The sequence below is a fragment of the Mobula hypostoma genome, chromosome 11, assembly GCF_963921235.1.
Source record: "Mobula hypostoma chromosome 11, sMobHyp1.1, whole genome shotgun sequence".
Lineage (NCBI taxonomy): Eukaryota > Metazoa > Chordata > Chondrichthyes > Myliobatiformes > Myliobatidae > Mobula > Mobula hypostoma.
Window position 1 is genome coordinate 80,669,192 of NC_086107.1, and position 72,089 is coordinate 80,741,280.

General features: G+C 46.1%; 1 protein-coding gene across 1 annotated transcript; it reads left to right on the forward strand.

Moving 5' to 3' along the window:
* The first annotated feature begins 4,263 nt into the window (after positions 1 to 4,263).
* On the forward strand, positions 4,264 to 36,084 carry LOC134353863 (cdc42 effector protein 1-like). Its single transcript, XM_063062343.1, has 3 exons — positions 4,264 to 4,398; positions 22,860 to 24,030; positions 34,220 to 36,084. The coding sequence occupies exons 2-3, from the start codon at positions 23,613 to 23,615 to the stop codon at positions 35,008 to 35,010; spliced, it is 1,209 nt and encodes a 402-aa protein (XP_062918413.1). The 5' UTR covers positions 4,264 to 4,398; positions 22,860 to 23,612; the 3' UTR covers positions 35,011 to 36,084.
* Positions 36,085 to 72,089: the final 36,005 nt, after the last annotated feature.

Consider the following 72,089-nt stretch of genomic DNA (forward strand, 5'->3'; position numbering starts at 1 on the left):
ATTAGAGCAGATGGTATTGGGGGTAGGGTACTGACATGGATAGAAAATTGGTTGGCAGACAGGAAACAAAGAGTAGGGTTCTTTTCAGAATGGCAGGGAGTGACTAGTGAGGTACCGCAAGGCTCGGTGCTGGGACCACAGCTATTTACAATATACATTAATGATTTAGATGAAGGGATTAAAAGTAACATTAGCAAATTTGCAGATGACACAAAGCTGGGTGGCAGTGTGAAATGTGAGGTGGATGTTATGAGAATGCAGGGTGACTTAGACAGGTTGGGTGAGTGGGCAGATGCATGGCAGATGCAGTTTAATGTGGATAAATGTGAGGTTATCCACTTTGGTGGTAAGAACAGGAAGGCAGATTACTATCTGAAAGGTGTCAAGTTAGAAAAAGGGGAAGTACAACGAGATCTAGGTGACCTTGTTCATCAGTCACTGAAAGTAAGCATGCAGGTACCACACATCAAAGTTGCTGAACGCAGGTACAGCAGGCAGTGAAGAAAGCTAATGGCATGCTGGCCTTCATAACAAGGGGAATTGAGTATAGGAGCAAAGAGGTCCTTCTGCAGTTGTACAGGGCCCTGATGCGACCACACTTGGAGTATTGTGTACAGTTTTGGTCTCCAAATTTGAGGAAGGACATACTAGCAATTGAGGGAGTGCAGCGTAGGTTCATGAGGTTAATTCCCGGGATGGCGGGACTGCCATATGTTGAAAGATTAGAGCGACTGGGGTTGTATACACTGGAATTTAGAAGGATGAGAGGGGATCTGATTGAAACATATAAGATTATTAAGGGATTGGACATGCTGGAGGCAGGAAACATGTTCTCGATGTTGGGGGAGTCCAGAACCAGAGGCCACAGTTTAAGGATAAGGGGTAGACTATTTAGAACGGAGCTGAGGAAAAACTTTTTCACACAGAGGGTTGTGGTTCTGTGGAATGCTCTGCCACAATAACAGCACAGCTCAGTACAAGCCCTTCGGACTATGATGTTGTGCCAACCTTTTAACCTACTCTAAGATTACTCGATCACTTTACCCCCAAATGGCACTCCATATTTTTCATGCATGTGCTTATTTAAGTCTCTTAAATATCCTTGATGTACCTGCCTCTACCACCTCCCCTGGCAGGGCGTTCCATGCATCCACCACTCTGTGTAAAAAAAACATACTTCTGACATCCTCCTATACTTTACTCCAATCACCTTAAAATGATGCCCCTCAATTTAGCCATTTCTGCCCAGGCAGACACATTAGGAGCATTTAGAAGACTCTCAGATACTCACAAGAGTGAAAGAAAAATAGAGGGCTATGTAGGAGGAAAGGGTTGGATTGATCTTGCAGTAGGCACAGCGTGGTGGGCTGATTGGCCTGGGTAAAAGTCTTTGGCTATCCACTTGATCTATGCCTCTTATCACCTTGTACACTTCTTTCAAGGCACCTCTCATCTTCCTTCACTCCAAAGAGCAAAGCCCCAGCTCACTCAACATTTCCTCATAAGACATTCTCTCTACCACGCAACATCCTGGTAGATCTCCTCTGCACCCTCTCTAAAGCTGCCACATCCTTCTTATAATGAGCTGACCAAAACTGAACTCAATATTCCACGTGTGGTCTAACCAGGATTTTATAGAAATAAAGTGTCTAAGCCAGTTGGTTCTATAATGTGCAAGGTGGATTCAACAAGAAATGAAGGTAGGGAGGGAGTTGGGAGGTAGGGAGGGAGTTGGAAGGCGGAGGGGGAGTGGGGAGGGGGAGTGCGGAGGGGGAGTTGGAAGGAAATGGGGAGTGGGGAGGTAGGGAAGCATTTGGGAGGCGGAGTGTGGAGGTGGAGTTGGGAGGCGGAGGGGGAGGGGGAGTTGGAAAGGGAGTTGGGAGGGTGAGTTGGAAGGTAGTGGGGATTGGGGAGGTAGGGAAGCATTTGGGAGGGGGAGTGTGGAGGCGGAGTTGGGAGGGGGAAGTGGAGAGTTGGGAGGGGGAGGGGAGGGGGAGTTGGAAGGGGAGGGGAAGTTGGAAGGGGAGTTGGGAGGGGGAGTTGGAAGGGAGTGGGGATTGGGGAGGTAGGGAAGCATTTGGGAGGGGGAGTGTGGAGGCAGAGTTGGGAGGGGGAGGTGGAGAGTTGGGAGGGGGAGTGGGGAGGGGGAGTTGGAAGGCGAAGGGGGAGGGGGAGTTGGAAGGGGATTTGGGAGTGGGAGTTGGAAGGTAGGGAGGCAGTTGGGAGGGGGAGGTGGAGAGTTCGGAAGGGGAGTGGGGAGGGGGAGTGGGGAGGGGGAGTGGGGAGGGGGAGTGGGGAGTTGGAAGGTGGAGGGGAGGGGGAGTTGGAAGGGGAGGGGGAGTTGGAAGGGAGTGGGGAGGTAGGGAAGCACTTGGGAGGGGAATGGGGAGGCAGAGTTGGGAGGGGGAGTGGGGAGAGGGAGTTGGGAGGGGGAGTGGGGAGGGGGAGTTGGAAGGCAGAGGGGGAGGGGGAGTTGGAAAGGGAGTTGGGAGGGGGAGTTGGAAGGGAGTGGGGAGGTAGGGAAGTATTTGGGAGGGGGTGGGGAGGTGGAGTTGAGAGGGGGAGGCGGAGGGTTGGGAGGGCGAGTGAGGAGGGGGAGTTGGAAGGTGAAGGGGAGGGGAGTTGGGAGGGGGAATTGGAAAGTAGGGAGGCAGTTGGGAAGGGGAGTTGGGAGGGGGAGTGGGGAGGGGGAGGGGGAGTTGGGAGGGGGAGGCGGAGGGTTGGGAGGCAGTTGGGAGGGGGAGGGGGAGTTGGAGGGCCTGTCCTGAGCCCAGCACAGCAGCAACTCCACTTCGAAGTTTGCAAAGATTCAGCATGACATCTACAACTTTGACAAACCTCTATAGAAGGACATGCTCACTTCTCACTACAACCATCAGGATTTATTGGGTATGTCTACAAGAAAATGGATCTCAGGGTTAATATATGTACTCTGATAATAAATTTACTTTGAACTTTGAGCTTTAAGCATGTAGTGGAGAGAATATTGACTGGCTTCATCATGGCCTGGTATGGAAACACTAATGCCCTTGAACAAAAAATTCTACAAAGAGAGGTGGATACAGCCCTCGCCACTGAGCACATCTACATGAAACACTGTCACAGAAACACAGCATCCATCATCAGGGACCCCCTCCCCCCACATGCTGCCATCAGGAAGAAGGTACAGGAGCCTCCAGACACACCACTAGGTTCAAGAACGTTATTACCCCTCAACCATCCAAACAGATAGCTTCACTCAGCTTCACTTGCCCAATCATTGAGATGTTCCCACAACCAATGGACTCATTTTCAGTAACTCTTTATCTTATGTTCACTGTTTACTGCTTATTTGCCTTTATTATTATTACTTTCTTTTTGTATGTGTACAGTTTGTTGTTGTTTGCGCGTTGGGTGAATGCCCAGGGTCTTTCATGGATTCTGTTCTGGATTTATTGAGCATGCCCACAAGAAAACGAATCTCAGGGTTATACATAGTGACATACAGTAAATAAATTTACTTTGAACTTTGTATAATATCTGATAACCAAAATAGAATATGTAATGTTTCCCCAGGCTCCCAGCCTCTCCCAAAAACAACATCTCATTCCCGAGCAACAAGCTATTTACTGGAAGAACTCAGCAGGCCAGGAACATCTGTAGGAGGAAAGGAACTGTCAACGCTTCAGGTTTCTTCTCGCTGCTGCCATCGGGCAGGAGGTACAGGCGCCTTAGATCCAACACCATCCAGTTCAAGAACAGTTATTACCCCTCAACCATCAGGTTCCTGAACCAGAGGGAATAACTTCACTCACCTCAACACTGAACTGATTCCACAACTTAAGAACCCACTTCAAGGGTTTCACAACTCACGTTGTATTATTGGTTGATTGATTGTACAGTATTTGCGCAGTTTATCTTCTTTTGCACATTGGTTGTTTGTCCGTCTCTGCTTGTGTGTAGTTTTTCATTGTTTCTATTGAGTTGCTCTATTGCGAATGCCTGCAAGGAAATCAGTGACAGATACAGACTTTGACAATAAATTTACTTTGAACTAGAGGTCGCAACCCATGGTCAACCTCTGCCGCAGAGCTCCTCTCCCAGACTGTTTCCCAGTTTCCTGTTTGATCCCACTCCCGATCCTGATACTGTACAGGGCTTCGACATGATACGTCAATAATTTCCACAGCACGTTGTGCGAAAGTTGGCCAGGAGGTATATTGTCCTCTACTCTGATTGGATGGTACTGATATCCATCAAACATTGCCGATTTGTCCCGCCTTTCTCGGACGTGGGTGCAGCGCGCAGGCGTGACCGTTCCAGTGGGCTGTCCTTTGGAAATAGAGTTGTGTAGAAAGTTTTAGAGTTACAGCAGGATTCAAAGGCGGTGGAGGATTGTTGCTTGCGCAACAGAAACAGGTATTTAATATCTTACAACCTTATAAGTCGTTGCGTTTTGAAGGCGACTGCAGAACTTTTGAGTAAGTTTAGGTATTTGCCATTGTTTTTCATTGGAAAGTTTATAATGTGATCTGGTTCTTACAGTTTCTTATGATTTAGTCTTGTGGAAAGAAACTCAAACAGCCATCGTTTCCAATAACACGATTCTTGAACTTCGAGTTCCATCCTTAAAAACCCTGTCTATATTCATAGGTTAGAAGGTCGTGTAGTATACGTGACGGTGGGATTTTCAAAATCGCTGCCCTTCGCCGTTGTGATCAAGTTCTGTCAATAAGAAAATCCATTCCCAGTCCCAGATAAATACCAGCAAGATAGGTAAACGCGACTTGTTCAAACATCTCAGAGGTCTCGCTGCAGATATGATCCAATTTTTATTAAGACTGCAGTCAAAACACTTGTTTGATTCAGGGATGGGGGTGCCGAGATAAGTAAGGACAGATACTACGAATAGCATTAATTTTTCCCCTTTTCTTAAACAATAGTTAACTTTTTGAGAAAGAAAGGAAGAAATAAAACCTTCCCTTCTGGGAGAATAAATGAAGGTTCGGAAAGACGTGAATCCCAATTGTCTTTATAAAATGGTTTTCCATATCCCGACCACACCATCATCATTGTTGGAGTAACTTTTTTAGTTCAGTTTTGTTTTATTGTTGGGTGGTGCAGAGGTAGATTCTCCCCACAGCATCTGTGTTCATTGGGAAGGGGACAATCTGCATTGCTTTATATTAGAAGTTATACTAATTGTACCCGTGGTATTTGGAACGTATGATCTGAAATGCTGATTGAAAGCCATTGGAAAATCCCTGTGGCTGGATTTGTTTAAGATTGTCTCGGCCTGGAGTAATGTTTGATAGGGATATTTGTATTTAATTTCCTGTTGGACCGTTTGAGGGGCATTCCCCTTTGGGCCTATAATCAAATTCAGTGACTGTGGAACCGTTAACCTGGAAAGCGGTAATCTGCAGTTAATTTGATGTGAAAGGCTCTGCCCAGTACTTAATTGCATACAAATGTCACTTGTACAGTGCAGCCTTGTTACATGGCAGTTTAGGCCCAGACTCGAAATAGCATTTAGGAATCCGACTGCAGGGTTAATAGGAAAGCGCACATCAAACTGGGATCTACATTCGTTTTACGCGCTCGGGACTTGTGTAATGCAGTAAATATTGGACCAGTAGCCTGCTCTGGAAATGAGCTCAAATCTCCAGCATGTTTACAAAGTGCCTTCTTCCCCCTGTGTTCAGTCGAAGGGTTCTTTTATTAAATATTTTTGTCCAGTTTGTCTGAGGCTGCCGAGCTTTGCCGGCGCTCTGATCGGGGGCACGGACTCAGTCCCGCCCCCTGGTGGAATAACCGTGATCTGCCTCGCGCTCTTCACTGGTTAGTTGTTAACCAAGGTTAAACGATACTAAAGGGCAGTATTTCACACATTTCCAACGATTTTTCTTTGATTTTGTAAAATGCCAGTGACTTCCCATTCCCATAGAATGACGGAGGAGCTCAGCAGGCCAGGCAGTATCTATGAAGATCAATGAACAGTGGACGGTTTTGGTTAATCAGAATTCGGCTCAAAACGTCGACTGTTTATTCCTCTCCATAGAATATCTGCTGTCTAACCTGCTGAGTTCTTCCAGAATTTTGCGTGTGTTGTTCTGGATTTTAAACATCCAGAATCTCGTGTTTCCCATTCTGACCTATTCTGCCTCACTCGGATTGGAGGTGCAACACCTTGTGTTCTGTCGATTTCGCTAACTTCTGGTCATCTACCCCTTTCTCTTGATTTTCATTCCCCATTCTGGTTCCTATCTCCTCACTTGCCCATTACCTCCCCCTTTCCCCCCAATTAGATGTCGGCTCCCACTTCCAACTTACTCTCAGTAGCCACTTTATTAGGTACATTTGTACACCTGCTCGTTAATGTAAATATCTAATCAGCTAATGAATGCTGATTAGATATTTGCCAGCAACGCAATACATAAAAGCATGGTTGAGGTTTAGTTGTTCAGACCAAACATCAGAATGTGAGAAATGTGATCTAACTGACTTTGACTGTGAAATGATTGTGATTGTCTCCGAAACTGCTAATCTCCTGGGATTTTCACACACAACAGTCTCTAGAGTTTACAAGAATAGTGGAAAAATAAAGATCATCCAGTGAGCAGCAGTCCTGTGGGCGAAAACACCTCGTTAATGACAGAGGTCAGCGATAAATGGCCAGACTGGTTCAAGCTGACAGGAAGGTGACAGTAACTCAAGTAAACATACTAAAACAGCGGTGTTGCAGAGAAGAACATGTCCGAATGCCCAGCAAATCGAACCTGAAAGTGGATGGGCTACAGTATCAGAAAACCCCCCCCCCCACACACACACACACACACACACACACACACACACACACACACACACACACACACACACACACACTCAGTGGCCACTTTATTAGCTATAGAACGCACCTAATTAGCTAATAAAGTGGCCACAAAGTGTATAGTCAAAGACTCAGCCTCCACAGCTCCCTGTGGCAATGAATTCCACAGATCACCACCCTCTGGCTAAAGAAATTCCTCCTCATATCTGTTCTAAAGGGATATCCTTCTATTTTGAGGCTGTGCCTTCTGTGGGCAAAATAAAATGGAATTAATGTCTACTTGGTGTAAATGGATGGTTGATGGGCAGCAAACAGGCGGAATTCTGCAGATGCTGGAAATTCAAGCAGCACACATCAACGTTACTGGTGAACGCAGCAGGCCAGGCAGCATCTCCAGGAAGAAGTACAGTTGACGTTTCAGGCTGAGGCCCTTCGTCAGGACTAACTGAAGGAAGAGTTAGTAAGAGATTTGAAAGTGGGAGGGGGAGGGGGAGATCCAAAATGATAGGAGAAGACAGGAGGGGGAGGGATGGAGCCAAGAGCTGGACAGGTGATTGGCAAAGGGGATATGAGAGGATCATGGGACAGGAGGCCCAGGGAGAAGGAAAAGGGGGGGGGAACCCAGAGGATGGGCGAGGGGTATAGTCAGAGGGACAGAGGGAGAAAAAGGAGAGTGAGGGAAAGAATGTGTGTATATAAATAACGGATGGGGTACGAGGGGGAGGTGAGGCATTAGCGGAAGTTTGAGAAGTCAATGTTCATGCCATCAGGTTGGAGGCTACCCAGACAGAATATAAGGTGTTGTTCCTCCAACCTGAGTGTGGCTTCATCTTTACAGTAGAGGCCGTGGATAGACATGTCAGAATGGGAATGGGATGTGGAATTAAAATGTGTGGCTACTGGGAGATCCTGCTTTCAACGGCGGACAGAGCGTAGGTGTTCAGCAAAATGATCTCCCAGTCTGCGTCAGATCTGGCCAATATATAGAAGACCACATCAGGAGCACCGGACGCAGTATATCACCCCAGCCCAGCTCACAGGTGAAGTGTCGCCTCACCTGGAAGGACTGTCTGGGGCCCTGAATGGTGGTAAGGGAGGAAGTGTAAGGGCATGTGTGGGACTTGTTCCACTTATAAGGATAAGTGCCAGGAGGGAGATCAATGGGGAGGGATGGACGGGACGAATGGACAAGGAAGTCGCGTAGGGAGCGATCCTTGCGGAAAGCGGGGGGGGAGGGGGAGGGAAAAATGCGCTTAGTGGTGGGATCCCGTTGGAGGTGACGGAAGTTACGGAGAATAATATGTTGGACCCAGAGGCTGGTGGGGTGGTAGGTGAGGACCAGGGGAATGCTATTCCTAGTGGGGTGGCAGGAGGATGGAGTGAGAGCAGATGTGCGTGAAATGGGGGAGATTCGTTTGAGAGCAGAGTTGATGGTGGAGGAAGGGAAGCCCCTCTCTTTAAAAAAGGAGGACGTCTCCCTCGTCCTGGAATGAAAAGCCTCATCCTGAGAGCAGATGTGGCAGAGACGGAGGAATTGTGAGAAGGGGATGGCATTTTTGCAAGAGACAGGGTGAGAAGAGGAATAATCCAGATAGCTGTGAGAGTCAGTAGGCTTATAGTAGACATCAGTAGATAAGCTGTCTCCAGAGATAGAGACAGAAAGATCTAGAAAAGGGCAGGAGGGGTCGGAAATGGACCAGGTAAACTTGAGAGCAGGGTGAAAGTTGGAGGCAAAATTAATAAAGTCAACGAGCTCAGCATGCGTGCAGGAAGCAGCGCCAATGCAGTCATTGATGTAGCGAAGGAAAAGTAGGGGACAGATACCAGAATAGGTACAGAACATGGATTGTTCCACAAAGCCAACAAAAAGGCACGCATAGCTCGGACCCATACGGGTGCCTATAGCTACATCTTTAGTTTGGAGGAAGTGGGAGGAGCCAAAGGAGAAATTATTAAGAGTAAGGACTAATTCTGCAGACGGAGCAGAGTGGTGGTAGAGGGGAACTGATTAGGTCTGGAATCCAAAAAGAAGCGGAGAGCTTTGAGACCTTCCTAGTGGAGGATGGAAGTATATAGGGACTGGTGAAAATAAAGCGGTGGGGGCCAGGGAACTTAAAATCATCGAAAAGTTTAAGAGCGTGAGAAGTGTCACGAACATAGGTCGGAAGGGATTGAACAAGGGGGGATAAAACCGTGTCGAGGTATGCAGAAACGAGTTCGGTGGTGCAGGAGCAAGCTGAGACAATAGGTCTGCCAAGACAGGCAGGTTTGTGGGTCTTGGGTAGGAGGTAGAAACAGGAAGTGCAAGGTGTGGGGACTATAAGGTTGGTAGCAGTGGATGGGAGATCCCCTGAGCGGATAAAGTCGGTGATGGTGTGGGAGACAATGGCCTGGTGCTCCTTAGTGGGGTCACGATCGAGGGGTAAATAAGAGGAGGTATCCGTGAGTTGTCGCTGTGCCTCAGCAAGGTAGATGTCACTGCGCCAGACTACAACAGCACCCCCCTTATTGGCGGGTTTCATAGTAAGGTTATGATTAGTGCGGAGGGAGTGGAGAGCAGAGCGTTCCGAAGGAGTGAGGTTGGAGGTTGTTGGGCAGGGTGGATTCAGTGGACTTTTGTTAGTCATAGAGAAGTACAGCACAGAAGCAGGCCCTTCAGGTTGTGTGAAACTAGAACCGTAGGTCATAAGCTAATGGTGAAATGCTTAAGAGGAATTTGAGGGGAAACTCCATCACTCAGAGGGTGGTGCGAGTGTGGGATGAGTTGCTAGTGGAAGTGGTGGATGCAGGTTCAATTGCAATATTGGAGAGAAGTTTGCTTGGGACGGGAGGGGTATGGATAGCTATGGTTTGGGTGTGGGTAACCTAGGCAGACGAATAGTTTAGCATGGGCTAGATGGGCCAAATGGTCTGTTTCTATACTGTAATCTTCTATGACTCTACATTCTTCCACTATGGATACTCAGTTGATCCATTTATTACTGGGCATTAAAGGAATACACGTGACAAACCAGTCGACTGGACATGATGCTGAGTGGTGGAGCAGAGATGAGGTAACTTGTGCCCTGGTGTATGAACTACACTGATAACGATTGCCTGTCACAGAGAATGGCAGCTGGAAAGAGCAGATAAATCTTATTAAGATGTCACAAGGGGGTGCTGGGAACGGACCCAAATGCGAGACACAGACACTGAAGTACAAGGAACAGGACTTGACTAGAGTAGGGACGTGACAGGATTCAGGCAAGGAGCAGGGACAAGAATGCAGACTTGGGCTAGGGAAAGCGGGACCAGGACTAGGAACCATGGACTAGGAGACAAGGTTTGGACTCTGAGCCCAAGACTGGACAAGGACCCAGAACCTGGGTCTTGCCTCAGGCTCAGACCCCAGAACCAGCCAAGGACATGATATGGCTTGAGGCTTGGGGTCTTGGGTCTAGAGCTTGGCTGCAGGATCCTCGAGGCTTGGGGTCTTGGGTCTAGAGCTTGGCTGCGGGATCCTCGAGGCTTGGGGTCTTGGGTCTAGAGCTTGGCTGCGGGATCCTCGAGGCTTGGGGTCTTGGGGCTAGAGCTTGGCTGCGGGATCCTTGAGGCTTGGGGTTGTGATCTAGAGCTTGGCTGCGGGATCCTCGAGGCTTGGGGTCTTGGGTCTAGAGCTTGGCTGCGGGATCCTCGAGGCTTGGGGTCTTGGGGCTAGAGCTTGGCTGCGGGATCCTCGAGGCTTGGGGTTGTGGTCTAGAGCTTGGCTGCAGGATCCTCGAGGCTTGGGGTCTTGGTCTAGAGCTTGGCTGCGGGATCCTCGAGGCTTGGGGTCTTGGGTCTAGAGCTTGGCTGCGGGATCCTCGAGGCTTGGGGTCTTGGGTCTAGAGCTTGGCTGCGGGATCCTCGAGGCTTGGGGTCTTGGGTCTAGAGCTTGGCTGCGGGATCCTCGAGGCTTGGGGTCTTGGGGCTAGAGCTTGGCTGTGGGATCCTCGAGGCTTGGGGTCTTGGGGCTAGAGCTTGGCTGCGGGATCCTCGAGGCTTGGGGTCTTGGGGCTAGAGCTTGGCTGCGGGATCCTCGAGGCTTGGGGTCTTGGGGCTAGAGCTTGGCTGCGGGATCCTCGAGGCTTGGGGTCTTGGGTCTAGAGCTTGGCTGCGGGATCCTCGAGGCTTGGGGTCTTGGGTCTAGAGCTTGGCTGCGGGATCCTCGAGGCTTGGGGTCTTGGGTCTAGAGCTTGGCTGCGGGATCCTCGAGGCTTGGGGTCTTGGGTCTAGAGCTTGGCTGCGGGATCCTCGAGGCTTGGGGTCTTGGGGCTAGAGCTTGGCTGCGGGATCCTCGAGGCTTGGGGTTGTGGTCTAGAGCTTGGCTGCGGGATCCTCGAGGCTTGGGGTCTTGGGTCTAGAGCTTGGCTGTGGGATCCTCGAGGCTTGGGGTCTTGGGGCTAGAGCTTGGCTGCGGGATCCTCGAGGCTTGGGGTCTTGGGGCTAGAGCTTGGCTGCGGGATCCTCGAGGCTTGGGGTCTTGGGGCTAGAGCTTGGCTGCGGGATCCTCGAGGCTTGGGGTCTTGGGGCTAGAGCTTGGCTGCGGGATCCTCGAGGCTTGGGGTCTTGGGTCTAGAGCTTGGCTGCGGGATCCTCGAGGCTTGGGGTCTTGGGGCTAGAGCTTGGCTGCGGGATCCTCGAGGCTTGGGGTCTTGGGTCTAGAGCTTGGCTGCGGGATTCTCGAGGCTTGGGGTCTTGGGTCTAGAGCTTGGCTGCGGGATCCTCGAGGCTTGGGGTCTTGGGGCTAGAGCTTGACTGCGGGATCCTCGAGGCTTGGGGTCTTGGGGCTAGAGCTTGGCTGCGGGATCCTCGAGGCTTGGGGTCTTGGGGCTAGAGCTTGGCTGCGGGATCCTCGAGGCTTGGGGTCTTGGGTCTAGAGCTTGGCTGCGGGATCCTCGAGGCTTGGGGTCTTGGGGCTAGAGCTTGGCTGCGGGATCCTCGAGGCTTGGGGTCTTGGGTCTAGAGCTTGGCTGCGGGATTCTCGAGGCTTGGGGTCTTGGGTCTAGAGCTTGGCTGCGGGATCCTCGAGGCTTGGGGTCTTGGGGCTAGAGCTTGACTGCGGGATCCTCGAGGCTTGGGGTCTTGGAGCTTGGGCTGCGGGATCCTCGAGGCTTGGGTTCTTCGTCTTGAAATGCGGAGGCTGATAACTCAGAGACTGGAGCTGAGAGACAGACTGGGAACTGAACATCAACATAGAGCTGGGACTTATCCTTTGACAAGCCGGGACTCATCTTTAACACAACACAAACATGAGACAGGACAGAACATAGACATAGAGCCAGGACTTACCCTACAACAAGCTGGGACTCAACTTAATCTCCACACCAAGGTGGGACAGGTCTCTGCGTCAGGTAACAGCAGAACAGCCAGACTTACCCAACAGAGGCAAGGACAAGACAAGACAGATCCCCCTGCAGGGCAACAGCAAAACAGCCTGGCTTACCCCACAGAGGCAAGGACAAGAAGAGACAAACACCAAAGAACGACAGACAGTTCCATCTCTGCTCTAGGGAAGCTCCAAGTCTCAGTTCAGCCAGTAATCTCGGCTGGCTACAGAAACAGCCGGATCCCTACCTAGCTCAGAGTGGCTGGCAGCCACTCAGCTGGCCCAGGAAACAGCCGAATCCATATCGCAAAGACCACTCCAACAAGTGGCAACAAGGCTCCATGAAGCAGTGGTCCTCCAACCAGGCCTAGAGATCACAAATGGTTTCACTAGCCTTCCATCAGCAGATTGCTCCAAGGGGGGCTGACAAGACAAACCAGCAGCCCACACTCACTCCCAAGACTACTTATATTGCAAGCCCAAAGATGGGAATAAGGTGCCTATGATTAACCCAAACAAGGGACAACTGGAAGACCCGGAGTCCTGAGTCCACGGACCGGACCGTGAACCGGAATGCAGATTCACGGATCGGACCATGACATAGGAGGAACACACACAGAATGCTGGAGAAACTCAGCAGGCCAGGAAGCATCTATGACAAAAGAAAAATAGTCAACATTTTGGGCTGGGAAATCCTGCTTTTTGAGGTAAATGGAGTGAAGGGTTTGACAAATTGGTCTCCCAGTCTACGCCGTGTCTCACCAATATACAGGAGGCTGCACTGGATATGGTAATAAGAGTGGGATTTCCCTGTAGCCACCCGTTTGAATTCTATTTCCCATTCCAACATGTCAGTCCATGTCCTACTCTACTGCCATGATAAGGTCACACTTGTGTTAGAGGAGCAACACCTTATACTCCATCCAAGTAGCCTCCAACCTGTTGGCATGAACATCGATTTCATAACTTCTGGTAATTGCCCCCCCCCCCTTCTCCTTCAGCATTCCCCGTACCTGCTTCCCTCTCTCACCTTACCTCCTTCGCTGCCTATCACCTCCCTCTGGTACTCCTGTCTCTTCCCTTTCTTCCATAGTCTTCTATGCTCTCCTATCAGATTCCCCCTTCTCCAGCCCTTTATCTCTTTCACCAATCAACTTCCCTGCTCTTTACTTCACCCCTCCCCCAGTTTCACCCATCACATTGTGTTCCTCTCTCCCCTCGTCCCACCTTCTAACCCTGACTTCTCATTTTTTTTTTCTCTGCAGTCCTGATGAAGGGTCTCAGCCCAAAACATCGACTGTGCTCTTTTCCATGGATGCTGCCTGGCCTGCTGAGTTCCTCCAGTATTTTGTGTGTGTTGCCCCCCCCACCCCACTCCTGGTTTCACCTATCACCTACACCCTTTACTTCTTCCTCTCCTCCTCCCACCTTCTTACCCTGACTTCACCTTTCTTTCCATTCCAGAAGAAGGGTCTCAGCCCGAAATGACGACTGTTTACTTTTTTTTTCCATAGATTCTGCCTGGCTTGCTGAGATCCTCCAGGATTTTGTGTGTGTTGCTTAGGATTTCCAGCATTTGCAGATTTTCTTGTGTTTGTGAAAATTTATGAGGCCGTGGCCAGGACTATATGGCCTGAGTTAGAGGGAGAGGTTGTCCAGGTGGAAGGGAGAGGAGGGGAGGAAGGGTCCCCTCCCTTCCCTCCCTCCAGGTTGTCCAGGTGAGGTTCTTATTCCTTGGAACGTAGGAGACTCTAGGCAACCTTATGGAAGTATTTAAAGTAATGAGAGGCATAGATAAGGTGGAGGGAAGATGAGTCGAAAGCTGGAGGGCGTAGGTTCAGCCGAGAGGGGAAAATGTTTGAAAGTGACCTGGGAACTTTTCCACACAGAAGGTGGTGAGTTTGTGCCCAGAGAAAGTGGTTGTTTGAGGCAGATACAGTGGCAACATTTCAGAAGCACTTGGGTAGGTTCATGGAGGGGTGGGGCTTTGATTGGAGGGATATGGGCCAAACACAGGGAATTTGGATTGGCTGGGTGGGCACCTTGGACTGGTTATGGCCTGGTTAAGCCGAAAAGCCAGTCTCCATGCTGACATGGTCTGAGTCTATGGCAGCCCCTCTGATACAGTTGTGCAGATGGACCTCATCCAAGAAATGTACTTCCCACCTTCTCAGGCCAGTGGGAACTTAGAGACCTCTTGTGCCTCTGACAAGCCTTGTGACACTCTTTGGTGCTCTTAAACTTTCATCCTATCTCCCTCCCCCAGACCACCCCCTTTCTGGGCCTGCCACTGATGTAGCCCACCTACAGGTCATTGGGGGTGCAGGGGGGAGGTTGGAACTCTTTCCTGAGATGGACCTGTAAGTTCACCCTCAGTCCAGAGACCAGGAGTATAGGTGTAAGGGACGCCCAGTGTACTCTTGCTCTGAGAGTTGTCTCCATGGAAACTAATTTTGGGGAATATTGGATGCAGCTCCCAGTTCAGTGCCAGGTATTTCCTATCATGCTGAGCCTGCCAATACAGCAGGCTGCCATTTGACCCTCCTTGCTTATGCCAACTACCTGCTTCCCTTCAGTACTTTGTGGGTTTAGACAGGGAGCAACACAGCACGAGAACAAGTGCAATGTCTGTACTCAGAATGATGCCAAATTAAACTAATCCTGTCTGTCAGCGTATAATCCCTATCCCTCCATTTCCTGCTTTTCCTGGCTGTCTCACAACCTCCTAGACTCCACTCTCATATCTGCATCCACCACCATTCTGGGTAGGTCGTCCTGGACCAGACACCTCACACTCTCCCTCTTTGTATTTAAATAAAATAATTTGCCCTACATATCTTTACAAGTTTCCCCCCCCCTTGTTTTAATGCATGCTCTCAAGTATTCGATACCTCTCCCCTGTAAAGAAGATTCTATCTCTCTATCCATAAGACTTAGGAGCAGAGTGAGGCTATTCAGCCCATCGAGACTGTTCTGCCATTCCAGCAAGGCTGATTTATTATCCCACTCAACCCATTCTCCTGCCTTATCACTGTAATCTTTGATACCCTTAAGAACCCATCAATCCTTGCTTTAAATACTACACCCAATGACTTGTCCTCCACAACTGTCTATGGCAATGAATGCCGCAGATTACCACCGACTGGCTAAAGAAATTTCTCCTCATCTCTGCTCTAAAGGGGCATACTTGTATCCTGAGACAGTGGCCTCTGGTCCCAAGACCCCCCCCCCCCCCGTATAGTATCCTCTCCACATCCACTCTGACCAGGCCTTTCAATATTCAATAGGTTTCAATGAGATCCCTCCTCATTCTTCTAAACTCCAGTGAATACTGGCTCAGAGCCATCAAATACTCCTCATTAATCCTTTCATTCCCGGGATAATTCTCGTGAACCACCTCTCAACCCAATCTATGTCTCTCATAATTTTATACATGATTATCAGTTTTCATATCTAATTGTCTGTTAGAAGTTTTCTCTGAATCTCTTGCTGGCTTTTTCAGGCAGCACGCCACCTTAAATCTCTCACCTCCTTTCCCCTTTAGTTTTTATTGTCAATTGATTTTAACTGTGTACTCCAGTTATCAACTCTCCTACCATTAAAACACTTTCTGCATATTTGTTATCAAACTCCTCAACTTTATTTACTTTTCTCAAATCTCTTCTGAACCCTCTTGGATCCAAGGAAAATTTTCCTTAAGTGTTCTGTCACTCCACATCCTGAGCCCTGTTCTGATGAAACTCCTCCACAATCCCGTGGTAGGTTAAAAGTCAGCACAATATCATGGACAAAGGGCCAATACTGTGCTCCAGTGTTCCGTGTTCTGAATCAGTTGTTGGGTGCTGTGCAGTGAACCAGAATTGATTAGAGAGCTCAAGGTAAAAGAACCCCTAAGGGTAAGTGATCATAATATGATGGAATTCACCCTGAAATTGGAGAAGCTAAAGTCAGATGTATTAGTATTATGATGGAGTAAAGAGAATTACAGAGGCATGAGAGAGGTGTCGGCCAGAACTGATTGGAAAAGAAAACTGGCAGAGGTGATGACAGAGCAGCAAGGGATGGAATTTCTGGAAGCAATTTGGAAGGCACAGGATATATACATCCCAAAGAGGAAGAAACATTCTAAAGGCAAGATGACACAACTGTGGCTAATGAGAAGTCAAAGCCAACATAAAAACCAAAGAGAGGGCATATAACAGAGAAAAAATCAGTGGGATGTTAGAGGAATAAGAAGGTTTTAAAAACTATGAGAAGGCAACTGAAAAGTCAATACAAAGGTAAAGATGGAATATGAAAGTAAGCTAGCCAATAAAGAGGATACCAAACGTTTCTTCAGATACACAAAGTGTAAAAGAGAGGTGAGAGTGGATATCAGACATCTGGAAAATGGTAGTAATGTGGCGGGGGGTGGTGGGGGAAGACAAGGAAATAGTAGACTGACTTAAGTATTTTGCATCAGTCATAACTGTGGAAGACACTAGCAGTATGGTGGAAGTTCCGGTGTTAGTGCTCATGAAGTGTATGAAGTTACCATAACTGGAGAGAAGGTTCTTAGGAAACTGAAAGGTCTGAAGGTAGATAAGTCACCAGAACCAAATGGGGTACACCTCAGGGTTCTGAAAGAGGTGACTGAAGAGACTGGAGATGCATTCGTAATGATTTTCCAAGAATCACGAGATTCTGGAATGGTTCCAGAAGACTGAAAAATTGCAAATGTTATTCCATTCTTCAAGAAAGGAGAGAGGCAGAAAAAAGGAAACTACAGGCCAGTTAGTCTGACCTCAGTGGTTGGGAAGATGTTGAAGTCGATTATTAAGGATGTGGTCTCGGGGTAGTTGGAGGCAATTATTAAAATAGGCCGTAATCATCACAGTTTTCTCAAGGGAAAATCTTGCCAACAAATCTGTTGGAAGTCTTTGAAGAAACAAAAGCAGAATTGACAAAGCAAGTTGTGTACTTGGATTGTCAGAAGGGTTTTGACAAGGTGCCACACATGAGGCTGCTTAACAAGCTATGAGCCCGTGGTATTACAGGGAAGATGAAGCACGGATAAAGCAGTGGCTGAATAGCAGGAGGCAAAGAGTGGGAATAACGGGAGCCTTTTCTGGTTGGCTGCCGGTGTCTAATGGTGTTCCACAGGGGCCCGTGTTGGGACTGATTTTTTTTTAACGTTGTATGTCAGTAATTTGAATGATGGAACTAATGACTTTGTTGCAAAGTTTGCAGACGATGTGAAAGGGCAGGTTAGGTGAAAGGGCAGGTAGTTTTGAGGAAGTACAGAGGCTACAGAAGGACTTAGATTAGGAGACTGGGCAAAGGAATGGCAGGTGGAATACCATGTTGGGAACTGTATAGTCATGCACTTTGGTAGAAGAAATGACATGATTGAGTATTTTCTAAGTGGAGAAAATGCAAAAAACTGAGGCAAAAAAGAATTTGGAAGTACTTGTGCAGGATTCCCTAAAGGTTAGTTTGCAGGTTGAGTCTGTGGTGAGGAAGACAAATGCAATGTTAACAACAGAAATTCTGCAGATGCTGGAAATTCAAGCAACACACATAAAAGTTGCTGGTGAACGCAGCAGGCTAGGCAGCATCTCTAGGAAGAGGTACAGTCGACGTTTCAGGCCGAGACCCTTCGTCAGGACCTACTGAAGTTCCTTCAGTTAGTCCTGACAAAGGGTCTCGGCCTGAAACGTCGACTGTACCTCTTCCTAGAGATGCTGCCTAGCCTGCTGCGTTCACCAGCAACTTTTAAATGCAATGTTACCTCATTTGGAGTTCTATGAGTAGTTTTGGGCCCCTCATCTTGGAAAGGATGTTTTGAAACTGGAGCGGGTTCAATGGAGGTTCACAATAATGATTCCAGGATTGAATGGCTCATCATATGAAGAGCATTTGATGTCTCTGTGACTGTATTCACTAGAATTCAAAAGAATGAGGGCTGCCTCATTGGAAACCTATGGAATAGTGAAAGGCCTTGATAGAGTGGATGTGGAGAGGATGTTTCCTGTGGTGGGAGAGCCTAAGACCAGAGGACATAACCTCATAGTAGAGGGTTGTCCTTTTAGAATGGAGATGAGGATGTATTTCTTTAGCCAGAGAGTGGTGAATCTGTGGAATTCTTTGCCACAAGCAGCTGCAGAGGCCAAGTCTTTATGTATATTTATGGCAGAAGTTAATAGATTCTTGATTGGTCAGGGCATGAAGGGATATAGGGGGAAGCAGGAGATTGGGACTGAGAGGAAAATTGGATCAGCCATGATGAAGTGGCAGAGCAGACTCGATGGGCCAAATGGACTAATTCTGCCCCTATATCTTACGGTCGAGGTATCAATGTGTGGTGAATAAGTTTTTTTCATACTACCAATACAGATGAATTCATTTCCACAGTCCATTGAGGTAGTACAATGGAAAAGCAATGAATGAATACAGAATAAAGTGTTATGGAGAGTGTGGTGCAGGCAGACAATAAAGTGCAAGGTCACAATGAGGGAGATAGAGGTCAGGAGTCCATCTTATCATACAAGGGAGCCATTTAATAGTCTGATAACAGCAGGATAGAGTCGGCCCTTGAGCCTGGTAGGACCTGCTTTCAGGTTTTTGTATCTTCTGTCCAATGGGAGAGGGGAGAAGAGAGAATGTCCAGTGTAGGTGGGCTCTTGATTATGTTGGCTGCTTTATGCTGAAGTATAGACAGTGATATGGACACAGCTCAGCATGACCTATGCAAGTTTGTTATGGTCACATTCAGGGCAGTTGCCTTTACCATGTCATCTTGCATCCAGATAGCAAATGAGAGAATCTGCAGATGCTGGAGATCTGAGCAACACACACAAAGCGCTGAGTTCCTCCAGCATGTATCCAGACGGAATGCTTTGGAATGTCCCCACCAGTCCGTGAAGCTCCACATTCAATGTTCAGCAACCCCGCCCCTACAGACATTTTTGCACATGGAGAGCTTTGTCTTGTCTGACATGAGACATTTCAACTCCTGGGGAGTTTGTGATAGGTAAAAAGGAGTTGCTTCCTAGACGCTTGTAAGCCAGCAGAATCTGGCTTGGTACCGAGTTGCATTTTGCAGTTTTATTCCGTTCTGTTGGGCCTAGTTTGCTCCTCTTGTACGTGGTATAATTGGGTCTTCTGCATGCACTTCCTGAAGTTGATCTGGTCATGGGAATGTAGAAGAGGTGACTGTAAACAAGTCACAGGTATGAGATGACTAACATGTGAAGAAAGTACACATAAGATAAGCAGTTGGCATTTTTCTGAAGTAAAGTGTAGCAGTTCCACTAGTTCTGCCTGCATTGCTAGGGACCCAAGGGTTTTTAATCCATGTATTAGTCCAAAGTAAATTTATTATCAAAGTATGATTATGTCAGCATAGACAACCTGAAATTTATTTTCTTGCAGGCATTCACAGTAGAACAAAAATGCGATGGAATCAATGAAAAGCAAGCAAAGGGCAAAAGAAGACAAACTGTGCAAATACTAGATAAATAGATAGGTGGGTCAATAAATAGGTAGATAGATACCATAGGCAGATAAACAGATATTGTAGATCAATAAATAAACTGAGAGCATGACTTGTAGAGTCCATAGGTTGTGAAATCCAGTGTTGTGGGTGAATGAAGGGTAATGTCTGTTCCTGAAGCTGGAGGTCCAGATCATCATTAATAGTCATTGCTCATATCAGGGGCAAGAGATCAATCCTCTGGACAGTGCTTGAAGCAAGCCAGAAGTGAATGCAATGGGCAACGAAAAGAATTGTTTTTCTCTGAATGAGGGAGTTATAGTTATGAAGACGTGCTGGGAAAGTTGGATGTGAGCTTAGAAGATCTTATTGAAGTATTTGAGATTCTGAGGGGTGGTGTGTCATTGATAAGAGGGTGCTTTCCTCTGGTGGGAGAATCTATGATTTAGAATATGGACACAAGTTTATGTAGATGCTGGAAATCCAGTCTAACACACACAAAATGCTGAAGGAACTCAATAGGTCAGACCTGATGAAGGGTCTTGGCCCGAAACATTGATTGTTTATTCCTCTCCACTGATGCTGCCTGGCCTTTTGAGTTCCTCCAGAATTTTGTGTTACTGAGTCACCAGCTTTATTCCAGAGGCTAAGAGAGATCGGCAAAATGTCAATGAGAGCAAGATGGAACTGAGGCCAAGACTGAGCCAGCAATGTTGCTATTGATCAACAGGGCAGGTTCAGGAGCTCAGCCCTCTTACCATTCAGTGTAGGCGTTGGGACATTATGCTTCAGTTGCTAAAGTTGTTAGTGAGGCCTCACTTGAATACTGTGTAGGGTTTTGGTCACCCTTTTATAGGAGGCCGTGGTTGAACTGCAAAGATCGCAGAAAAGATTTATGAAAATGCTTCCAGGACTAGAGAGCTAAAGGGGTTGGCCATGGTAGGACCTTGGAGCGTAAGAGACTGAGAGGTGACCTAATGAATTAAATAGTATTAGGTTTCCAGGGTGTAATTCATATGTAATTTAAATTCATATCAGTTTTAATATTTCTTTGACTTCAGTGGGGAAGAGTGCAAACAGGTATATGTAAAGACATGCTGATTTCAATGTTAAACCATGTAATGTAAGAATCTTGAAGTTGTAGTCAGTAACACAGAATAGTGACAGTAACATTAGTAGTTGTGCTGTTATTTTTTTAAAAAAACTAAAAAATGGACATGCTGTAATCTGAAATAAAAACAGAAAATATTGGAAACACTCAGCAAGCTGGTCAGTATTTGTGTAACATTTTCAAGTTTGTTGATTACAAAACCATGTGGGACTGAGTAGTGATAAAGATGTAAGGAAGCTCATGGGGGTTTGTCAGGAGATGTCAGGGGTAAGTTTTTTATGCAGAGAGTGGTGAGTGCGTGGAATGGGCTGCCGGTGGTGGTGGTGGAGGCGGAAACGATAGGGTCTTTTAAGAGACTGCTGGATGGCAACATGGAGCTTAGAAAAACAGAGGGCTATGGGTAAAGCCTAGGTAGTTCTAAGGTAGGAACATGTTTGGCACAGCTTTGTGGGCCGAAGGGCCTGTATTGTGCTGTATGTTTTTCTACGTTTCTAATGGGAGTGTTTTAAAATTATGAGAGGCATATATAATGTGAATAGTAACAGGTCTTTTCCCAAGGTAGAGGAATCTAAAACTCGGGGCATGGGTTTAGGATGAGAGAGAAAACATTTAAAAGGGACCTGTGGGCAACTTTAGCACTCAGCGGACTGATTATATGGACCAAGCTTCCAGACGAAATGGTTCAGGCAGGTACAATAGTGTCATTTAAGAGGCAGTCACACAGACTCAGGAGAGGCAGGGCTTGGGATTTGGGCCAAACGCAAGAAATTGTGACGAGCAGGATGTGGTTGTGCCAAGGTGCCTATATCCGTGCTGCACTGATCTATGACCATCAGGAGTTTGTGGTTTGCAAGTCTTTGTGGCAATACCAAATCCCAGTGAGTCCATAAAAATTCACCCCAGTTGGTTAATTGTGACTGTTGGAACCAAAGGATAAGTGGATTTCTCCGTCACTAAGCTGGAATTTGGATATTGGTCACACAGCTAAAGTGAGGATAGTTTCCGTGAGATATGTGATCTTGGAGAAGAATGTAGGCCCTGTAACCGAGGACCTTGGACTCCAGAATCTGATACCTCTGGGGTAGGGGAAATTCTGAAAACCTTCCAACAGTATGGCACATTCTCCCCGTGACCACCTGGGTCTTCTCCGGGTGCTCTGGTTTCCTCTCATCTGATGGGCCCAGTGGGGGAATTCTGTTCCTGTGTCTTGTTCACCTCTGGGGTTGCTTCGAGCACTTCCCCAGAAGGTTAATTTCTTGCATCCTGTTACAAGCCCTCTTCTGCAGACAAGATGGGTAATATAGGTACATACTTTGAGGTACAGGAGAGGAACCCAGTGTGATCTTCTGCTGCTGTAGCCCATGCACTTTAAGTGCGATGTGTTGTGCATTCAGAGATGCTCTTCTGCATACCACTGTTGTAACGCATAGTTATTTGAGATTTGGTCACCTTCCTGTCAGCTTGAACCAGTCTGGCCATTCCCCTCTGACCTCTCTCAATAGCAAAGCATTTTTGCCCACAGAACCGCTGACTACTGGATTTTTTTTTGTTTTTTGCCCCATTCTCTATAAACTCTAGTGACTGTTGTGTGTGAAAATCCCAGGAGATCAGCAATTTCTGAGATACTCAAACCACCCCATCTGGCACCAACAATCATTGTATGGTCAAAGTCACTTAGATCACATTTCTTTCCCATTCTGATACTTGGTCTGAACCTCTTGATGATGCATTGAGTTGCTGCCACATTATTGACCGATTAGATATTTACGTGAGTGAGCGGGTGCACCTGATAAAGTGGCCACTGAGGGTATATGTCACCAGAAACCTTGATCCATTTTCTTACAGGCGTTTACAGGAAAATAAAGATGCCGATTTTTAAAAATAGTCAAAGAACTATCCTGTACAAATGAGAGTTTTGTCATTTAGAGGAATGCTGGTTAGAACACTGGAATATGTTTGATGATGAAAATTGAGAGCTGTTTAGTCCATGATTTAGAATTGAGAACTGTGATGAATTTTACAAATATGTATGTACAATGTGAGCCAGTGTTTAGTCAGAGGGCAGTTAAATCCTATTTTCGCTCCTATTTATAGTAGAAATGTTATTGTCTGCTTCCAGATGTCTTCTGAAACTCAGGAGCTGTCCAGAACATTGACAAATTGTGGCTTCTGTCCACGGGGAGGTCCCGATGCTTTAGCTGTCTGCACCCTGAAGCAAATCTTCATCTGTCTTCCATTGAAGCTCTTGAGACCTTTGGAATGAAACACGACCCCTTACAATTCCTTCTCAGGATTCCTGACTCTACCATAGACCTTTGATTCTCTCTTCCAACTGAACACAGGAGGGGTGTGCCAAACCCCCATTACATCCCACCCTGTACAAGAATCAAATGAGGGACGACAGCACGAGACCCAAGAGATGGGCCAGATTAAGTAGCCTCACCTGAGGCCTGCTTCACACTAGAAACTGAGTACAAACAGGAGAGAGAAGTGAAAATATTTTATTCCCTAACAGTCACAAGATTTTCGTATAATCGAGCTGATCTGAGGAAGACTACATTGGGTGTTTTTTTTTTAAAGTAGGAAGTATATTTTGAAATGATTGCATTCTTCTTGCTCGAGATTCTTTCTGAGAAAGTGTGAAACTAATTTTAAAAAGCACAGCATTCCTTAGTACAAATTATTGGAAGAGCTTCTTTACCCCGCAAACAAATCTGGTGCAAAAATACAGAAGTTGGAAGTTGGATTTGAGTTCCAGTCAATTCCAGTCTTATGGTAGAATGAAGTGGTGCTGATGATCTTGGCTTTGTACGTCGGGTAACTGATTTGTAGAGCTGTGTTGTTTAAGGTCAGGAGATAAAGAGGAAGAACGATGAGTTTGGCAAAGTTGCCCGTCTTCAAGAACCTGGTACCTGGTTCCCACAGCAAGCGGAGGCTCAAGCCGGACCTGACCACGGACATGATCAGCCCCCCGCTGGGAGACTTCCGACACACCATGCATGTGGGGCGAGGTGGTGATGTCTTCGGCGACACCTCCTTCCTCAGCGATCATGGCGGCGAGAAGGCCCGCGAGGGCGCCAAGTCCAACCCCCTGATGCGAGCACTGAGGAATGTCAGGAAGTCCCCGATGAGGAACAGCAACCGGGAAGTGTCTCCGCCCCCAGTGGTGTCTCCCATTATTAAAAACGCAGTCTCCCTGCCTCATCTGTTGGAGACCAAGAATGGGTCAGTGGAACGACTCAACTTCAAAACCGTGATGTCAAGTCCAGGAGTAATAGACGGATCATACGGTAAATTCAATTCACGAATTAGCCCTGTCCTCTGCATGCTCTCGAATCCTCCTGTTTCCTTGGGATGTCAAGTTACAGTAGTACAAGTCATTGATGTGAACACACTTGGAATATTGTGTGCAGTTCTCCTCACAAATGATAGGAAGTATAGTCCATCAGACATAGGAACAGAATTATGCCATTTGGCCCATCAAGTCTGCTCTGCCATTTCATCAATCCTATTCTCACTCCTTTCCCCATAACCTATGATGCCCTCACTAATCAGAACCTATCAACCGCTGTTTTAAATATACCCAATGATTTGGTCTCCACAGCCGTCTGTGGCAATGAATTCCACAGAACTGTCCTTTTTGGCTAAAGAAACTCCTCTTCATTTCCATTCTAAAGGGACGTCCTTTTATTCTGAGGCTGTGTCCTCTGGTCCTAGACTCTCCCACCATCGAGAGAGGAGAAATCCTCTCCATGTCCACTGTATCTTGGCCTTTCAATATTTAGTAGATTTCAATGAGATCCTCCCTCATTCTTGTAAACTCCAGCGAGTACAGGACTAGAGCTATTAACACTCCTCATGTTAATCCTTACGTTCCTGCGTTAACCACGTCCCTTTGCACCTCCAATTTTGAATTTTCTCCCAGTTTAGAAAATAGACTATGCCTTTATTCCTTCTGCCAAAGTGCATGACAATATACTTCCCGATGTTGTATTCCATCTGCCACTTCTTTGCCCATTCTCCAAATCTGACTAAGTCTGTCTGCTTCCTCAATACTACCTGTTCCTCCACCTATCTTTTTATCATCTGTGAATAACCTAGAGAGGGTGCAGGAAAGATCCACGGGGATGTTGATGGGGCTGGAGGTACCGAGTTATAAGGAGAGACGGGATAGACTGGGACTGTTTTCCCTGGACCAAAGGAGGCTAAAGAGTGACCTTATAAAGGTTTACAAAAATCATGAGGGACATAGGGTAGACGGTTACAGTCTTTCTTTTCTCCCCTCAGGTAAGCTATAAGTTTAAGGTGAGAGGGGAAAGATTTGGGGATATGAGGAGCAAGAATTTTGTATGGAGGGTGGTGCGTAAAGGGACAAGCTACCAGAGGAAGTGGTAGGTGCAGGTACGGTTGGAATTGGTTTATTATTGTCACATACCAAGATACATTAAAAAGCTTGTGTTGCATACTGTTACTACAAATCAAAACATTACACCATGTAGTGTGATAGAACACGGTAAAACAATAACTGATTCTACAGATCATAAGCAGGAGAAATTCTGCAGATGATGGAAATCCAGAGCGACACACGCTAAGTGCTGGAAGAACTCAGCAGTTCAGGCAGCATCTGTGGAGAGGAGTAACCAGTCAACGTTTGGGGCTGAGACCCTTCATCTGTTGCCTGCCCTGCCAAGTTCCTCCAGCATTTTAGAGTGTTACTCTAAAACAGGGGTCGACAAACTCCTTGCTTAGTGATATCGGTCCATGGCATAAAAAGGGTTGGCATATAAAATGGTATTGAATGCAGAATAAAGCTACAGAGAAAGTGCAGATGAACAAACAGTAAGGTGCAAGATCATAACGAGGTAGATTGTAAGGTCAGGGCTCCAACTTATCATACCAGACTATCAAGGAGTTTCATAACAGCAGGGTAGAAGCTGTCCTTCAGCCTGTTGGTACATGCTTTTGATGTTTGTATCGTCTGCCCAGTGGAAGAAAGGAGAAGAGGGAATGTGCAAGGGGTAGTTCTGCTGGCAGTGAGAAGTATAAACAGTCCACGGAGGGGAGACTGGGTCCTGTGATGTGCTGAGCTGTGTCCACAACTCTCTGCGGTCACTGTAATTACTGAGTGGTTACAACACCAGGATGTTATGCATCTTGACAGGATTGTAAAGGTTTTGACAGGAAAGATTCGGAGGGATATGGACCAAACTTGGGCAAGTAGTGTAAGCATGAATGCTTGGCTAGCATGGAAGAATGGGCTGAAGGGCCTGTTCTCATGTTGTCTATCATTGAATTAATGTTCACTGCTCTCGAGTCCTGCACATGTTCAGTGCATCTTTCACTCACTCCACCCTACCCTTCAATGCTCACTTCACCCCTCACCTCCTCTCTCTTCCTCTCCTCACTACCTAATCTCCACCCCAGCCCTTTCTATCACCCACCATCAATGCCTTCCCAATCTTTGCTGCCCCCCACATTCACCGCTCTTCCCCTCCCCCCACCCCCCCCCCCACCTTCACTATGCTCTTCTTCCCCATGCAGCTTCTGGATGCAAGTTAGACTCATTAAGTGAGTGGAGCACATTGCCCAGATCTGCCCAGTATTCCTGGGCAGTGGTCCTGTCCTCCCAGATGGGTGTCGTGGGTACTGTGAGGTGAGTTTTGCCTGTACCCTGGGTCATTCCACACGTTGGGTAGGAAATCAGGTACTGATTTTGTGGGATCTTGCTTTGTATAAAATGGCTGCCTACCTACAAGGTGTTCCGATACTTATAGTTTGAGAAATGGTGTGTGTGCCATTCCAGGCCTTCAGTCTGTTTCCATCTTCTCACCTCAGTCCCCTCCCGTTCTCTAATGATGACCGCATAGAGTGGACTTTAACAGTAGACCACAGCCAATCTTATGCAGTGTACCCAGAAACATTCATACAGGTAGAGTCAGTTTAGAATCACAGCCGTCCTGCATTGAAACGGCATCGTCTGAGACCACTCGGCCCATTGACCCTCTACTGGCTCTTTTGAGGATTTATGTAACTGGTCCCTGCTCTGTACCAGACCCCCATTCATTTTTCTCTTCCAGTATTCATCACAATCCCTTAAATATCATGACCTTATCTAGTTTCATGATTCGTTTGCACAGCACTCTGTATCGAGATCAAGCTGATTTAGTGATGTATGGTTTCAGAGACCCACGTTCAACCCTGACCCTGGGCATTAGCTGTGTGGAGTTTGCATGCTGTCAACAGGTTTTCCCCCGGCGCCCTGGTTTCCTCCCAATTCCCAAAGACTTAACTGGCTGCTGAAAATTGCCTCATTGTGTAGGCCAAGGACTAACAATTAATGGTTATGTGAGAGAATAAGGAAAGGGAACGATGGGACTACACTGGGCCAAATGGTATCCTCCCATGGCATGGAGTTTCCTCATTGTCTCCCAATCACGGGACATAATGAAATAGAATATGACAGCGCAGTGTGGGCCCTTTGGCCCATGATGTTCTACTGCCCTTTAACTTGCTCTAAGATCTATCTAACCCTTCCCTCCTACATAGCCCTCCATTTTTCATTCACATGCCTATCTGAATTTCTTCAATGCCCCTAGTATCTCTGACTGTACTACCACCCCTCATAGCACAATCCATGTTTTTTTTAAAAACTTTACTTTTGACATCTCTTCGCCCCCCCCCCCCCCACATCCCCACATACTTAATTAGCTAGGCCTGGGGAAAAGTCTCTGGCTGTCCGCTCATCTCATGTTGTTCACCTCTGTCACCATAAATCCGTGACTCTATGGACCTGTGGTATTTACTTCATCCACACAGCTTTAAACTAAATTTACACTTGCCTTTCTCCTTCCAGACTGTCCATTTAACCTATCCCTCATCCCCAATACCAAACCTGCACATCTCCGCACCACCTCAAAGGCTGTGCTGTCCTTTCTAGAGGCTTGCCCGCCCAGAACTGTGCTGTATCCCAGCCTGAGGCAGACTGACAGTCTACAGCCAGCAACATTCCTCATTGGTTATCCAACTGCAAGTTTTACATTATCCATCATTATCTATTCAGTTGATCTCCCGCTGTTAAAAATCGCCGGAAATAATTCTTGTTACTTGATAAGCAATTCCACATGTTCCCCCTCTTGCAGGAGTGTCCTCTGTGCTTCACTGCTCTGCCAAGTTGTTTGAAGTCCTGTGAGTTAATGGTTGCCTTTACTGGAAATACGTGAGCATTTCCAGTTTCTGTGCAGTCTGCCTTTTGAAGACATTGTCTTCCCTTTCCTTCTGCTTCCAATCGTTCCTCCTCTTCTGTTTACCCAGCTTCCCCATAAACTCATGTGCTCAACTGCTCGAGGTGGCAGAACTTTTCTGCATTTTTCTGAATTCCCTGCTGAATTTATTAATGATTTGTCTTGGATCTGTTTGCACCATTTTCCAGTCTGCTCAGCTTGCACACCAGTGTGGCGTAGCAATTAGCAAAACACTCTACAGCGCCAGCAACTGGGGTTCAAATCCCACCACTCTCTGCTAAGGGGTCTGTACGTTCTCCCGGTGGCCGTCTGGGTTTGCACTGGGTGCTCTGGTTTCCTTCACATTCCAAAGACATACAAGTTAGAGTTGTACGTCTCCAACCTGATGGCATGAACATTGACTTCTCAAACTTCCACTAATGCCCCACCTCCACCTCGTACCCCATGCGTTATTTATTTATATACACACATTCTTTCTCTCTCTCTCTCCTTTTTCTCCCTCTGTCCCTCTGACTATACCCCTTGCCCATCCTCTGGGTTTTCCCCCCCTCCCCCTTGTCTTTCTCCCTGGGCCTCCTGTCCCATGATCCTCTCATATCCCTTTTGCCAATCACCTGTCCAGCTCTTGGCTCCATCCCTCCCACTCCTGTCTTCTCCTATTATTTTGGATCTCCCCCTCCCCCTCCCACTTTCAAATCTCTTACTCACTCTTCCTTCAGTTAGTCCTGACGAAGGGTCTCGGTCCAAAATGTCGACTGCACCTCTTCCTACAGATGCTGCCTGGCCTGCTGCGTTCACCAGCAACTTTGATGTGTGTTGCTGCAAGTTAGAGTTAGTAAGTTGTGGGCATGCTATGGAAGCATGGTCACACCTCCAGGATGCCCCCAGCACGTCCTTGGACTGTGTTAGTCGTGACTCAAATGACACATTTCACTGTTTTGATGTACATGTGACAAATAACTTGGGAGTAGAAAGTAAGCTTCGACCATCCCCTCTACAAGTTCAGTAAGGGAATCGCAGTGATTCGTTTTCCTACAACACACAAAATGCTGGAGGAACTCGGCAGTCTGGGCAGCATTTATGGGAAAGACTAAACAGGCAGTGTTTCGGGCTGAGACAATCCTGATGAAGAGTCTCTGCCCGAAACGTTGACTTTTTTCTTTTCCATAGATGCTGAATTTCTCCATTTAATGTCCGTGGCTTTGTATCTCCAGCATCTGCAGATTTCCCCTTTCTCCTCTACGATGGTTTTACTCTAGCCTCTTGAATTTCACAAGCAAGAGCTGTTCCCAGCCACCACGAACACCACATAGTCAACGAACACGCAATAGAGAATAGGTTTCCTAGAAGAGCAAAGGTTCAGCGGGTGGAGCTGCCGTCTCACAGCCTCCAGGTTCAGGTTCAATCCTGACCCCGGGTGCTGTCTGTGCAGAATTTGCACAATCTACCTGCAACCACGCGAGTCTCCTCCGGATGCTCCTATATCCCAAAGACACAGGTTGGTAGTGTAATTGGCTGCTGTAGGTTCAAATATAGAACAGTACAGCACAGGAACAAGCCCTTTGGCCCATAATGTTATGCTGAACCATTTAAGCTGGTAATACCTAATCACGCCATCCCTGCCCACGATCGACGTCGCGCCATCCCTGCTCACACCTCTTCAGTTCCTCTATCATGTCTGCCTCTACCACCAGTTCTGGCTGCACATTACAGGTACCTACCTCCCTTGTATTTTGAAACAAAAGCTTTACCCACACATCATAAACAAAAGAGATCCTACAGGTGCAGGAAATCCAGAGTAACACACACAAAATGCTGCCAGACCTGCTGAGTTTCTCCAGCGTTTTCTGTGTGTCTCCCGCACATCTGCTTTGAGCTTTCTCCTCTCACCTTAAATACATGCCCTGTAGTACAAGACATTTTGAGGCTGGGGAGAAAGTTACCAGCTGTCTTTCTAAATTTTGAAGTTGTTGCAGGTGTATAAGCAAGGGGTAGAACATGGTTGGAACACAATGGGATTAGTGTAAATGGGTACATGAGACTGCAGGTGCTGAAATCTGCAGTGCCAATCAATCTGACAGACTCCAGATACAACATTTCAATCCAAAACATTGACTATCCCTTTCCCTCACTCAGCCGGCTGCGTTCCTCCAGCAGATTGTCAGTACAGATTCAGGATTCAGGTACACTGTCAAACCATTTATAATCTTAAAATTGAGTTGTCATCTGCCATGTTCAGATCAAAGTCAAGTTTGTTGTCACATTGTGTACTTGCGCAGAAGACTGTAAGAATTAGCACAGAATTAGGCCGTTTGGCCCATCAACACTGCTCCGCCATTCTATCATGGCTGATTTATTATCACTCAAGCCTATTCACCTGCCTTCTCTCCATAACCTTTAATGCCCTTACTAATCGAGAACCTACCAACCTCCACTTTAAATATATCCAGTGACTTGGACTCCACAGCTGCCTATGGCAATGAATTCCACCATTTCACCATCTTCTGGTTAAAGAAGTTAATCCTCATCTCTGTTCTAAAGGAACATCCTTGTATTCTGAGGCTGTGCCCTTGGTCCTAGACTCAATTTCCCCCCACCACCCCCACAACTACAGGTAATATCCTCTTCACATCCACTCTATCTAGGCTTTTCAATATTCACTTGGTTTCAATGAGATTCCCCCCCACCCCATTCTTCTCAACTCCATCACATGCTCCTCATATGTTAACCCTTTTTATTCCCAGCGATCTTTCTCCTAAACCTGTGGACCCTCTCCAATGCCAGCACATCCTTTCTTGGATAAGGGTCCCAAAACTGTACACAATACTACAAGTGCGGTCTACACATATGCACAGGTGCAATGAAAAAATTCCTTGCATCAGCATGAGTATATTACAATAGTCATGGGGGATTTCAAGATGCAGGTAGATTGGGAAAAATCAGGTTGGTACTGGATTGCAGCAGGGAGAATTTCCAGAGTGCCTATGAAATGGCCCTTTAGAGCAGCTTGTGGTTGAGCCCACTAGGGGATCAGCTATTCTGGATTGGGTGTTGTGCAATGAACCAGAATTGATTAGGGTAAAAGAACTGTTTGGAGAAAGTGATCATAATATGATCTAACTCATCCTGCAATTTGAGAAGGAGATGTATCAGTATTACAGTGGGGTGATGGGAAGTACAGAGGAATGAGAGAGGATTTGGCCAGAACTGATTGGAAAAGAACACTGGCAGGGATGATGGCAGACCAGCAATGGTTGGAATTTCTGGAAATATTTGGAAGGCACAGGATACATACATCCCAAACAAGAAGAAGTATTCTAAAGGCAAAATGACACAACCGTGGCTAACAAGAGAAGTCAAAGCCAGCACAAAAGCCAAAGAGAAGGCATATAATAGAGCAAAATTTCGTGGGAAGTTAGAGGATTGCAAAGCTTTTAACAAAAGGCAACTAAAAAAAGTCATCAAGGCATAGATGGAATATGAAAGTAAGCTAGCCAATGATACTAAAGAGGATACCAAAAGCTTCTTCAGATACATAAAGTGTAAAAGAGAGGTGAGAGTGGATATCAGGCTGCTGGAAAACGAAGCTGAGGAGGTAGTAATGAGGGACAATGAAATGGCAGATAAACTGAATAAGTATTTTGCACCAGTCTTCACTGTGGAAGACACAAACAGTATGGTAGAAGTTCCAGGTGTCAGGTGGCATGAAGTGTGAAGTTACCATTACTAGGGTGAAGGTTCTTGGGAACTGAAAGGTCTGAATGTAGATAAGTCACCTAGACCAGATGGTGTACACTCCAGGGTTCTGAAAGGCATTAGTAATGATCTCTGAAAAATCACTAGATTCTGGAATGGTTCCGAACTACCGGAAATTTGCAAAAGTCAATCCACTCTTCAAGAAAGGAGAGAGGCAGAAGAAAGGAGACTGTTGGCCAGTTAGTCTGTCCTCAGTGGCTGGGAAGATGTTGGAGTCAATTATCAAAGTGTAGGTCTCAGGGTACTTGGAGGCACATGATAAAGTAGGCCGTGGTCATCATGGTTTCCTCAAGGGAAAATCTTGCCTGACATATTTGTGGACGAATGAACTCTTCTCAGGCTTCCAGACAGGTACAGGTATCATTTTTAACCGACGTTTCGATGACAAACTCTGCCATCCCTAATGAAGATGACAGAGTTTGTCACCAAAACGTCGGTTAAAATCAATACCTGTACCCAGCCACCCGGCTGGAAGCCCAGGAAGAGTTATATACACCAGGAAAGCACTGGATTCTTTTTCAAATCTGTTGGAATTCTTCAAAGGAATAACAAACAGGATAGGCAAAGAAGAATTTGTTGATGTTGTGTACTTGGATTTTCTGAAGGCCTTTGACAAAGTGCCACACATGAGGCTGCTTAAAAACTACGAGCAGTTGGTATTACAGGAAAGATTCTAGAATGGATAAAGCAGTGGCTGACTGGCAGAAGGCAAAGACTGGGAATAAAGGGAGCCTTTTCTGGTTGGCTGCCAGTGACTAGTGGTGTTCCACAGAGGGCTGTGTTGGGACTGATTTGTTTTACGTTATGTCAATGACTTGGATGATGGAATTGGTGGCTTTGTTGCAAAGTTTGCAGCCAATGTGAAGATAGGTGGAAGGGCAGGTAGTTTTGAGGAAGTAGAGAGGCTACAGAAGGACTTGGATTAGGAGATTGGGCAAAGAAATGGCAAATGGAATACAGTGTTGGGAAGTGTATAGTCATGCATTTTGGTAGAAAAAAATGAAAGGGTTGACTATTTTCTAAATGGAGGGAAAATATAAAAATCTGAGGTGCAGAAGGACTTGGGGCTCCTTGTGCAGGATTCCCTAAAGGTTAATTTGAAGATTGAGGCTGTGGTAAGGAAGGCAAATGTTATGTTAGCATACATTTCAAGAGGCAAAAGCAAGGATGTAATGTTGAGAGTTTATAAAGCACTGGTGAGGTCTCACTTGGAGTATTGTGAGCAGAGTTATGCCCCTTATCTTAGAAACCATGTGCTGACACTGAAGATTGTTCAAAGGAGTTTCACGAAAATGATTCCAGGATTGAATGGCTTATCATATGAAGAGCCTTTGATCGCTTTGGGCCTGTGTTCACTGGAATTCAGAAGAATGAAGGTTAACCTCATTGAAACCTATTGAATGGTGAAAGGCCTTTATAGAGTGGATGTGGAGAGGGTGTTTCCTATGGTGGGAGAGTTCAAGACCAGAGGGGATAGTCTCAGAATAGAGGGGTGACCTTTTAGAACAGGGATGAGGAGGAATTTCTTTAGCCAGAGAGTGGTGAATCTGTGGAATTCATTGTCACGGGCAGCAGTGGAGGCCAAGTCTTTATGTATATTTAAGGAAGAGGTTGATAGATTCTTGATTGGTCAGGGCATGAAGGGATACGGGGAGAAGGCAGGAGACTGGGGCTGAGAGAAAAATGAATCATCCATGATGAAATGATGGAGCAGTCTTGAAGGGTCAAATGGCCTAGTTCTGCTCCAATATCTTGTGATCTTATTACAGCCATGCAGAGTAGCATCATAAAAGCAGTATTCAGAATCAGATCTATTATCACTGACGTAGGACATGAAATTTGTTGTTTTATGTCAGTATAGTGCACAGACATAAAATTACCCTAAACTACAAAATGCTGCAAAGATAATGGGATTGAAGTAGCACAGCAGTTAGTGGGACTCCTACTCCTCAGAGCACTCCAAGATTATCATCCGTAAGGAGGTTGTACATTCTCACGGAGAACTACATGGGTTTTCTCCCATGGTCCAAAGACATTAGTAGGTTTATTGGTCATTGTAAATTGTTCTGTGACCAGGCTAGGGTTAAATGGGTGGGTTGCTGGGTGGTGAGGACGTGTTGGTCCAGAAGGGTCTGTTTCATGCTAAATATATTTTTGAAATGAATGGTTGAGGTCGTGTTCATGAGTTAAAGGGCAATTCAGAAAGCTGATGGCGGAGGGATAGGAGCCAATCCAAATTGTTGAGTGTGGGTCTTTAGTCACAAGAAAACAATAAATGAACATAAATTAGGGATTATCTTTTCTTTAACAAGGAGGAACACAATTTTTTTAAAAAATCCCGTGGCCTTTTTGTTCCATCATTTGGATTGGTGGGTGTGGGGGATATAGGGGGGAGAATTTTGTCTGGGTCAGTTTGAAAGCTACAGGTATTAGATCTGTGATCAGTTTAATCTCACTGTGAATGCTGCCTTGTGTTGTTCAGGACTGGAGTCAGGATTCTGCACCCTTCCCAGATGGTCCAGGCTGGAGAAACCCAAGGATACGTCATCCAAGGTGGAGCCAGCAAAGCCTCTGGAGGAGCTGGATGTGGTGGACTTGGAGTTGCCTCGCACGGACTCCCTGCTGTCCTTCAGCCTGGATCTGGGGCCTTCACTGATGAGCGAGGTGCTGGCTGTCATGGGGCCCGAAGGCCAGGTGGAGAATGAATCCCCACACATCCCGGAGAACGGGGCAAGACTAGTGAAGTTCCACCTGGATGGACCTCTTGACCAGCGGAATGGCACAGGCCACCACAGCAACTGCGCCGATTCGCTTGGAGACGACGGGCAGGCCTTTGGCAGAGGGCCTTCGCCCAGTGGGTCACAGAGGTGGTATGAGCAAGTGACCAGGCAGGATGAGCTGGAGGGTGTCAAGATGGGGAAACTGCCCCCACGGCACTTCGAGGGCCTGAACGGCAAGGGAGGCAACGCCAGCGAGGCATGGGATGCCCCCCTTTCTCCCAGCAAGACTACCCATGCTCAAGATGGTAGCCCACTGCTGGGTCGCTGGTCTGTCTCCACTGCTTGGCATCCTGATGATGAGGGTGCCCCCAGCACACGGGCAAGCTGGAGGCTATCGAGGCCACGAGTCCCTGCAGATGGAGAGGAGGCCGAGCCCGGGCACTGCCAGCATCGGTGGGAGAACCAGCTGCTCCCCGCTGAGGGTGCAGGCTTCAATCCCCTGAAGGCTGAGGCCTTCGCCTTCGCCGACGAGGATGAGGAAATCCGGGTATAGTCCAGGACGACGGAAACCTCAGATTCTCCACTCATTGATTACCAGATCTTGTCTTCAAGGAAAATCCACCAAAAGAAAACTGAGGGTGCTGGAAATCTGAAATAAAAAAGAGACAGGAAGCATTCAGTAGGTCGACAAGCACCTGTGGAGAAAGAAACAGCTAACATTTTGGGTTCAGCGCCCTTCAACAAAACTGGTGTTTTTCTAGGGTTATCTTAAAGGATTTTTTTTTAATTACTGCCTTTATTGGTAATACATTGAAGCCACTTTAAGATCATTTCCCAAAGAGATGAACAAGGCAGGAATGCTTTCTGTGGTAAGTGTGTCACCAAAGAACGTGCTTCCAGTTCTTGGTCTCAGTGGAGTTGGTTGAACTTGGCTGTTGTCTGAGGTCATTCATGGTGTCTCGGGCTCAGGAAGGGGAACAGGTGGGTGTTACTCTTGGTAGCCTTCATAACATTGGTGGGCAGGTGGGTGTGGGGGGGATAAGAGGGCAGAGTTGAGCCCTCCCATGGTCACATGAAAACCTCCTGTATCCAGAAACTTTGGATTTAAAGATTAAGTATTAAAGAATAACTTTATTTGTTACATGTACATCGAAACACACAGTGGCATGTGTTGTTTGCATCAATGATCAATGCGGGCCTGGATACGTGCTGCGGGCAGCCCACAAATGTCGCCACACTTCCGGCTCCAACAGAGCATGCCCACAATTTACTAACACCAACCCGTACGTCTCTGGAATCTGGGAGGAAACCGGAGCACCCGGAGGAAACCCACGCAGTTACAGGGAGAACGTACAAACTCCTTACAGAGAGCGACAGGAATTGAACCCCGATCGCTGACGCTGTAAATCGTTACGCTTACCACTGCACTGAGGTGCCTCCCAGCCCCAGATGTGACCTGATTTCCCGGGTTCCAGTGAACTTCTGAAGTCTGTAGGCCAAAGGCCTGTTCACTGACTCTTAACAAAAATAAATTTACAAAAAGATGGAAGTGGGAACTCGGAAATTAAAACAAACTGCTGGTAAAGCTCAGCAGGCTGGGCGGTGTCTGTGGGGGGGGGTGGGATGGGATGGAGAAGGATGATGAAGCATGAAACATGAGCACTGTTTCTCTTTATGTGGATGCTGCCACTTTTCAGACCACCTGTCTTGTCCCTTGACTGGATTACGTACCATTTAGACCCTGAGGCCTAGTTCACTTAGGAACATCAGAAGTAGTCACAACGACAGCTGTGGAAACATTACAGAGAAAGTGAAGCTACGTTTTAAATAAATGAAACCAACAAGAGGAAAATCCTTGTGACTGAGAGGTTAGACCAAAAAGTTCGGATCATGGGTTACAGATTAGCTCTGTTTGTCACCAAAGCCTGCAGTGAAGTCAGCCATTTTGAGTCGAGGATATGCTGGGGACAGCCCGAAATCAGAGCATGCCCACAAGTTACTAACCCCAAACCGCACGTCTCTCGAAGGTGGCAGGGAACTAGAGCACCCACGTGATCACATTGAGAATGCACAACTTTAGTGGTAGAAACTGAACCCCAATTATACAGCTGGCACTGTGCCATTACCCCATCCCCTACACTGACTGGTACTGTGTCATTACTCCAATCCCTACACTGACTGACACTGTGTCATTACCCCAAACCCTACACTGACTGGCACTGTCATTACCCCAAACCCTACACTGACTGGCACTGTGTCATTACCCCAACCCCTACACTGACTGGCACTGTGTCATTACCCCAACCCCTACACTGACTGACACTGTGCCATTACCCCAACCCCTACACTGACTGGCACTGTCATTACCCCAACTCCTACACTGACTGGCACTGTGTCATTACCCCAACCCCTACACTGACTGGCACTGTGCCATTACCCCAACTCCTACACTGACTGGCACTGTCATTACCCCAACCCCTACACTGACTGGCACTGTCATTACCCCAACCCCTACACTGACTGGCACTGTGTCATTACCCCAACCCCTACACTGACTGGCACTGTGCCATTACCCCAACCCCTACACTGACTGGCACTGTGCCATTACCCCAACCCCTACAGTACTGAGCTGGCAATAGCACTCCATCCGTAACCTCACTACTGCTGCAGAGGCAGATTGTGCTTCCTCCCCTCACTCGCTGCAGGATTGTCCCTGGTTCCAGCCTTGCCAATCCCCAGGAGAGATGCTGCTGGTTTGGGTGTTGCAAATGGGACAGAAAGACCAGTGAGTCAGAGAGATGCACACTCTGTGGGGAGGAGAGGGCTCATTCAGATCTGACGAAGTGGCAATGCACTCGATTGTAAATGAAAATTTGAAGGGAAAAGATGAGCTTTATTTGTCACATGTACATTGAAACATACAGTGAAATGCATCAAATCAAATCAGTGAGGATTGTTTTGGGCAGCCCGCAAGTGTCACCACGCTTTCAGCACCAACGTAGTTTTGCCACAACTCACTAACCCTGACCCATACGCGGTCACAGGATGAACATACAAACTCCTTACAGACAACAGCAGGTAGTGAACTCCCATCTTACAGCTATCTGCTGTAAAATGTGCTAACTACTATGATACCTGTTTTTAAAAAGCCACGAATGCTAGAACATTCTTACATAACCAGAAACACTCAGTAGGTCAGATAGCATCTGTGGAGAGAGAAAGAGATTTAAGGTTTTGAAATAGAAACCATTTGGATCCAATATAGCTCTCCAATCTGAAACCTTAACTGTTTCTCTCTCCACAATGCTGCCTGGCCTGCTGAGTGTTTTCACCATCTCCTGCTTTCCTTTAACATTTCCTGCATTTTTTTAAATTTAGATTGCTCATGCTCTGTACTATGTCTTTACATTTTTGTAGCAGAGGGAATAGGTTGTCATTCCATTTTATTGTAACTTTTCATCATCATTACTACCTCAGCTGGATCTGCCAGTTAACATCCATCCGAGATGGAATATTCAACCTTGGATTCCAGCTGACTGTCACTTTGAAGGAGGACTGCTGTGCTGGCGGCCACACTAAGGCAACTAAAGCATTGAACCCTCTAGTTTTAATCTTGCACATGTGTAGAGTTGCATGCACAAGGTGCCAAAGGTTAGAACGGAAACTTCAGTGTTTGCCCTAAAGTGGCCAAAACCAGCAACTACACTGTGATGGCTGACATAGGAAAAGTGAATGGGAACAATTGACAATTAGAATCTGGCTTCTTGTCACTGACATGTTGCTTTGTGGCAGCAGTACGGTGCCAAACATGTATATTGAGAATATTAAAAATAGGATGAGCAAAAGGAGAACAGAATAATGAGGACCATTCCAAAATTTTAACACAAATCCACCCAGGCTTTATACCGAGGAAGCAAAACATACACAGGAATTGTAAGCTGCACAGTAGTATTTTAAATGTTTTGAAAGTTACACGTGAAGATTGAAATGGAATGGAACTAACTCCAAGCTAACATTTGTAAATTGTTTCTCACACGTCTTGTAACTTTTTCTGTGATTGTAAACAATCTACTGTCTCCTGTTGGGATCTCCTTTACCAATCATCTTGTCTGACTTTGTCTTTCTCTACACTAGTCAATTCTGAGAGCAGAATATTGTCTGAATGCCTCCTCCCCTTTCCCTCCACCCCCCCCCCGGCTCACCCTCTCGGTGCCTTCCCCCCACTCCCCCCCCCGGCTCCCCGCTCGGTGCCTTCCCCCCACCACCCCCCCCGGCTCCCCCTCTCAGTGCCTTCCCCCCACTCGCCCCCCGGCTCCCCTCTCGGTGCCTTCCCCCCACCACCCCCCCCGGCTCCCCCTCTCAGTGCCTTACCCCCTACTCGCCCCCCGGCTCCCCTCTCGGTGCCTTCCCCCCACCACCCCCCCGGCTCACCCTCTCAGTGCCTTCCCCCCACTCCCCCCCCCCCGGCTCCCCGCTCGGTGCCTTCCCCCCACCACCCCCCCCCGGCTCCCCCTCTCAGTGCCTTACCCCCTCTCTGGTACACAATGTGTCAGGACTGATGTTATCTCTCTGTCCTGTCTTCTGCCAGGTGTTGCCCACATTGTGACTCTCGCCCCCGGCTTTCTCCTACCAAAAGAATCCTTTTTATCTGCTTTTTTGTATCACTGCCAGAGCACTTCAAGTTACAGCAACTGTTGTTATCTCCAAGTGTTTTTTATTTTCCTTCTTTTCAAAACAGTCTGACCTTTTCAATCCAGACACCTCGCCCGCCTTGTGCCCTAATGTGTTTGAAGGGCCCTAATGTGTTTGAACAAAATAGCAGGACTTGACTGAGGGAAAACAAAGACATGAAATGCTGAAAAACTAGGTAGAAAAAGGAAAGAGAGAAGGTTCTATGAGCAGCTGAACGGAAGGAGGGATGGTGTCTAGTGATTGTTCCCTGGTGCATTTAGGACAACAAACTGTAGGAGGAACTCGGCGTGTCAGGCAGAGTCTGTAGAGGGAAATGGACAGTCAACATTTCAGGTAGAGACCCTTCATCTGGACAAGAGCGAGTAGAGAGGTGATAGCAGGTAAAAAGAGGTGGAGGGAGGGGTGGGCTAAGCACTGATAGGTGGGTCCGTCTTCCTAAAAACAACTTCTGGCATCAGTCAGCAATAGACATTTCGCACAGAGGCAGACACCTTTGTTCTGGGGCTGGGCAATAACTGTTGATCTTGGCAAAAAGTTCAAGGTAAATTTATTACCAAAATCCAAATATGTCACCACATACCTGAGATTCAATTTATTGAAATACAGCGCAAAGTACCCCCTTACAGCCCTTCGGACCGCACTGCCTGGTAACTCCCAATTTAACTCTAGCCTAATCCGTTTGCACCAATTAAACTACCAACCGATTGGGCCTTGATTGTGGGACAAAACAGGGAGAAGGTACAAACTCCTCACAGACAGTGACAGGAATTGAACCTGGGTCGCTGGTACTGTAAAGTGTTGTGCTAACCACTACGCTACCGTAGTGTTGGGACGGGAGGGCCGGTTACCAAAGCTGTATCTCCAAATGAATAAATGTTCTTGCAGGATTCACAGTAAGTGCAAAGAAACAATAGAATCCGTGAAAATCTGCACACAAAGACGGACAATGTACAGAAGTTAAGAAAGAAAAAAAATCAAAATAGTGATAATAAACAAGCAAGTAACTAATAATTAGAGCATGAGTAGTCGAGACCTTGATGGAGAGCCCATTGGTGCTGGAATCAGTTCAGTGTTGACATGAGTGAAGTTATCCCAGCTGGTTCAGGAGCTTGATGGTTGAAGAATTGTTCCTGAACACGGAGGTGTGGAACCTAAGGCTCAGTTCCACCTTCCTGATGGCAGCAGTGAGAAGTGGGCATGACCTGGATAGTGGGGTGTCTTTGAATGCTGTCTTCCTGCCACAGTGCTCCTTATAGATGTGGTCATTGGTAGAGAGGACTTTACCTGTGATGGACTGGGCTGTATCCACATCCCATGGAGGAATTTAAGGAAGCTTCTTCTAATCTAACCCCAAGTGCAGAAAGTAGACAATCAACGGCTTGAGTATTTAATCCCAGTGTTGAGATGACTGGATGTTGCACCGTCTACCATGTGGATTTGGGATTGAATTCTAAACTTCCTACACAAGGGGGCACCACCACCCATTTGTTCCCAAGAAAGGAAAAAGACTGTCATTTATTGCAGTGTTTATGGGAGCTTTATGTATAAACTGGCAGCACCACACAAAATGCTGGAGGAACTCAGCAGGTCAGGCAGAAACTATGGGGATTGGGGGGGTGAGGAATAAAAGGTCAATGTTTCAGGCTGAGACCCTTCATCTGGATTTGAAAGGAAGGGGGCAGAGTGGTGTGGGGGAGGGGGACGAGTACAAGCTGGCAGGTGATGGTGAAGCCAGGTGGGTGGGGGAGGGGGTTTGAAGCAAGAAGCTGGAAGGTGATGGGTAGAAGAGGGAAAGGACTGAAGAAGAAGGAATCTGATAGGTGGGAGAGTGGACCACGGAAGGAGGAAGGATTGTAGGAGCAGAAACCAGTGGCAGGTAAGGAAAGGAGAAGGGGTGGTGGGGGGGAACCAAAATAGGGATTTGCTGCCTCATTTCCGCATTGAAAATACAAGTAATGTCTCAGTGGCGATGAACACAGAAGGTTCTGTTAAAACAGAAGTCTGGAGAGCTGTAGAGCAATCCAGCACAGACTGGGTCTTTCGGCCAGACTAGTCCATGCTGACCACGGTGCCCACTCACGCTGCTCCCAATTTCCTACATTTGGTAACTATCCCTCCATTCCTAACTCTCCCAATGATGCAAATCATCTAAAACAGCTGCTGTAGATCTATAAAACTGACAGTCTTTGACTCCAAATCTATCCAAGTGCCTCCTAAATTATACAATTTTAACCTGTACTTGTTTAAAAGTTGTTTTTAAATCCATCTTTGGAAATAGATATCTTTGCTTTGAGGATTAATCTTAATTGACTGACTTTATTCTGTAAAATTTATGTAAAGGTGCGCTTGAGATTAACACAGCACTTAAACAACATTTAACCTTTGGCTCCTGTGTGTGGCAGCTATCTTTCCCAAGGTTGCTTCTGGGGAAAAAAAGATAAACTTTATTTGTCTCTCGTACATTGAAACATGCAGTCAATTGAGTTGTATGCATCAATGGCTAAGGATGTGCTGTGTCATCAGGCCTGCGACATCAATGTAGCAAACTCGCAGTTTACTAATCCTAACCCATACATCTTTGGGATGCGGAGGAAACCCGAGGACCAAAGCAGCCACAGGGCGAGGGTGCAAACTCCTTATGGACAACCCGTGTTGCTGGTGCTGTAAAGGTGCTATGCTTAAAATTGTCGTATGCATAAAGTGCAGGTAAAAAAACTGGAAGGTTAAAATAACTATTTTGCTAAATTCTATGTGGTTAGCATTCAATACCAGCCAGAATTTTTTTCAGTGAATAAATATTCTTGTCCTGCATGTAGGCCTCTGGTGGGTGGGTGGGTGGGTGCGATTTTCTGTTTTTGTTGGTCAAATCCACAGGAAATGTGTGTGTCATGTGTGCACAAGTTTTGTGGTGGGCATGGAACTAGTATGAGTAAGACTGAACTTCAGTGTGAGATTCATGCCCAGTGTGTTTCTGCTGGAACAGGCAGACGGGATGGATGAGGGGGAAGCTTTGGAAGGGGCACATTTCTCGACTTACAGGGATAGACTTGGAAGAAACAAGGGGTCTAGCACACTAAATACATCCATGGTACGACTGAATTTGGTCTTCTTGGATGGGCACAGTGAAATAGACATGGTTTGTTTTAAGATGATCTATATTACACCTTCCATTTGAGAATGCAGTGTGGAAAACACAAGATCCAAAATCTACACCGAAAGCGCCTGTTAATGGTGACGTGTTAGTGGCTGGATAATTGGCTTTGTAGTTGGATTATTGAGAGTGTGGGGACGAGCTCTCAGGCTCACCTATGAAACAAGAGGCATGGGATGTGTTCAGCTCCTATCCCCCTAACCCCCACCCCCCGTGCGCTGATCCAATGTTGTGCCTGGCTCAAGCACGTAAAGCTCATGGTTTTCAGTGCATTGTGTGACTTTTACCACTCTGGTATCGGCTTTGTTTTTATGACCGTGTGTATGCTGGTGTGCAAAGCTGGCTGGAATCAGCATCACAAGTCATTATGATGATGAAGACGATGGTTGCACTACCAGTCCTGTCACTGAGTACATTTATTTTATTTAGAGATACAGCAGGGAATAGGCTCTCCCAGCCCTTCGAGCCTCGCTGCCAGCAACCCACAGATCAAACCCTAGCCTAATTACACTGGAAGTTTACAATAACCAATTAACCCTCTAACCGGTGTGTCTTTGGACTGTGGGAGGAAACCAGAGCACCCGGAGGAAACCCACGTATTCTACAGGGAGGATATACAAGCACCTTACAGAGGACACTGGGATTGAACTCTGCCCTGTGCTGTAATAGTGTCGTGCTAACCGCTACGCTACTGTGGCACCACAGGTATTGGGACGTTATGTTGCAGTGATATGAGACATTGGTGAGGCTGGACTAGGAGCACAATGTTATAAGGAAGCTGTTACAAAATTTGAAGACCACAGAAAGGATTCACCAGGATGGTGCTTGAATACAAAATAGGTTTAAAGTTCCAGACAAAGTACAGTGCAGCTAGACAAAGTACAAGCAGCACGATGAGATAGACTGGAAGAACAAGAGTTCACCTTTTAGTGTTTGAGAGGTTCAATCAAGAGTTTAATACCAGTCGGACAGAACTTGTCCTTAAGTCTGGTGGCACCTATTCTTAAGTTTTTACATCTTCGGAGTGAGGGGTGTGTTTAAAACTCTTAATTGTGCCCAGTATCTACCTCAACACATTAAATTGCTCACATCAGAAACAGTGACCATAAAGCTATGATAGCTTCAGTAATTTGTTGCAAAGTGTTTGGAGCTTAGAAATAAAGAAATGTTACAGATCTATACCGTACTGGTGAGTACACACCTGGGGTACTATGCAGAGTTTTGGTCCTCTACCCTGATAATTTGTATAGTAGCTCTGGAGGCAGTCTAAAGGAGATTCCCCAGGCTGATTCCTGGGAATAGAGGCTAGTCAGTTTGAGTCTGTTTTCCATGGAGTTTTAAAAATAAGATCTTTTATGGTTCAGTCAGGTCAATGCTCTAAGGGGACACGACATGACAGATGCCAATGATTTCACTGGTGGAAAAATCTCAGATAAGGGGACGACGAGTCATCAAAACCGAGAGTGCAGAGGGTGGTGAACTTCTGGGCTTCTATATCCTGGAGCTCTGTGGAGGCCAGACTATTAGAAGCATTGAGAGAAGAGAATAAATTTTAAAAGATCAGGGTGGGAATGCATGGGAATCGAGAGCTGTGGGGAATTGGCGTAGGGAAGGATTTGAGGTTTGGAGTGGATGTCATGATCATATTGATTGAATCTGGAATTCAGGGATAAAAGAGACGCACACGTTTGTTGGAGGAACTTAGCAGGTCAAGCAGCTTCTGTAGAGGGGAATAGATAGACATGCTTCCTAACCGCCAGCATTTTGTGTGTTTCCCAAACAGTCCAGCACCCTGATGAAGGGTCTCAGCTTGAAGCATCAACCGTGTATTCCTCTCGATAGATGCTGTCTAACTTACTGAGTTCAATGATTAGCACAGCAGAGGTTAGCTTTATTTGTCACATGTACTGGTATATCGAAACACGCAGTCTAATGCATCATTAGCACCAACTGCCAACACAGTCTGAGGATGTGCTGGATGGCAGCCTGCAAGTGATGCCGCATTTCCAGTGATAAAGTAGCATGGCCACAACTTACTAACTCTAGCCTGAACATCATCAAACTGAGTGGAAACTCATGCTATTACAAGGAAAACGTACAAACTCCTCACAAAAAACATCAGGAATTGAACACCAATCATTATCGGTGTAAAGCATTACTCTAACCATCCCACTCCACCAGCATTTTCCTGGATCAAAATTCCTTCAGCATGTATGTGTTCATCTGCAGAATGTCTTGTGTTTCCAGGGATGTGACCTGGCTCCTGCACAATGCTGCCACCATCTGGCAGAAAGGCTGCATGACAGCATATTTGGTCATAAAGAAGCACTGTGTGGACTTGTTTGCTATTTTTAAATCGAGGCGTGATCTCTGAATTCTTGTGGCATACCATCAGTGCAGAAAAGGGAATGCTGATCAATTTGTGCAGAGCATACCAGAGTTAATGTTTGCTTTAATCCCTTTTGATGCCTGGTGGTTCCCAGCCTCTAACCAGACCCTGCTTGGTATGTTGGGCTTAGATCCATCAATGTGACATGGGATTTTGTTATACAACGTGCACAGTGTGCAGCTGTGTCCGATGCCACAAGGAAGGGAAGAGATGGGGGCGATTAAAGATTCAAATTTACTTAACGCTTGGATATTGAAACATGCAGCCGATTGTGTGATTTGTGTTAACAACCAACACAAATTAAGGATGTTTTGGGGCAGCCTGCAAGCGTTGCGACACATTCTTGCATCGACATAGCAGAACAACACGAGCAACAACAGCAAATCAAGCTGATTTCCTCACTGGCCCGTCACCAACAACACAGACAGTCCTCCAATTCCAAGTCAGGGCGACACATCAATTGGACTGGAGGCCTTGGGTGCTGTCTGTGTGGAGTTTCATTCTTTTCATGACTGTGGCCTTCTGCCAGCTGCTCTTGTTTCCTTCCAGTCCCCCAAAACATGTGGCTGGATGAATTGGCCACTGTATATGAACACACAAAGTGCTGCAGGAACTCAGCAGGCCAGGCAGCATCTATGGAGAAAATAAACAGTCAACCTTTCAAGCCAACATGCTTCATCAGGACTGAAAAGGAAGAGTGCAGAAGCCAGAATAAGGAGGTGGGGGAAGGAGTAAGCTGGAAGGTGAAAGGTGGACTGGAGGGGGGGTGGAAATGAAGTAAGAGGCTGGGGGGAGGTGATCAGTGGAAAAGGCTGAAGAAAGAGGAATCTGAGAGGAGGGGAGAGTGGAAACGGACAATGAAGGGGCACCAGGGGGAGGTGATGGACAGGTGAGGAGAAGAGATGGGGTAAGAAGGGAGTCAGAATGGGGAATGGAAAGAGGGAGAAGGTGGAAAAATCAGTGTTCATGCTGTCAGGTTGGAGGCTACCCAGAAGGAATATGAGTGGAATTAAAATAGTTGACCACTGGAAAATCCTGCTTGTGACAGGTGGAACAAAAGGTCAATTGCCCTGTAAGTTAATGGCCTAAGGGATCACAGGGGTATTGATGGGCATGTGTAGAAGATCACGTGTAGCAGTCCGTACAGGGAATGAGGAGTGGAGTGGTGGGACCAATGAGATTACTCCCCTGGGAACCAGCATGGGCCCAAGTGGTCATACACTCAGTGGCCACTTTATTAGGTACACCTGCTCGTTAATGCAAATATCTAATTGGCCAGTCGTGTGGCAGCAGTTCAATGCATTAAAGCATGCAGACATGGTCAGAGGTTCAGAGGTTGTTCAGAACAAACATCAGAATGAGGACGAAATGTGACCTCAGTGACTTTGACTGTAGAATGGTGCCAGATAGGGTGGGTTGAGTATCTCAGAAACTGCTGAGCTGCGATTTTTAGGCATGACAGTTTCCAGAGTTCCTTTGCCTGTTTCACCATTGGTATTTAGGGCATCAACGAAGGTCATTCACATCTAGTGATGTTCATGGGTTCCTTTGTCACAGCAGTAGGTTTCAGCCTTCAGAGGACAGTGTGAAAGCACAAAAATCCTTCAAGAAGCAGGGCTCACAGGCAAGACCCCCTTCATTATGAGAGAGGTCAGAGGGGATGGCCAGATAGGTTCAAGCTGATAGGAAGTTGACAGTAACTCAATTAACCACATGCTACAACAGCTTATCTGAATGCACAGCACGTCAAACCTTGAAATGGATGGGATACAGCAGCAGAAGACTATGAACATACAGAAATACAATCAGTGGCCACTTTAGTAGGAGCAGGAAATTGACCACTGAGTGTAGGTTAAACTCCCTGAGCATTCAGGTAGTGCCATTTGGTGGTTCATTGATTATGTACAATTTGGAGACGTGAGTCTTTTCAATGGGAATTAATGGGAGACTGTATTAAAACAGGACATTGCAAACTTTTAGTTAACATGAGATTCTGTAGATGCTGGAAATCCAGAGCAAAACACAAAAGAAAAATGATGGAGGTCAGGCTGCATCCATGTTTCGGGCTGAGACCCTTCATCAGTATTTTAGTTTCTGAGTGCCGAAGGAAACAAATCTAGGTGGTTCTTTTTGAACATTTAAAGGATTTGCCAGCAAAATTTGCAATAAATCTAGGAGTACTGGAATGTGCTTCACACACCATCTAATAGACACCGTTTCCCATCTCTGAGTTTGGCCACGTAAAGTACTAACTGTTGTGATGGTGAGCGAAGTCACCCGAGACACACTGAAGCTGCTGATGTAGGAGTCTTCATTCAGCATAACAAGCAGACATCTTTCTGGAGACATTCCCAGTAGAGGCTCACAAACCTACCAAAGGTACATCACATTTGTATACCCTGAAGATCAAAGGTAACAGTAACTGATACAATACAATTTTCAATAATTACAATGACATAATTTCCTTCAAATATTTAGGTTTGACAATGCTTCCTTAGAATTTCACATCTACAGTGACAGACACCTCTGAATGTTCAATCACCTTTACCACAATATTCACGCAGATAGTCTAAAAGCTTCTCAGCGTAGGAATACCAGACACCCAAAATTAACGTTGTCAACGGCTATCTCTGAGAACATAAATATAAGTACACAATAACTATCGATTGCCTTTATCTGTGACATTGTATGGTATACCAAGTGACAGCATCTGCCAGCTTTGCAATTTACACAAAGCTGAGGGCTAATTGCAAGCTTCCTGAGTTTATTTACATATACAGAACTGAAGGCTGGTAACACACAAAGTACTGGAGGAACTCATCAGGCCAGGCTGCATCAATGGAAAAGTGTAAACAGTCGATGTTTCAGATCGAGATCTGTCTTCTCACCATTGACTCTCTTTGATCAGCAATGTGTTGCTGCTGTTTTGCTCAGGCCTCAAACTGTAAACCTGATCCTTTGTGCTCCTATATAACCTCTCCATGTTGATTCTATTGGTCTCTTCCTCACTTTCAATTTCTATCATTCTGTGTTCTTCAGCTACTCCCTTTGCCCCGTGATTCGCACACTCATTTCCTTACTCCCCTTTCTGGTGAATCTTTGCTGCCACCTCTGCAGGAAGCTGCAGTTCCTCAATCTCAGGTACCTGAGGCTCTCTGCCCTCATTGTTTCACCTCCTGCTCTGGTAATGCAAATTGCCTCTTCAGTCATGAGCAAGGGTAGATCAGTTATCCATACCGATGACTAACGTTTCACATTGGTGGCCCCCTAACACAACCTTTGTGTACGTCTGCTGGTGACCAGCACTCGCAGTGGAGGCTGCAGCCAGCCATTTGCCTGACCTGGATGTTGACCTCACCAGCTCTATGATCTGGTCAGCAGGCAGATGGACAGAGAGGGCACTGGTTTGCTTTCCGATTGTTTGGGTGAGTGATTCTCACACTTTCCTCCCATGTTAGGACACTGCGTCCAACCATGGTCTGAGAGGCCACAGCTGTATTAAATCATCTCCTTTACCCTTCTCTGTCTAGTCCAGTAGTCCCTTGCTAGGTTCCTTTAGGGCCTAGGCAGACAAAGCAAATCCTCTGTGATATCACATCAGCTACACTACTGAGCAAAAGTCTGAGGCTAGGGTGTCTAAGAGTTTTGCATGGTATTGTATTTGCCAATTTGGAGCAGAGATCGAGTTTGTAAATCTGGCAGGAGCAAAGGAAGTTCGGAATGCCAAGGGTGGAGTGCCTCGGGACAGGTGGCAGAGTGGTAGGGATGCAGCAAGGTCATTACATTCCAAGCAATTGATTTATTGATCATTACAGAATGCTTCCAGCTTCCTCCCCTGCTGAGTTCTTCCAGCTTTTAGTGTGTGTTGCGCCTCCCCTCTCCTCCTTTTCCCAACCATGATTCCCTTCTCCCTGCCCCCTTTCCACTCTTAGTCCACAATAGAGACCCATATCAGAATCGTTAATCATCACTCACAAATGTCATGTTTTTTTTGCGGTAGCAGTATGGTGCAATACATAAAATTACTACAGTACTGTTCAAAGGTCTGAGGCTCTCCAACTGTATTTAAGAATGAGCCCCAGACTTTTGCATAGTAGGGCACATCCACTGTACACTTCTCTTCCCCCTCCTCTGCTCCATCTCATTGGCAATCATAGGTTGGTCAATCACACTGCTATCCCCAAATCTAAACCTTCGTGGTGGGCTGAACTCAGAACTTCCTTCAGCACTTTCAGGAGGACTGGGTCATCCCTCCCCGAATACTCCTCGTACACTCGATATTTACGCTCTGCATAATCCGTGGCTGGCTCGTCAGCTCTCTGAACCTCTGACATTATCGTTCTCCAGTTACTCTCACCTCCCCCTAGTCGCTGCCTCACTTCCCACTTACCTTTCCTCGTTTCTGGCATTCCTGTTAATTGCCCATGTAGCATCCTGCATTCCCTGGGCCATTTCACAGATGTATATCCTTGCGGGGTATCTGCTGAATTTCCATAATGTCCTTGAGCTTGCGCCAAAATTCTGAATCCTCTTAGGGAACTTTGAGAACAGCTCAGACAAAACACTCTGAGCTTGTGAATGGTAGTAATCAGGGCCAAGAGCTGGCTGGAGTCATCAGGATTCCTGACGTGTTATTGTCTGACTTCAATAGGTGTCATCCCAACAGGAATACCTGGGAGCACTCAAAATATTTCCACGCTAATTCCCATCCTAAAGGAAGTGTAAATGATGGATAAAAATTAAAGAGGGTATAACTTAAAACCAGAGTATGTACTCTGTAATCTTCCACTGATCTGCATTGATCTCCTGATACCCATTGTATTCGCTTGCATTAAGGTTTGAAACTTGTTCTAATGCATGCAAACAGACTCACTAACAAGTCTGCCACTATCCAGCCCCCTGAGTGAGTATACATTGAATTAAATGATCTTTATTGTCCTTATACACAGGTACAATGAATCCCTGTTTGGCTTCCTCTCAGGCAATTAAACAAAGCGGTAGATAAAAACAAGACAGTGATAGAAACACAGTATTAAATAGATAAGTAGCAGAAAATAAGATGCAGCAGCACCAGAATATCACAGTAATGCACAAAGTGCCATTAGGGCAAGTATTTGAGTCCTAGTTTGTGCTTGATGTGCTCACAGTTTCAGTCATTGCTCTGTGGGAGTGGTGTGATGGAGGCCACAGCTCTGGGACAGAAGCTGTTCCTCAGTCTGTTTGTTCTGAACCTTTTGCTGGACGACAGCGGGTCAAACAGGGAGTGGCTGGGGTGTGTGGTGTCTCTGCTTATGCTGATTGCTTTCCTCCTGAGTCTGCTGGAATAGATGGCATCCAGTCCTGACAATTCACCGCTCTGGTGTCCTGAACGGTCAGTAACCACCTTTTGCAACTGGTGGCCCTGTTTCACTAAACTACCAGAGCTATAGCCAGTAATTTACACAAACACATAAGCACTACACTTTAACATCTACCAGTTCAGCTCTCCTCCATGTTCTTTAATATTCCATGATCCTGTGGTCATTGACCTGAACAGATCTTAGTGTGAGTGCTATTCAGACTGTTAGAATCACTGGCCACACAATGGATCACAAACACATCCCAGATGAGGCTCCAAATGCTGTGACTGTGATCGAAGTCACCGGAGAGACACTGAAGCTGGTTACCAGGAAAGTTGAAGGCAAGGCAGTGGATGTTGTTTATGTGGACTTTAGCGAGGCATTTAATGAGGTCCCGCATGGGAGGCTCATCAAGAAGGTTCAGTTGCTCAGCATTGAAGATGGATTAGACTTTGGCTTTGCAGGAGAACCCAAAGTGTGGTTGCCTCTCTAACTGAAGACCTGTGACTAATGGAGTGTCACAGGGATCGGTGCTGGGTCCGTTGATGTTTGTCATCTATATCAACGATCTGGATGGTAGTGTGATAAACTGGATCAGCAAATTTGTGATGGCACCACAATTGGGGACGTAGTGGACTGCGAGGAAGACTATTAAAGTTTGCAGCAGGATCTGGACCTGCTAGACAAATGTGTTGAGAAATGGCAGATGAAAGTTAATGCAGACAAGTGGGAGGTATTGCACTTTAGGAGGAGCAACTAGTGCAGGTCTTACAGTGAGTGGTAACGCACTGAGGAGTGTGGTAGAACAGAGGAATCTGGGAATACAGGTCTGTAATTCATTGAAAGTGTGTCATAGGTAGATAGGGTCAAAAAGAAGGATTTTAGCACATTGGTCTTCATAGATCAAAGTATTGCGTACAGGAGATGGGATGTTTATGTTGATGTTGGCCAGGCCTAAGTTGGAGTTTTGGGTGCAGTTTTGACACCTGTCTACAGGAGAGATGTAAATAAGATTGAAAGAGCACAGAGAAAATTTACAATGACGTTGCAGCGACTGGAGGGCCTGAGTTATAAGGAAAGATTCAATAGGTTAGAACTTCCTTCGCTAGAACATAGAAAATTGGGGGGAGATTTGAAAGAGGTATACAAAAATAGGAGGGATATGGATAGGGTAAATGGAAGAAGGCTTTTGCCACTGAGGTTCAGTGAGACTAGAACTAGAGGTCATGGGTTAAGGGTGAAAAGAGAAATATTTGAGGGGAATATGAGGGGAAACTTCTTCACTCGGTGGTGAGAATGTGGATCGAGCTGCCAGCGCAAGTAGTGGATGTGATTTTGATTTCAACATTAAGAGAAGTTTGGATAGGTACGTGGATGAGAGGTGTGGAGGGCTATAGTCCGGGTGCAGGTCGAAGGGACTAGGCAGTTTAAGTGATTCAACACAGTCTGGATGGGCCACAGGGCCTGTTTCTGTGCTGTAGTTTTCTATGACTCTGTGTAGAAGTCTTTATTCGTCACAACAAGCAGGCTTCATTCTGAAGGCTCACAAACACAAAAGTACTTCACATTTTTATACCCTGAATATGAAAGGTAACAGTAGCTGATACAATGCAGTTTCAATAGTTACAATGACATCATGACATGGTTACTGGTCACATAACCAGGACTAGTGATATGCACCAGCTGTTTACAATGTAATTTGCACAAATGTTTCTGGCAGAAGAAATACCAGACACACAAAATTATTGTTGTCAGGGCTGTTTTTGTCTGAATACACAAATATCACAATTACACAAAAACTTCTGATTGTGACCACGTTTGTTATGCTAAGTGACGGCATCCGTCTGGTCTGCCAGTTGTCATTTAAATCACAATGGTACAAATAATTTAGCCTTGTTGCCTGGTTTGATGCAAACCAATTAACACAACCCCATTGTTTTACGTGCAATCTCGGTCAGTCTGTGAAGCAGCCTATGCTTTTGACTTCAGTTTACTGTTTACAATTCACAAAATCCTGAAAGCTAATGGCAAGCTTCCTGAATTGACTGACATATACAGAACTGAAGGATGATTCTTATTTGAATTAATATCAACTATATTCATGTAACTCCTGGATAGTCCCTAACACTAACCAAATCCGCCTTCAGGGACGGGTGGGGGGGGGGTCAATCAGCATGGGCCAAAACTCTTGAAAGGCGTTGAATGCTGAGGCTTTATAAGACATTGGTCAGACTGCACTCGGAGTATTGTGAGCAGTTTTGTGAACAGTATTTAAGAAATGATGAGCCAACATTGGGGAGAGTCCAGAGGAGGCTCCCAAGAATGAAAAGGTTAATGTATGAGAAACATTTATCGGCTCAGGACCTGTACTTGATGGAGTTCAGATGAATGAGAGGGGAGGGGATCTCATTGAAACCAAGTGAATATTGAAAGGCAAAGATAGAGTGGGCGTGGAGAGGATGTTTCCAATAGTGAAGGAGTCTCGGACCAGAGAATACAGCCTCAGAATAGATGGATGTCCCTTTAGAACAGAGATGAGAAGGAATTTCTTTTCGCCAGAGGATGGTGAATCTGTGGAATTCATTGCCATAGACAGCTCTGGAAACCACTTCATTGGGTATATTTAAAGCAGAGGATGATGATCAGTAAGGGTGTCAAAAGTTATGGGAAGAAGGCAGGAGAATGGTAATAAATCAGGTACGATGGAATAGGGAGCAGACTCGATGGGCTGAATGGCCTAATTCTGCTCCTTTGTCTTGTGGTCTTGTTTCTCTGTGAGGGACTCTTCTCATTGGCCTCTGATTTTGCTTGGTTCTCTTTTCTCTTGAATAGAAGACCTGTGGTGACCTGACCCAGGTCTTTAAAAGGTTTTGGTACAGTAGGTAAAAATAGACTTTGCACTTATGGGGAAGTCCTTCATGAAAGGCTTCATTAAAGCATGGCTGGAAATCCATGGGAGACAGTCATTCGAAGAGCAGTGAGAATATTCATCAGGAGCGGTTGAGGATGAATAGCCATGATGTGTTTGAGGGGACAGTGGACAGGTAGATGGCAAAAGAGGGATTTGGGGGTCACACTGATAGATAAATGATCAGAGACAGCGAGCACATTTAGGTTCTGTGCTCAGAAGCAGTACAATAAGAGCCAAAGATTAGTTCTTCACCCACATTTACCGTCAAGGGAAAGGCAGCTCGTATCAGTGTATTTTTTCAGTAACTCAATCATTTGATGATTCACTCAACACCTGAAGCATACAGCAGCCGCTCACTGCCATGTTCTACCTTGTAGTCATGGTCCGTCATTGTGTGCATTGCATTACTTGTGTTAATCAAGTGTCTGTTTGCCATGTCGTTGGCTTTAGGGTTATTGTCTCATGATTAGTAGCCAATGTTTTGTAAAGCAATTTAAAAGACAAAAAGCTATATTTAAATATTTTTTCTTTGTGCACTTGTTACTCATTATCAATAATAAAGCTTTTTAAAAACTTCTTTCTTTCCTTCCTACTAGTTGTTTTTCATTCTTGGATGTTGGTGATTTCAATTTGGTCATTGCCGTGCCAACCAAATGAACCATCAGCTCATGATTATCCCTGGTGAAGGGTCTCAGCCCAAAACGTCTACTGTTGACTCTTTTGCACAGTTGCTGCCTGGTCCGCTGAGTTCCTTTGGCAGGCAGTGTGTGAGGAAGTGGAAGGCAAACAGGGAGAGAAAGCATTTAAAGCAACAGCATGTTTTATGGTGCTTCATAGTAGTAGTGGTAGACAGCAGTCAATCCCAGGGGATCACGGGTTTGTGCCTCTGCTGGACTGTGTCCCCTCCAGGACACAAGCCAGGGTGGAAGATTTGAAGAATCGGCTGTTGCCCATGCAGCAGGTTTCCACTCTCTACATTACTGATGTAGTCCAAGGGAAGGGCAAGCGCCGATACAGCTTGGCGCCAGTGTCGTCACAGAGGTTGTCAGAGTGAAGTTGTAAACAACATCAAACTGCCTTAGGAACACCGACTCTGGAGTTCTTCCTCGAGGTTTACTCCTGAAGCCTTTCCCACGGAAATATCTTCAAAGACCAAAAGAAAGAAAGGTGGTCAAAGGAAGGAATTCCAGAGAATAGGGGAATGATCACTGAAGGCTCAGAAACTAGTGATGGAGTTTCTGAATTCAAGGATGAGGTTCGAGAGGTGAGAATTAGTGGGTGTGCAGATGTTAGTTGTTTGGCCTGGATGAGATTAGAAAGAAAAGGAGGGGAGAGATTTTGGAGGGAGATTATGGATTATTTTCTGTAACAGAATAGATCAAACGGGTTTTGGAACATAGAACAGTATAGCAACGGAACAGGTCTTTCGGCCCACGGTCTCTGTTGCAACCATGATGCCACTTTAAAGTGTATGATGTTTATATCCCCCAATTCCTTGCCTGTCTAAATTCTTCCTAGCCGCCAGTGTCGTAACTGCTGCGGAACACAGAACATAGCACAGGAGTCAGGAGCTGGCCTTTCAGTTTGCCAAGTCCATGATCAACAGAATGCCAAATTAAACTAAATCCTTTCTGCCTGCACACGATCCATATCCCCTCCATTCTCTGCATATTCATGAGGGTGCCTAAAACTCTTTTAAATGTCACTGTTGTATCTGTTCCACGCATTCACCGCTGTCCATGTTAAAAAAAAACACATAGGAGCTGAATAAGCCATTCGACCCATTGAGTCCGCTCCACCATTCCACCATGGCTGATTTATTATCCCTCTTAACCCCATTCTCCTGCCTTCTCCCTGTAACCTTTGATGCCCTGACTAATCAAGAACTTATCAGCCTCCGTGTTAAATATGGCCAACGACTTGGTCTCCACAGCCATCGATGGCAATGAATTCAATAGATTCACCAGCTTCTAGCTAAAGAAATTCCTCATTATCTGTCTGTGTTCCAAATGGACATCCCTCTGTTCTGAGGCTGTGCCCTCTGGTCCTAGACTCTTCCACCAGAAGAAACATCCCCTCCGCATCCACCCTATCTACAGTGGTGCTAGAAAGTTTGTGAACCCTGTAGAGTTTTCTTTATTTCTGTATAAATATGACTTAAAATGTGATCAGATCTTCACTTAAGTCCTAAAACTAGATAAAGAGAACCCAATTAAATAAATAAAGATTAACTAAATAAACATTGTGCTTGTTCGTATATTTATTAAGAAAAATGATCCAATATTATGCGTATTTCTTGGAAAAGATATGTGACCCTTTGCTTTCAGTAACTGGTGTGACCACCCCCCACCCCCCGCCCCGTACAGCAATAACTTCAACCAAATGTTTCTAATAACTGTTGATCAGTCCTGCACATCGGCTTGGAGGAATTTTAGGCCATTCTTCCTTACAAAACTGCTTCAACTCTGGGATGTTGGTGGGCTTCCTTGCAAGAATTACTTGCTTCAGGTCCTTCTACAACATTCCTAGAGGATTGGGATAGGACTATGACTCAGCCATTCCAAAACATGAATTTTCTTCTTTTTAAACCATTCTGTTCTTAATTTACTCTTGTCTTTCGGATCAGTGTCTTATTGTGTTAGCGAATTTAGCTTCATGTGACAGACTGTCACCTTGACATTCTCCTGTAAAATATCTTGATGCAATTTTGAATTCATTGTTCCCTCAATGATAGCAAACTGTCCAGGCCCTGAGGCAGCAAAGAGCACCAAACCATGAAGCTCCTTCTACCATGCTTCACAGTTGGGATGAGGTTTTGGGGTTGGTGTGCAGTGCCCTTTTTCTGCAAACATAGCAATGTGCATTTCTGCCAAAAAGTTCAACATTTGTCTCTTCTGTCCACAGAATATTGTCCCAGGAGCATTGTAGAACATCCAGGTGGTCTTTTGTAAACTCGAGACATCCAGCAATGTTTTTTATCAGGAGCAGTGGTTTCCTCCATGGTGTCCTTCCATGAACACCGTTCTTGTTCAGTGTTCTTCTTATAGAGGACACATGAACAGAGACTTTAGCAAGTTCTAGAGATTTCTGCAGGTCTTTTGCTGTGACCCTTGGGTTCCTTTTCATCTTCTTCAACATTGCATGTTGTGTTCTTGAGGTGATCTTTGCAGGATGCCCACTCCAAGGGAGAGTAGCAACAGTACTGAGTTTCCTCCATTTGTAGACGATTTCTCTTACTGTGGACGGATGAATACTCGGGTCTTTAGAAATGCTTTTGTAGCCTTTTCTAGCTTCATACATTGCTACAATTCTTTTCTAAGGCCCTCTGAAAGTTGTTTTGATCGAGGCATGGTGCACATAAACAGATCTTTGTTGAGAAGAGTGGACTCTGTCAGTAACCTGACTTTGTGTGTCTTTTTTATAGGGCAGGGCACCTCTACAATCCACGCCTCCAATCTCATCTCATTGGTTGGAACACCTGGCTAAAAATAGCTTTTGTAGAGGTTCGCAAACTTTTTCCAACAAATACATGTGATATTGGATGATTTTTCTCAATAAATAAATGACCAAGTACAATGATTTTATGTTATTTATTTAATTGGGCTCTGTTTATCTAGTTTTAGGACTTAAGTGAAGATCTGATCACGATTTAAGTCATATTTATGCAGAAATAAAGAAAATTCTACAGGGTTCACAAACTTTCTAGCACTTCTGTAGATAGGGTGGATGTGGAGGGGCTGTTTCTTCTACTGGAAGACCAGAGGGCACAGCCTCAGTTTTGAGGGATTTTAGATCTGCTCACATTTTAGGTTATATTTATGCAGAAATAGAAAAAATTCTACAGGATTCACAAATTTTCTAGCTCTGCTGTAGGCCTTTCAATATTAGATAGGCTTCATTGAGATCCCCTCTCATTTTTCTGAACTCCAGCAAGTACAGCCCAGAGCCATCAAACACTCCTCATATGTTAACCCTTTCATTTCCAGTATCATCTCGTGAACATCCTCTGGACCCTCAACAATGCCAGCACGTCTTTTCTTATATAAAGAGTCCCAAACTGCTCAGAAAACTCCAAGTGTGGTCTGTCCAATGCCTTACAAACCCTTAGCAATACATCCTTGCTGTTATGTTCTTGTCCTCACAAAATGAATGCTAACATTGCATTTGCCTTCCGTACCACCACTCAGCCTGTGAGTTAACCTTTAGGGAATCCTGTACAATGATTCCCAAGTCCCTTTGTACCTCTGAATTTTGAATTTTCTCCCCTTTCAGAAAATAGTACCTGGTAAACTGGTATTTGGTATTCCCTTTAATATTATTGGCTAGTATACCTTCATTTTCATCTTTTCTCTCTTTATCATTTTTTTAAGATGCTTTCTGTTGGTTTTTAAAAGCTTCCCAATCATCTAACTTCCAACTAATTTTTGTTTTATTATATGCCATCTCTTTTGCTGTTATTCTGTCTTCGACTTCCCTTGTCAGTCACAGTTACTATTATCCTCCCTTCAGTATACTTATTCATCTTTGGGACGTATCTATCAGGTGCCTTCGGAATTGCCCCTAGAAACTCCAGCATTGCTGCTGTGCCATCATCCCTGCTAGTGTTACCTTCCCATCAATGCTGGCCAGCTACTCTCTCATGCCTCTGTAATTCCCTTTACTCCACTCTACTACTGATACAGCTGACTTTAGTTTCTCCTTCTCGAATTGCAAGGTAAATTCTATCATATAATGAGCACCTGCTTCTTTAGAGGCCCTTTCCCTTGAGCTCCCTCTGGTTCAATACACAACACCCAACCCAGAAATGTAGGCTCGTGGGCTCAACCTCAAGCTGCTCTAAAAAGCCACCTCACAGGCATTCTACAATTTCCATCTCTTGGCATTTAGCACCAACCTGATCTTCTCAATCTGCCTGCATGTTAAAATCCCCCATGACTATCATAACATTTCCTTTTGACATGCCTTTTCTATTTCCCACTGAAATATGTATTCCACACCCTGGCTACTGTTCAGAGGCTTATATATAACTCCCATCAGGTCTTTTTACTCTTGCAGTTTCTGAACTCTACCCATAAGGATTCTACATCTTCCAATCTTATGTCACCTCTTTCTAAAGATTTGATTTCATTTTTTACCAATGAACCACCCTACATACCCTCTGGTATTTGCCTGCCCTTTCAATACAAGGCGTATCCTTGGATGTTAAGCTCCCAACTATGATCTGCTTTCAGGCACAACTCCGTGATTCCCACAATGTGATATTTGCCAATCTCTAATTGTGCTAAAAGATCATGTACCTTATTCCATATACTGCATGCATTCAAATATAACATCTTCAGTCCTGTATTCATCACCCTTTTTGATTTTATCCCCATGTTACACTTCAATTTAACCCACTGACTTCAATTTCACCCTCCCTTCTGCCTGTCCTTCTTCACAGTCTCACTACATAATGCATCAATTTATATAATGACTGCCCTTCCTCAGCTTTATCACGACAGTTCATGTTATTTTATAGGCATCCATTAGTTTCATGAGACCATGGATTTGCGCCTTGGAAGGTTTCCAGGGCACAGACCTGGGTAAGGTTGTATGGAAGACCGGCAGTTACCCATGCTGCAAGTCTCCCCTCTCCATGCCACCGATGTTGTCCAAGGGAATGGCAGTTCACATATCCCTGCCAGATTAGTTTAAACCCTCCCCAACAGCTCTAGCAAACCTGCCTGCAAGCATATTGGTCTCCCTCAGGTTTAGGTATAAACGGTCCTTTTTGTGCAGGTCATACCTTCCCCAGAAGAGACTTTAATGAACCAGAAATCTGAACCTCTGCCTTCCTGCACCAGTTCCTCAGCCACTCTTTCATCTGCACTATCATCCTATTCCTGCCCTGACTAGCATGTGGTAAAGGGAGTAATCTAGAGAATACTACTTTAGAGGTCCTGATCTTCAGCATTTTCCCTAACTCCCTATACTCACTGCACAGAACCTCTTCCTCCTTTTCTACCTCTGTCATTGGTGCCAATATGCCCCACGACCTCCGGCTGCCCACCCTCCCTTGAGAATTTTGTGCAGTCGCTCTGAGACATCCTGGACCCTGGCACCTAGGAGGCAACACACCACCCTGGCTTCTCTTTTGCAGCAACAGAATCTCCCGCCCATTCCCCTAACTACTGAGTCTCCTATCAGTACCCATCTACCTGACTTTACCCTTCCCTGCTGAACCTTAGAGTTGGCCACAGTGCCACTGGCCTGGCTGTTGCTCCTATGTCCTGATAGGTCATCCCCCAGCAGTATCCAAAGGGGTATAGATGTTGCTGAAGAGAATGGCCACAGGGAACCCTGCACTGACTGTTTTCTCCCCTTACTTCTCCTGGTGGTCACCCATCTACTATATAAAGCCTACACTCTGGGTATGACCACCTCAGTAAAAGTCTCATCTATGAGGTTTGCAGCCTCCCGGATAGTGTTGAGTTAATCCAGCTCCAGTTCTTGACCTTGTCAGGAGCTGAAGTCGGGTGTACCTTCCTGTAGATGTAGTTATCGGGGAGACCATTAGGTACCCTGAAATTCTGTATCTCAAAGGAGGAGCATTCCACTGCCTGAACTACCATCCTGCCTACACTGGTCATAAAACCATAAGATATAGGAGAAGACTTAGGCCATTTGGCCCATCAAGTCTGCTCCGCCATTTCATCATGGCTGATCCAATTTTCCTGTCAGCCCCAATCTCCAGCCTTCTCTGCATTTCCCTTCATGCCCAGACTAATCAAGAACTTATCAACTTCTGCCTTAAGTATACCCAATGACTTCACTCCACAGCCACATGTGGCGATGAATTCTGGCAAAAGAAATTCCTCCTCATCTCTGTTCTAAAAGGAATTATTTTCCAGTGATCCAATATCTACTCTTGCCTCTCTTTTGCACTTTATGTATCTGAAGAAACTTCTGGTATCCTCTTTAATATTATTGGCTAGCTTATCTTCATATTCCATCTTTTCCTTATTTATGACCTTTTTAGTTGCCTTCTGTTGGTTTTTAAAAGCTTCGCAATCCTCTAACTTCCCACTAATTTTTGCTCTGTTATATGCCCTCTCTTTGGCTTTTATAATGACTTTGACTTCTCTTATTAGCCACAGTTGTGGCTTCTTGCCTTTAAAATACTTATTTATCTATTTTTTTTAATTCTATGGAAATAGAGTGCTGAAAAGCCCCTTCCAGCCTTCGAGCCACACCACCCAGCAACCCCTGAATTAATCCGAGCCTAATCATGGAACAATTTACAATGACCAATTAACCTACTAACCGATAGGCCTTTAGAATGTGGGAGGAAACCCTCGCAGTCATGGGGAGAACGTACAAGCTCCTTACAAGCAGTGCCAGGAATTGAACCCAGGTTGCCTGTAGAGTAAAGCATTGTGCTAACCACTATGCTAACTATGCTAATGTTCCACCCGATATCTTCTTTGAGATGTATACATCCTGTATCTTCCGAATTGCTCTCTGAAATTCCAGCCATTACTGCTCCGCCGTCATCCCTGCTGATGCTCCTTTCCAATCAATTTTGGACAGCTCCTTTCTCATGCCTCCAAAATTCCCTTTACTCCACTGTAATACAGATACATCAGACTTTAGCTTCTCCTTCTCAAACTGCAGGGTGAATTTTGGTCATATTATGATCTGTGGTTTCTCAGGATTCCTTTACCTTAAGGTCTCTAAACAATTCTGGTTCATTGCACCACACTCAATCCAGAATAGCTGATTCCTGAGTGGGCTCTGCCATGAGCTGCTCTAAAAAACCATCTCATAGGCACTCTAGAAATTCCCCCGCTTGGGTTCCAGCACCAACCAGATTTTGCCAATCTACCTACATATTGACATCCCCTATGACTATCATCACGTTGCCATTTTGGCATGCATTACCTATCTCCTATTGTAATTTGTAGGCCAATTCTTTACTACTGTTTGGGGGTCTGTATATAACACCCATCAGGGTCTTTTTATCCTTGCAGTTCCTTAGCTCTATTCACAATGTTTCAACATCTTCTGACCCTATGTCACCTCTTTCTAATGATTTAATTTCATTTTTTACCAGTAGAGCCAAACCACCCCTCTGCCTTCCTCCCTGTCCTTTTGATACAATGTGCATTCTTGGATGCTAAGCTCCCAGATATGATTCAGAGATGCCCAGTGTCATACAGGCCAAACTGTATCCTGTTCACATTCAAGTATACCACCTTCAGTCCTGTATTCACCCTTTTCCCTTATGTCCGCCTTCTACTTTGCAGCTCATTCTGTTGACTGCAATCTTGCCCTATCATCAGCCTCCCCTTGATAGCAGTCCCACTGCAAACTGCCTCTGTTTGTAAACCAGCCACCCCTTCCTCAGCCCTCTCACTCTGGTTCCCATCCCCCTGTCATATTAGTTTATGCCTCTAACTTCTCAAGCTTAAGTTCCAGCCTGCCCCTATTGTCACAGAAGCCTGGCCACTCTAGCACTATTCGTCCCAAAAATGGCTGCCCCTGTAACACCTCGCTACTTTTTATTGGCCCCTGCTAAGTGCCTAAGGGATCGTTATGATTGTAGCCCACCAAAAAGTTCCAAAAGGTGCCAAGCTCTTTTTAAACATCACGCCGCCTCACCAACAGACAACTGGTTGCGATCATTGCAGCCCACCCACACATCTCCTTTAAACTTTCCCCCTCATCTCCTCTAGTTTTGTTGATATTTCTTCCACGAGAGAAAGATTCTAACTGCCAACTCCATTTAACCCTATCATAATTTTATGAACTTCTATCAGGTTGGCTCTTTAGCTCCGATGATCCAGAGAAAACAACCCAAGTAATATTCATAACCTCACCTTGAAACACATGCCCTCCAATCCATGTGGCATCCTGGTCAACCTATTCTGCACCCTTTCCAAGATTGAAGATCCAAATTTATCTATCATGTGTAAGTTGAAACATACAGTGAAATGCATTGTTTGTGTTAAACCCAACCCTCCTGAGGTGTACCAGGGCAGCCCACATTCCACCGCCAACATAGCACGCCCATAATGTTTGGCAAAACAATGCAGAATACAACCAATTAGAACACAACAAGCAACAACACAACAGCAAAAACAAGCCTCATTCGTCCGTCCCACCCACGCACATACACGGTCTCTAGGACAGGCCTCCTGCTCCAGTTGACTTGGTCTTGGACCTGCAGACATGGGGTTTTGATGCCCCAGTGGGCTCACAGAATCTCCAGATCTGAATTTGTCCAAACACCAGAAGTTATGCATTTAAGTTGAGAGGGGGTAAGTTCAAAGGAGATATGAAGGCCAGAGTGCGGAGACTGCCTGGGGTGCTGGTGGAGGTGAATATGATAGAGTTGGTCAAGATAATGTGCAGCTTATGGAAGGATATGGACATTGTGTAGGCAGAAGAGAGTTTAGTTGTACATTCGACTACTCATTTAATTAGTTCAGCACAATATTGAGGACTGAAGGGCCTTTTCCTGCACTGTACTGTTCTATGTTCTCTCACGATGTGGAGTGCAGAAGCTCGTGGAGCTTTGATGGGAAAGTAGTGTTACAAATGTGTTGGTAAGGAGAGTCGGTCAAAGGCTGCATCCTTACACCATAAATGTAGAAAGGTGTCCCTTACTGGTTCACCAAGGAAGGAGGATCGGACATTGAGGCAAAAGGCTTGACTAGGGATAGGCTTTCAGATTTATAAAGGAGGAAAGTCTCGAGGGGAGGAGCCTCTGATCGTGGGCCCAAAATGTTTGAGGAATTTGAGTGTATAAGATGATGAGAGGCATTGATCATGTGGATAGTCAGAGGCTTTTTCCCAGGGCTGAAATGGCTGCCACAAGGGGGCACAGGTTTAAGGTGCTTGGGAGTAGGTACAGAGGAGATGTCAGGGGTAAGTTTTTTTACGCAGAGAGTGGTGAGTGCGTGGAATGGGCTGTCGGCCACGGTGGTGGAGGTGGATACGATAGGGTCTTTTAAGAGACTTTTGGATAGGTACATGGAGCTTAGAAAAATAGAAGGCTATGGGTAACCCTAGCAATTTCTAAGGTAGGGACATGTTTGGCACTACTTTGTGGGCCGAAGGGCCTGTATTGTGCTGTAGGTTTTCTATGTTTCTATGTTTCTATGTATTTGCTGGATATAATTGAGTGAATGTATGAGGGTGCAGACTGGAAGAGGGTGGGGAGAAAACACCAAAGCACAGTTGGTCATGACTCTCACTGAATCTGAAGATACTGTCAAGCACCTGGATCACTAAGACACATTTTAACAGGATGCACCATGAACCTCAGCCAGGGGCGGTACACTTGGCAGCATAACCAAGTTCTCAGACAGCTGGTATCAATCTTGGAACAGAGACGAATCACCACAAATGCTCTCCCACAAATGTTGGCAGTAAATGTTCACATTACACGATTTGTACCAGCAGGCCAACCTCCAGAGCACCGTATAACATCAAAAGAGGTAAGCATTCTGCAGGTTGCTCGGGACTGGAAAATGGACATGGACTTGGAAAAAAAGCTTGTGTTTCTCCCAGACATTGCGGCTACAACACTCCGGCCAGACATGGTCCTGTGGTCCACAACAGCCAAGCTGGCGTATGTTGTGGAATTGGCAGGACCAGGGGAAGATGGTGTTGAAGAAGTTTATGAGAGGAAAAAGACCTAGTGCTTTGAACTGGCAACTGAAGCTGCCCAGAATGGCTGGAAGACCAAGATTTTTCCTGTAGAAATGGGATGCAGGGGATTTGTTGCTACATCTACGACCAGTCTATTGAAAAAGATGGGGGTGAGGGGTTATTCATTCCAACAAGCAATCAAGTCCTTGTCAAATGCAGCAGAAGAAAGCAGTAATTGGATTTGGATTAAAAGGAAAGACAACAACTGGGCTGCAAGATAAAGACGGGAGGATATGGAACTGAGGGGGCGGGGGTGTATCTGGGACGCCAGGTAGCACCGTTGAGCCCTCTGGAGACGTCGTGGGCTTATCAACGAAACGTCAAAGAAGGAGGGTGCCCACTTAGAACATAGAACATAGAACAGTACAGCTCAGTACAGACCCTTCAGCCCATAATGTTGTGCCAACCCTTAAACTCTGCCTCCCATATAACCCCCCACCTTAAATTCCTCCATATACCTGTCTAGTAGTCTCTTAAAGTTCACTAGTGTATCTGCCTCCACCACTGACTCAGGCAGTGCATTCCACGCACCAACCACTCTCTGAGTAAAAAACCTTCCTCTAATTTCCCCCTTGAACTTTCCTTACCTTAAAGCCATGTCCTCTTGTATTGAGCAGTGGTGCCCTGTGGAAGAGGTGCTCACTGTCCACTCTATCTATTCCTCTTAATATCTTGTATACCTCTATCATGTCTCCTCTCATTCTCCTTCTCTCCAGAGAGGAAAGCCCTAGCTCCCTTAATCTCTGATCATAATGCATACTCTCTAAACCAGGCAGCATCCTGGTAAATCTCCTCTGTACCCTTTCCAATGCTTCCACATCCCTCCTATAGTGAGGCAACCAGAACTGGTGTTACGTACCCCATAACTGGGTTGCCAAACCAGCAGAAATGGATCACTCAGTTGGAGTCTGGATTACTAGAACTTAGAAAGTTTTATAAAGAAACAAGCAACACAGTACTCTAAACAAAAGGATAATAAATGCAACAGTTCAGCAATGATAAACATACATGTACACAGAATTAAGATAACAGGATCAACCAAGCTCTATCGTTGTCTAGGGGTAAATGACCAGTTTCAAAGTGACGCAAAGTTCAGTTCAATTTGGTTCAGTTCAGTTCACAGTAATTGCTGCCGTGGGAGATGGACAGTGGGGGGAGGGAGAGAGAGAGCAAAACGAATGAATATTCAAACGGCTTCCACACAGACCTTCGATATTCTTCGCAGTCAGCTTTCGGGCGAGCCCTTTGTGATGTCATCTGAGGTCACCGACCGTGACCCCTCCGTTTCCAGATTCGATCATTTCTCTGCGGTGAATCTGGCACCCAGGCAAGGGTGGACACACACCAGGTTCCCGCTGATCGTGCCTTTCCACCCCGTGCATCTATGGCTTGATCCCGCGACCAGCCTTCCAAAACTTCCCACCAACTTGTGGGAGACGCACCGCTTCCAGGGTCTCGTTACCTCGTGGTGTCGTGTGTGTCCTGCCTTAACGAACCTGTCCCTTTTTATCCCCCTGCTGGGGTATCGCCTGTCCATCACTTCAAACAGTTCAGGGTTCAAAGGGGGAGCCGATCTTGACAGCTCTCCTTCCGTTAAACTCTCCCGTCCCTTCATTAACATCTCCAAATGCTGCTCCATTGTTTTCCTTATCTCTCTTTCTCCTGGAGACAGGTGGCAGACCAACTGCTGATCCCACTGGTGCCAGCACAGGACAGCTAACATCTTAATCTATGTGTATTCTCGTCACACTTCCCCCCTTTAAGGATTTTTACCAGGGTAAAAATTACAAACATGAATATATTATTTGATACACACAAATACACATCTTTATCAGCTATTTGTCTAATACAGCGAATTTGAAGTTGTCAACACCTGACAGACAGTCAGCCATCACATTTTCTGTTCCTTTTATATGTGTTATTAATAATCCCTTAGACCAGGCTCCAACTTAGCAAACTTCATAGTGGCCAAAAACACTGATGAATTGCGATCAATGTAACCTCTCATTGGGTTTCGTCCCGGACCACAATAACAAGGGTCGTCCCATTCCGACTTAGTTTTCTCTCGCAAGGGCTTAGTAGGAGGGGGAGGGGTAGTAACCGCAGAGTCATTGCAAAACTTCCTACAATACTCCACCATCTCCAAGAGCCTTCTGAGGGCCCTCTTGTCTGTCGGGGTTGGGATGTCAGAGATAGCCCGCACTTTAGCTTGCATCGCTGCCAGCTGCCCCTGTGTCACCACAATTCCCAGGTAAGTGATCATTGTGTGGCCGAACTTATTTTTTTCAAGGTTCACTATCAAGCTGGCTTCAGACAGCCGTATTACATCGCCAATACACACCTCTGTGTTCGTTAGCCCTTTCGTCACTGAATTACTCATTCTATAGGAGTGTTGCTCGGTAGTCTAGCTTAGCGTAACATACACCACCCAACGTCCCAGTTCTTTGCATCACCTCAGGACAATCAAACACACGTGTGCGAGTCGTTTAATTACTTCTCCTAAAGAGTCGCTTTGTTCGGGGATTAAGGGAGAGACCTTATCAGCAGAGCTGGCCAAAACAATAGCCTTCTCCCATCTGGTCGATACCATACTCATCTTTTCAAAATGGTTTTTTTCTCTTATCAGGGAGACCCTAGCTTCATTGATTTCCGCGCTAACACCGACTAGGTTTGTTAGCATATCAAAATCCTGTGACCGTCTCAGTTCGCGTCGGCCATAATCAATAACATCCTTCCTCCGGTGCAGCCGGTAAACCTTTTTCATGATTCCACCAACTGTTTCCTCCAGCACCTCGAAATGTCCACCGAGGGGTACCTTGTGGGCCAGGTTAAAAATCTCATCCCCGTAACTCTTTTGCACCACCCCCCATTCCTCATCTGCGGGTACGGTACTTGGTCTCCCTTTCTTCCTTAGCACTTCCTCCTCCACACAATAGCCTACTGGTTCCCTTGTTAATTCTGCGTCAGAGAGAGCTGTCTCCGCCAAAACCATCAGCCCCTCGTCTCGCTCCTGCGTCTACACAAATTCTTTCCTGGCTAATGCTAAATCTGTCTCAGCTCCCTCACTACCTCTTGTTTCACTACACTCCTTCTTTTCACTTTCTACCCCCTTCTCGTACAAGGCTGGCAGAAACATCTCAGCTAAATTTACTACCGCAGTCCCGTGATGAACCTGTGAGTCCATGGGCGGGGCCTCAATGCTGGCAGGCTGACCTGTCAATCTCACGGCTGGGAATATGATTCCCCCGGCGAGGTCATTACCGAGCAAGACTTCCACGCCTTTCATCGGTAATTCGGGCCTCACCCCGATCGTGACTAGTCCAGAGACCAGGTTGCTTTGTAAGTGTATCTGGTGCAAAGGGACTGCCTCTGTCCCTTCCCCAATACCTTTGACCTTGACCTCCCCAGTCTGGGTCTCTGAGCTAAACTCTAATACACTCTTCAGTATCAGTGACTGACACGCTCCCGTGTCTCTCCAGATCCGCACTGGAACTGGTTTTAACCCCTCCTTCACTGACACCAATCCGGCCGAGATAAACCTCTCGCGCCCTTCCTGAACTTTGGCAGACCTGTCCTCTCCTAGCGGTTCGTTTACCAGCTCGATACAGCCGGTCAAAATCGCCGTTTTTCCTTTTCCCGTCTCCTTCTTTGGGGCAAAGCACCTGGACGCAAAGTGTCCGACTTTCCCGCAGTCGTAACAGATGACCCCAGGAGACTTCCTACCAGACTGCTCCTGGTCTACCTTATCCTTCTCACTAGTCCCCGGCTTACTTTCTGACTTTTCTGGCGGACTCTCCCCGCCGTCCTGAATACCCTTCTGGTAGCCTTTACTCGGGGCAAACTTCATTTTATGCGTCAACGCATACTCATCCGCTAACTTAGCAGTTGCGGCTAACGTGGCTGCCTCTTTCTCATCGAGGTAGGGTCTCATACCCTCAGGGACACAACCTTTAAACTGCTCAATCAGGATCAGCTGTAGCAGTCTGTCATAATCCCCCTCTACCCCCTTCGAGGCGCACCAACGCTCACAATATGTCTGCATCTCACGGGCAAACTCTAAATACGTGCGGTCCCACTGCTTCCTCGCATTCCAGAACCTCTGCCGGTATGCCTCCGGGACCAACTCATAAATCCTGAGGATAGCCTCTTTCAATACCTCATACCTCTGGGCATCTTCCGCGGACAAAGCTGAGTAAGCTTGTTGGGCTTTCCCTTTTAGTACACTCTGAAGCCAAACAGCCCCCTTATCCCTCAGCCAGTCCTGACTTGTAGCAACTTTTTCGAAATGGAGAAAGTACCAATCCACGTCGGTATCATCAAATGGGGGAACCAGCCTAACTTCCTGGGTCGCCCGGAACCCTCCACCTTGGTTCGGCACAGGCCCCTGCTCTGCCCTTATCTTTAACTTCTCCAGCTCGAATTCCCTTTCCCTCTGTTTCTCCTCTCGCTCCAACTGTCTCTCTCTCTCTCTCTCCTGCCTTTCTAACTCTCTCTCCTGCCTTTCTAACTGTTTCTCTCTCTCCTGCCTTTCTAACTCTCTCTCTTTCACCCGCCTTTCTAACTCTCTCTCCTGCCTTTCTAACTGCTTCTCTTCATGTTCTAACTGCAGTACCCGGAACTCGTGCTCGAGTCTCAGTTTTTCAGCTGCACCTGTACCGCGTCTCCAGCAGGTTTTTCAATAGACACCACCTCCAGCTCCCCTTGGGGAAATACACCTTTAGATATATAGTGCTCTACGATAGCTCTGTGTATCTCCTCTCTCCTCATTGTCGACTTCCCCTTAGCAAGATTCAAGCGTTTGGCCACAGCTACCAATTCCGCTTTCATGGCATCCTCTAATGCCTCCAAGGTCAGCGCCTTTATAAATCCCTCAACCTCCATTTCTGCTGTTTGTCTTTTCTTTTATTCGGGAATTTTAACCCAATCAATTTACTCCGTCCCAAATTTAGCGTTCAAAATCGCAGATGAGAACCCCACTTATGTTACGTACCCCGTAACTGGGTTGCCAAACCAGCAGAAATGGATCATTCAGTTGGAGTCTGGATTACTAGAACTAAGAAAGTTTTATTAAAGAAACAAGCAACACAGTACTCTAAACAAAAGGATAATAAATGCAACAGTTCAGCAATGATAAACACACATGTACACAGAATTAAGATAACAGGATCAATCAAGCTCTATCATTGTCTAGGGGTAAATGACCAGTTTCAAAGTGACGCAAAGTTCAGTTCAATTTAGTTCAGTTCAGTTCGCAGTAATCGCTGCCGTGGGAGATGGACAGTGGGGGGAGGGAGAGAGAGAGCAAAACGAATGAATATTCAAACGGCTTCCACACAGACCTTCAATATTCTTCGCAGTCAGCTTTCGGGCGAGCCCTTTGTGATGTCATCTGAGGTCACCGACCGTGACCCCTCCGTTTCCAGATTCGATCGTTTCTCTGCGGTGAACCTGGCACCCAGGCAAGGGTGGACACACACCAGGTTCCCGCTGATCGTGCCTTTCCACCCTGTGCATCTATGGCTTGATCCCGCGACCAGCCTTCCAAAACTTCCCACCGACTTATGGGAGACACACCGCTTCCAGGGTCTCGTTACCTCGTGGTGTCGTGTGTGTCCTGCCTTAGCGAACCTGTCCCTTTTTATCCCCCTGCTGGGGTATCGCCTGTCCATCACTTCAAACAGTTCAGGGTTCAAAGGGGGAACTGATCTTGACAGCTCTCTTTCCGTTAAACTCTCCCGTCCCTTCATTAACATCTCCAAATGCTGCTCTATTGTTTTCCTTATCTCTCTTTCTCCTGAAGGCAGGTGGCAGACCAACTGCTGATCCCACTGGTGCCAGCACAGGACAACTAACATCTTAATCTATGTGTATTCTCGTCACACTGGACACAGTACTCCAAGTGTGGCCTAACCAGGGTTTTATAGAGCTGCATCATTGCCCCGCAACTCTTAAACTCTATCCCTCGACTTATGAAAGCTCACACTTCATAAGCTTTCTTAACTACCCTATCTACCTGTGAGGCAACTTTCAGGGATCTGCGTACATATACCCCCAGATCTCTCTGCTCCTCCACACTTCCAAGTATCCTGCCATTTACTTTGTACTCTGCCTTGGAGTTTGTCCTTCCAAAGTGTACCACCTCACACTTCTCTGGGTTGAACTCCATTTGCCACTTCTCAGCCCACTTCTGCATCTTATCAATGTCTCTCTGCAATCTTCGACAATCCTCTACACTATCCACAACACCACCAATCTTTGTGTTGTCTGCAAACTTGCCAACCCACCCTTCTACCCCCACATCCAGGTCATTAATAAAAATCACGAAAAGAAGAGGTCCCAGAACCGATCCTTGTGGGACACCACTTGTCACAACCCTCCAATCTGAATGTACTCCCTCCACCACGACTCTCTGCTTTCTACAGGCAAGCCAATTCTGAATCCACCTGGCCAAACTTCCCTGGATCCCATGCCTTCTGACTTTCTGAATAAGCCTACCGTGTGGAACCTTGTCAAATGCCTTACTAAAATCCATGTAGATCACATCCACAGCACTACCCTCATCTATATGCCTGGTCACCTCCTCAAAGAACTCTATCAGGCTTGTTAGACACGATCTGCCCTTCACAAAGCCATGCTGACTGTCCCTGATCAGACCATGATTCTCTAAATGCCTATAGATCCTATCTCTAAGACTCTGTTCCAACAGCTTTCCCACCACAGGCGTAAGGCTCACTGGTCTATAATTACCCGGACTATCCCTAGTACCTTTTTTGAACAAGGGAACAACATTCGCCTCCCTCCAATCCTCTGGTACCATTCCCGTGGACAACGAGGACATAAAGATCCTAGCCCAAGGCTCAGCAATCTCTTCTCTCGCCTCGTGGAGCAGCCTGGGGAATATTCCGTCAGGCCCAAGGGACTTCTCTGTCCCAATGTATTTTAACAACTCCAACACCTCCTCTCCCTTAATATCAGCATGCTCCAGAACATCAACCTCACTCATATTGTCCTCACCATCATCAAGTTCCCTCTCATTGGTGAATACCGAAGAGAAGTATTTATTGAGGACCTCGCTCACCTCCACAGCCTCCAGGCACATCTTCCCACCTTTATCTCTAATCGGTCCTACCTTCACTCCTGTCATCCTTGTTTTCTTCACATATTTGAATAAAGCCTTGGGGTTTTCCTTTACCCTACTCGCCAAGGCCTTCTCATGCCCCTTTTTGCTTTTCTCAGCCCCTTCTTAAGCTCCTTTCTTGCTTCCCTATATTCCTCAATAGACCCATCTGATCCTTGCTTCCTAAACCTCATGTATGCTGCCTTCTTCCTCCTGACTAGATTTTGCACCTCACTTGTCACCCATGGTTCCTTCATCCTACCATTCTTTATCTTCTTCACCAGGACAAATTTATCCCTAACATCCTGCAAGAGATCCCTAAACATCGACCAGACGTCCATAGTACATTTCCCTGTAAAAACTTCATCCCAATTCACACCCGCAAGTTCTAGCCTTATAGCCTCATAATTTGCACTTCCCTAATTAAAAATTTTTCTGTCCTCTCTGATTCTATCCTTTTCCATGATAATGCTAAAGGCCAGGGAACGGTGGTCACTGTCCCCCAGATGCACACCCACTGAGAGATCTGTGACCTGACTCGGTTCGTTACCTAATACTAGATCTAGCATGGCATTCCCCCAGTCAGCCTGTCCACATACTGTGACAGGAATCCATCCTAGACACACTTAACAAACTCTGCCCTGTCTAAACCATTGGAACTAATCAGGTGCCAATCAATATTAGGGAAGTTAGATGACTCCAATGAGGTACCTACCCTCCTTGTCACCACTCCAAGCCCACTGCCAACATCAAGAGTGCCAACCTACCATAGGGTTTGAAACATCAAGTCCTAGGAGCTCTACTGATCTTCTGGGAGAAAACCAGTGACGGCTGTGAAAGTGCAGCTGACGACAAGGGAAAGACCACGTGACAGCTGACAGGAGGAAATAAATCCCAACGGGGCTCTAATGGGCTAGCTACCCATAACAGCAGGCTCCGTCACCTTGTCAGGGCACAAGAGCCACCCTCACTTGGCTACGGAAAGTTTCATTTTTCATTTTAAAATATTTTTATTAATTATTATTGAAAATCAACAACAAAGAAAAATACATCAAAATAATCAAGACAACATATCCATATGTAGAATAAGAGTTAAACTACCAAGCTAAACAGTATATCAATAAAATAATAAAAATACAAAATGTTAAAGCTTTTTTTTGGAAAAAGAAAGAAGGAAAAGAACCCTTACTAACTAAAACAAAGAAAACCCTAATACAAAAAAAAAGGGGGGAAAAACCCATTTGGAGCACAAACCTGGAGCTATACGCCATACATCAAAGTTGCTGGTGAACGCAGCAGGCCAAGCAGCATCTATAGGAAGAGGCGCAGTCGACGTTT

What these genes read in the sequence shown, in the direction of transcription:
- LOC134353863 (XM_063062343.1), top strand. Translation starts at nt 23,613, where the DNA reads ATGAGTTTGGCAAAGTTGCCCGTCTTCAAGAACCTGGTACCTGGTTCC. An exon ending in AGTAATAGACGGATCATACG is followed by an intron (nt 24,031 to 34,219) that starts GTAAATTCAATT and finishes TGTGTTGTTCAG; the next exon opens with GACTGGAGTCAGGATTCTGC.